The sequence below is a fragment of the Sciurus carolinensis genome, chromosome 6 (genome assembly GCF_902686445.1).
Source record: "Sciurus carolinensis chromosome 6, mSciCar1.2, whole genome shotgun sequence".
Lineage (NCBI taxonomy): Eukaryota > Metazoa > Chordata > Mammalia > Rodentia > Sciuridae > Sciurus > Sciurus carolinensis.
Window position 1 is genome coordinate 64,808,057 of NC_062218.1, and position 72,089 is coordinate 64,880,145.

General features: G+C 40.1%; 2 protein-coding genes across 3 annotated transcripts in view; both read left to right on the plus strand.

The window, feature by feature from the left end:
- The window catches only part of Bhmt2 (betaine--homocysteine S-methyltransferase 2), a 14,715-nt gene extending 11,972 nt beyond the window's left edge, over positions 1–2,743 (plus strand). Inside the window, exon 8 of the mRNA XM_047555092.1 lies at positions 1,773–2,743. Within this exon, the coding sequence (XP_047411048.1) occupies positions 1,773–1,854 (82 nt within the window). The 3' untranslated portion in view covers positions 1,855–2,743. The remainder of the gene's footprint in view (positions 1–1,772) is intronic.
- A 24,106-nt stretch (positions 2,744–26,849) lies between these two features.
- Positions 26,850–47,723, plus strand: Bhmt (betaine--homocysteine S-methyltransferase). Of its 2 annotated transcripts, none has more exons than XM_047555730.1 (8): positions 26,850–26,997; positions 31,115–31,247; positions 36,206–36,324; positions 37,670–37,861; positions 38,203–38,350; positions 42,098–42,280; positions 43,866–44,094; positions 46,177–47,723. In XM_047555730.1, exons 1-8 carry the CDS (start codon positions 26,965–26,967, stop codon positions 46,361–46,363), a joined length of 1,224 nt encoding a protein of 407 aa, XP_047411686.1. In that variant the 5' UTR covers positions 26,850–26,964; the 3' UTR covers positions 46,364–47,723. The 2 variants fall into 2 exon arrangements, with proteins under 2 accessions (XP_047411686.1, XP_047411685.1); XM_047555729.1 differs by lacking the exon at positions 26,850–26,997 and adding an exon at positions 27,045–27,585.
- Positions 47,724–72,089: the final 24,366 nt, after the last annotated feature.

The following is a 72,089-nucleotide window of genomic DNA, read 5'->3' on the forward strand; positions in this document are numbered from 1 at the left end:
CCAGTGTAGTGCTAGGTGGGTCATCAGACAGGTTCATGGCCACCTTCCTTGATACTTGTATGGAGTATCTAATTTGCAACTGCTTTTAATACCAGTTTTCTATCATATCTTAAGACTTCCAATCTAACACCCTGTTACAGAAGTAATTTTCTAAGCATTCTCTGCAGAACTAACAGGCATGCATGAGACCATGGAGAAAGAGAAATAATTCTGTTTCACAAAACTTGAACTATTTGTAGGAGAATGTTCCAAGCATCAAAGCAAATGCATTCTCTTCTCTGACATTCATCTGTTGTCCAGATCCACGCCATACTTCAATTTGCTTCGTAGTTGAACTGACTTTCTTTGTACTTGTACATTTGATTTTCTAGGAATTTCTAATTATCTTTCTTTTTCATTGCTGAACGAAAAATTACAGATCTTTGCCTACTCTAAGGTCTTCCAGTTTCTAAATTATATTATTTGTTACAGTCAATCATTTTATTAATAAGACATTTTTTCTTGGGGCCCCCTGAATTGCTGTTCTGTTTTGCCTAACTTATTCTTCCTTTCTCTCATACATGCACTCTCTCTCCCATAAATAATACATATATAACATATATAAAATGCATAAAATATATGAAGACTGTCATTGCAATGCCATCTCCTTTCCAATTTCTAGAAACTGGTCAAAGCCTCTGCTGTCTTCTCTCTACACAGTGCTGTTATATATCTAATCCATTTTGTACTTCTTTATTCATTTCAGTGAGATTTGAAACAGTATTCACTTTTGAACTGGAACAATTTTCCTAATGTAAATTATTTAGATTGTAAAAACGAGCAAAACATTGCTAAGCTGGACCTTTCTTCTGGGAGATAAAGATATTTATCAGGGAAGATGTTTTCTATAAGTATCATATTTAGAAAAATATACAAAATGTAAATATGGTTAAAGGTGAGAAAAGCATACTTTGGTGGTGATTAAAATAGCTTAAATAAGTGAAGAACAGCTTACTTTATTTATCCTTAAAATAAAGGATAAATACAGATCCTTAAAATTAGTTAGCCATTAAATTACAACATTATTCCATAAACTAAAGCAAGACATTTTTTGCGCCATGAACTCCAAACCTACTGATATTTGTAGAAGTTTATGATTTCACAGAAAGCTGTCTAAACCCCAGATTTCTGACATTTCACCATCTGAAAGTATTGATTTTTTTTTTTTTTATTGTTTTGCAAGTAAAGAGGGAAAAACAACCTGTAAAAATATATTTAACACAAAGGTCTGTGACCAGGAACGTGGTACTCTTCTTTCTTTGTCTAAAAGCAAGGAACAAAGACTGACAAAGTAATATGAATTCATTTCCTAGTTACTTTTTTGAAGAATTATACTTCAAAACTGTTTCACTTCTCATTACATTAAAATATTGAATGAATTTAGAAGAACTCTTTTAGAAATTTTGAATGAATGTAATTCATAAAAACATGTAAAATTGAAATACATTGTCTTTTCCTGAAAGGTGGTCTGGAACCTAATGATTTTTATGAGGATAAAAATGTGGGAAAGGGTCTTAGCATTAATGGACATGGACATCATTCTTCTGTCTATAGAAACAAAAGTTCCACTTTAGCCTGATCACCACCATATTTAAAGTTTTAAAAAATATACACGTACATATATGCATATATGTACACATGCATACATGAATACATATATTTACATATGACATATTGGACTTATAAAATCAGTTTGCATCTTTAATTAATTAATGATATATATTTTTAAACAGGGCTAAGAGGGAATATTGGGAGAATCTGCTGCCAGCTTCAGGCCGACCTTTCTGTCCTTCACTATCAAAGCCAGACAATTAGAGTCGTGAAAGAAAACACTGAAACAGCAGAACAGGTGGAAATGGCCTCAAGTCCCCCTTGCACCTCAGTCTCCCAGACACCTCAGCCTGCCCTGCTATTTCAGCTGCCGATCAGCCACAGCACTGCAATCCCTTCAGTTCAAGTTGACGTTGACAATGGAGCTTCTACTCAATGAATGTCTTGAGCAGAGTGCTGCAGGGAATGCAGAGAAGTAAAGGACCCTTGTCCCCAAGTACCTGCTGTCCAGTAATGCTGTGATGCTTTCTTTTGAAGATCATCAAGAACAGACAAAATTTCTTTGAGGGTGAATTTGATTTTTAGAATAACCAGAAGTCACTGAGAATCAAACCTAGTGAATAATTCACGTGCCTGAGCCAGGGGCTTGAGGAAGGCATAGCAACACTCCAAAGCAAGAGTCTGCTTTTCTTTATTGATTTGTATGATGGTTTCAAAGGCAATCACAGAATAAAAGATGAAAAAAATGTTTCACACAATGACAGGATTACTAAAATAAGTGTATAACCTTTCAAAGTGATTACTTTCAAAGATAAAATTTACAGAAAGCTATTAGGTTCAAGAATTTTTTAAATGTGTCTTTATAATCACAAATGGCTAGATTATAAACTAAGGACAAGGATCATCAAATATGTGTCCTTATTTAACATTGTGTTAGGCATAATCATAGATACTCAATGAAGTACTTATTGTTGATTTTCTTAAAAAGTAAAGATAGTTTTAGAAGATTTTTTAAAAACTCAAGGTTCAAATTCATCTTGTTCTAATCTTTTCTTGACTTATGTTTACATTATTTACTGTGTATTGATTTTTCTTTCTTCACAATTCTGTATCAATTTGTGACAATGAATAAACCTTTAAATGATTTACCTTTTATAGAGTTGGAATTTTTAAAATTAGGTGGATATAATTTTGAATCACAACAAATATTTATTATTTATTATGTTCCAGGCTTCGTGCTAGGCTCTCTCATATATTTGTGTGTATATATATATAATATATTTATCATATATCAAATATATATAATATACATTATACATATTTATATATATATATATAAATATAAATATGTATGTATAAATTTCCCTACACACAGTGATTAAAACTGAGAGACTACCAGGCATGGGCTCACACCTGTAATTTCAGTGACTCAGGAGGTTGAGGTAAAAGGATTCCAAGTTCTAGGCCAGCCTCCTTTAGCCAGACCCTTAGCAACTTACTAAAACTTTGTCTCAAAATATTAAGGAGGACTGGCAATGTAGCTCAGTAGTAAAGCATCCCTGGGTTAAATCCCTAGTACCCACCCCCCATAAAAGGTGGAACAGGGAATGTATCTCAGAAGAGTGCTTGTCAAGCAGGTGCAAGGCCCTGGGTTCAATCCCCAGTACTGCAGACAGAAAAGCAAAAAACAAAACAGAAAGTGTTTTTAATCCAGTAGTTTACACATGAGAAACTCAGGTCTAACTAGGCTAAGTAACTTGCCTGAGGTCACACAATTAGTAGGATTAGCAAATGAGAACTTGAGCCCACATGATCTGGCTGTGGATTTCATGTTCTCAAGCACTGTTCTCCACTGCCTCTGCCATGCACACAGGTGTTACTTTTATCAGATCCTATCCAAATATTTTTGTAACTGAATTTAAGATTTTTATTTTTATTTTTAATCCATAATAAATATATATTTATAAGGTAAATTATATAATGTATCATGATTGAATCAGGGTAATTAGCATTTCTATCCCCTTATACATTTATACATTCATCATTTCTTTGTGTTCACAGCTTTTGAATTCCTCTCTTCCAGTTCTTCATAAAATATGTAGTGAATTATTGAGTTTAAGGTATTTTTTACCAACTTCTCTTAATATAAATTAATCCTGACATGCTTGAGTCTATAATGCTGACAGCCTGGAATTCATTCAGTGTTACCACTTTCCCCATGATGCACAACCCTACCCTGATGGAAATTAGAGAATGAATCATTCATCACCATATCAGGGCCTTGGGGATCCTTGAGAGTGACTGATCCAAACCACTAGTAAGGTGCCTGAATTTCTTGGACTGCTTCTCCAACCAGGACCATTTGGTCCCTGTTTGGACCTTTCAGTAGTGACTCACTCTTTCAAGATCATTTATTTCTTTTTAAGATACATTCACAGACAGTTATCCCATAGATTAACCAGTTTATCAACAACCTCCACCTGTTGATTCAGATTTTGGAATCTGAGTACCCAAAGAACAAACTTAAGGTTTCTTCCATATGTCAACTCTTCAAAATTTTAAAGATAGCTCTTCCTCATTTCCTCCTAACTGAAAGGCGGAGACTTTTAAGATGTACTTTGCCATACACCATCTGCATGACATTAGATAGTAACTTACCTTTTGGGCCTTAATTTCCTCATCTGTGAAGAAAGGGTAACAAAAGAAGCATCCTCACTGGGGGGCTTTGAGGATTAAATAAGATAAGAAGATGCTTAAAAACAGCACCGGGCATATGGTGGACACTCATGGCACATCAGACAGGGCAGTGTAATTATGGGGATTGGTTTCCAATCCCCCCATCCTCATGGCGGCTCTCTACTGGGCACATTCTGAAACAAAGCCTCTGGTTTTGTTTAGTGCCTGGACCTGCACACTACACTCCAGAGTGGACTTCTACCCAATAGCCACCTGCTTAGCAGATTAAAATCATGTGAAGAGGGCAGTGTCTGGCAGTGTGAGAAGAGTAGAGTGCAGAGGCTGCTTTGGGAGGGGGCCGTCCTCCACTCTGAGTCCCTTTCTTGGGTCTGCACCAGCACAAACTAAGACTTGCATCCAGTTTCATACAGTCTGAAAGTGGTGCCATAAATAAAAATGAATTATACATGGTAGGTGGTAAGGAAGTGTTTTTAAATCTAGATCCATTGGCCCATAAAAAATGAAAATCAGTTGAGGCCCATATTAACAAAAAGCAGCTCATTTAGACTTCTGGAAAGAGTAAAGGCCTTCATCAGCTTTTCAGATGGATCGTTGTAATATATGCAAAAACATAATTAAAATATATTATTCAGAATGTGACAGTCTTGGGAGCGACATGGACTGAAAGATGTGAGTAAGGATAATAATAAGGAAAAATGAATTTGAAGAAGATTGCAGACCCCAAGTAAGAAGACAAGATGAGATGTGGCATAAAGATTGGCCCCAGCAATACTGTATGTTACATCCACTTGATGAAATAGTGTGCAGTCACTGAAAATTGTGTTCAGGAGCAATATTTAATAACTTCATTGTGTGTGCTGCTTTGCTTTGATGACTTATGGTTGGAACATTATTGACAGGACAAAAGTCATTCTAGTTTGTTAAACATGCAGGTTTCACTCCAAGTGTGATAAGTACAATGACCTTGAATAGGATGTTGATGAGACTACAGTTGATAAAACTTCAAGTTTATCACAGATAAAAAAGATAAAACAATAAAGCTTTTTTTGTTGTTGCTGTCATTATTTTGTTTTGGTGTTGAGGGTTGAACCCACGGCCTCACGTGTGTTAAACATGTGCTCTACCAATGAGTTACATACCCAAAGACTCCAAAATTTATATAGTAATTGGATCACACTCTAAATAATAATAAAAACACATTAGGAAAAAATATATCAACTACAATTTAATAATTATGCCCCCAAATAAAGCCTGGAAAGTATGCATAGTATCTCCTCTCTTTTTCTCTGATTTATCTTGTTCTGGCAATACTAGGCAACACATTTAGATAATTTAAAATATGGGAAAAGCAAATATATAATCCTTATTTGAGAGCTAGGAATGCAGCTTAGCAGCACAGCATTTGCCTAGCATGCTCAAGGCCCTGGGTTCAATCCCAGTACAGAAAAAGACAAAAAAAAAAAAAAAAAAAAAAAAAAAAAAAGGAAGAAAAAATCAGCACCCGCCTATAATTGGGTTACTGAGACAGGAGGATCCCAAGTTCAAAGCCAACCTCAGCAAAAGTAAGATACTAAGAAACTCAGTGAGACCCTGTCTCTAAATAAAATACAAAATTAGTCTGCAGATGTGGTTCAGTAGTTGAGTGCCCCTGAGTTCAATCCCCAGTACCCAAAAAAAGAAAAAAAAATCATTATTTGGTGTAGATGAAATGGTTATACAGCTATAAATCTCAAGATCACTCCAAAGGCTATCATAGGCAATGGGAGAATTCAACATTGTGATGATCAAAAATTTTATATACAAAATTGATTACTTTTCTACATAGTTTTGAAAATGATTTGAAAGTGTAATGGAAAAAAGATACATTTCATATTTTAAACAAAATGATTAAATATCTTGGAACAAAATAAGAAATGTAGAAGAGCTATTGAAGGAAATTTGGAGATGCTACTATAGAATGCAGAATAAGACTGAAACAAATATATGCACATGGTAATAGAACAACATAATATTTTAAAATATCAATTACTCTAAATTGATTGACAAATATAATCCTAATGCAAAGTATCATCAAGACTGAAGGGAAAGAGGCATGCAAACTTTCAAGTTCATGGGGATGGTTAAAGGAATTATGGGAAAATTAGAGAGGGAAAGTAAGGAAAGTGTGACCTTGCAGATGATTACTAAATGTAACAGATGAATTAGAACCACCAGTTTCTGATATTATAAAAGTCCAAGGAACAGAGTAAAATAAATACAGAACATATACAGTTAATGCATGACAAAGGAAGCATTTCAGGTTATTGAGGAAAAGCTAAATTACTTAATAGTGATGGACACTCAATCAACCATCTGGGAAGAAAAAGTTAGATCTCTTAAATTCAAGGCCAATCAGAATTCCAATCACAGATCCAAAAAAGAAAAGATATAAAAGAAAAAACACCAATAAATTCTATCATATAGCTGGGCATGGTAATCCAGTTACTTGGGAGTTTGAGGCAGGAGGATTAAAAGTTCGAGGCCTCAGTCACTTAGTGAGACCATGTCACAAAATAAAAAGGGGATATAGCTCAGTGACAGAGCTCTTGCCTAGCAAGCCCTGGATTCAATCCCCCATCCCCACTCCCCTGGAAAAATCAATCATATAAAAAATTTGAATGTATGCACACATAGAAATACTCTAAGGTGAAGTCAAATGCGAAAAGAATGTAACAGGGGCCTCTTCCAGGAAGGGGATCTTAGCTACTTTAGCCCAACCCTCCTCTGATCCATGCAGATGTTACAAAGGGGTCTCAACAACATTCAGAACCTCATTTCACTCCATTTTCTTGGACTTACAAGTATTATGTGAGGGACATATACCCATATGGGGACCAGAAAAAACCTCAGGTCGGCACCTCTGCTCAGTGGTCGCGGTGTAGGATGCAATGCTGTGAATCAGGTGAGAGGCAGGGTACTTGGATCTGCAGGCACAGATACAGTGTCCAGACAGCTTCCGAGAAGTCAGTCACGCATTATAGGGATGATAAACCTGGAACCCGCCAAGCTTAACTTGATTTGTCATTTCCCAGGAAGCAGATTCTCTCCCTTTCAAGTAACTGCTGGGGATCAACTCTCATCCCCTGCACCTCCTACTGCCTCCACCCCATCTCCTTCCCTCAAGGCACACACCCACTTAAAGTTTTCTGAAAAACCCTCCTTTCCTCTTGAGCTGTGATTACAATGGACATCAAACCAAAAGCAATGGAGAAGTGAAACATTCTTTCCCTCTAACATACCCTTATGGAGGTGAGGAAAATATTTGCTTTATGTCTTTCTAGTGCCAGGAAACAAGGAGGAGCAGGAAAATAAATTTATAGATTGAAGCAGTCTGAATACTAATATCCTGTCACAAATATTTGCATACATTTTTATAAACTAAGGGAAACTTTCCTTAATCTAGAAATTAGGAAACAGATTTTCCAAATCTATTAAGTACAGGAAAAGATAAGCAATATATTCAAAATTAGGTAAATGCACAACAAATTGTGAGATTCCTTTTTTCATTCACCATTGACAAAGATCAAAGAGTTAATAATACTTTGTGCTGTTGATGAGGATGCAGGGGAAAGACACTCTCATGCATACACTTTTTGGAGAAGTGTTAACTGGTACAAATTATTTTGAAAAAATTTGGCCATATCTGTGAAAATTTAGAATTCATACAGCCTTGGATGAGCCATTTCACTTCTAGGCATGTAAATAATAATTATTTTCATACATGCACAAAGATGTGTGCCTGGAAACCACCTAAATATCCAATAGTGACATCTAGGTGAATTATCAGGATGTTAAAGCACAGAGTCATTTAAAAGAATACATTAAATCAATAAGTTGTGAAATGGAAGGATCCACTAGATGTGTTGTCAAGTGAAAGTATGCTCCCTTTGTGTGTGCACAGAAATTTCCTGGAAGGAATACTTCCCTTCTGTGGAAGAAAGATTAGTGATTGTAATAAAGGAAAAAGAATTTATTTTCCTTTAATACCCTTTTCTAGTGTCTGTATTTGTTTACATGGGTAACCATTACTTTTTCCATGGAGTAAATAAACCAGCTTGAAATTTTAGGTTAAGATTTTTTATTGCAAGGGGGAAAAACAAATATCATGAGTTTCCTGTTGTGATATAAATTGAAAAACATGCCTGAGTGGAATCTAATTAAACCTTTGCATTTTACTGCCAATTTAGAAGAAATATAAGATATCTTAGCCCGTTTTTCTATTGCTATAACTGAATACTACAAAGTAGACAGTTTAAAAATCATAAAGGTTTATTCGGCTCATGGTTCTGGAGCCTGGAAAGCCTAAGAGCATTTACCTGGCCTCTGGTAAGGGTCTTCTTGTTGCATCATAGAGAAGCATCATCAGATGGTGAGATAGAGCATGTGCACTAACTAAGGTCTGTTGTCTCCTAACAAAGCCACTAATGACATTATGGGGCCCCACCCCCATGACCTCCTCTAATCCTAATTATATCTCATAGGCTCTACCTCCAAATACCATTATGTACAACTTTGGAATTTTCAGAATAAGTTTGGAGGGGACATCCAAATCACAGCACAGGGGTATAGGAACAAGGTAAACACCACCACAAGAAAGCAATCACCTATTCTACAGGACAGTCGACCTAGTTTCTTCCACAGGTCATTGTCTTGTAACTCTCATCTATATACAGTCAGTCCCTCATATCCATAGGTTTTCACCCACACAGTCAACTAACTTCAGATCAAAAATATTTGGGAAAAATTGCATTCATAAAATGAACATGTGCAGACTAATTTTCTTGTCATTATTTCCTAAACAATACAGTATAGTCCTTATTTACACAGCATATACATTGATTTAAGTGTTGTGCAGAATCTAAAAATGATTTAAAGTACATAAAAGGTAGGTGTAGGTTATTGTGCAAATACTATGCTACGTCATACAAAGGAGTTGAGCATCTGCAGATTTTGGTATCCATGGAGTCCTAGAATCACTTTCCTGTGGGATGACTGTATAACCAACCAATTTGATGTATGGTCCTGAATTGAATTTTGTTTGGGAAAAACTGGCTATAAAACATCTCGTGGGATCAACTGGGGAAATTTGAACATAAACTACTGTTCAAATTCAGAGTTAATTTTAGCTATGTAGGAACATGTTCTTAATTTTTGGAGGAAAAAGTACAATTTTTAAAAATGCTAAAAATAAATAAAAAATAAATAAAAATAAAAATAAAAAATGCTTACTTAAATGTTAAATTACTATTTATAATTTACTTTAAATATGTTAGCTTATAAAAATGAGCATTTTGTTGTTTGTATTTTTAAAGGCAAAATTTCCGTAGGTTCTGATTAGGCAGGAAGAAATCAAGAAGGTAATTGTCTGTTAAAAAAATATATAAATAAATAAAAGGTATCAGTGAAACTAAGAAAAGCTGGTTTGAACTAGTTCTTTCCAGTTACACAGTAGATGTTTGCTGTACTAAAGAGTTATCAAGAATAGCAGATGGCCCTCTGATAAACCCTGCTGTGTGTAGAATCAGCAGTGTAGACCAGCAAATAGCTGGCATGGAAACCACCTCTAAGGGATCGAAGAGGAGCAGGCAAACTAAAGGTGAAGGTCAATCGGAAAAACAATTCCTACTTCGCAATGATCACAGCCATGATTTGACACCTTACACAAAATCACAAGCAAAGTTAAGCAACCCATCTTGGCTGTACAGTCAGCTGCCTTGAAGACAGGCACGTATTTTATTTAATCAAAAATGAAAATGCTAAAGAGTTTTAGCAAGGTGACATTCTGCCTAACCTAAGGGTTGTTTTATTAAAGGGTCTTAGAGAGATAGACGGGGCATGCTGACCAAGGAATTGCTGGCACTCTCGCAGTAACATTTCACGTGTAGCCTCCTTATTTGGTTGGTGCAGAGAAGACAGAAGAGAACAGGATGTGTGACAGACCAGTATCAGATTGTGCAGGCTCGAAGCAGCTGAGGTCGAGGTGTCTGGTAGGAGGAAGTGAGGGGCATCGGGATGGCAGTTGGACAAGCATAATGACTCAGGGGCAGCCCTGGGAAGATCCAGACTGGAAAAGAGGGAGGAAGCATTGAGGAGAGAGTTGGGACTGAGGATCATGAGCAATAGAAAAGATGCACCTTTAAAAACGCATCATTACCATTTAAAATATGAGAAAATATTTTTAAGTCTGAAAAAAAAGCAAAGCTAATACAATCATTCTAACTGTTCATTTGAAAGATTGTGGAGGCACATGATCCTTCATCATTTTCAATAACAGCAAAGTTGGTAAATCATACTGAACGGGAGATTAAGAAAACTTAATCCTCATGTGCATGTAGGAATATATCACAATGAAACCCACTATTATGTGAAATTATCATGCACTGATAATTTTTTTAAAAAGAAAGATTAATCCCCATTCATGGAAGTTGGGCCTCTTACCATGCTGAGGAAGCCTTACAAGCTGCTATCATGGACAGATATACATATCTATACGTGTTAAGGGCAATAAACCACCATTCTACATCCCCGCCTAAAAATACTTCTTTCTCTTACCTACTTTGCCAGAGTCTTTCTCTTACCTACTCATTCATTTATTCTGCTTAACAAATGTTTAAGGCTGTTAGGAGACAGGCACTGTTGCAGATGCTGGCACTAACTGTCCTGGTTGCTCCAGGACTAACCCAGTTTCTACAATGAAAGTCCTATGTCCTGGTACACCCTCCATTCCAGGATGTCCTTGTTCATCAGTGAGTTGGGTTTGACAATAGGTAGCTAGATCCCAGGAAACACCAGAAAGCCTACTTTCGTGGAAAGACCTAGAGTTGATAAGGACAATAGCCATGTGAATGTCCTGGAGAAGAGCAGCTAACATAGTCCAAAACTTGAGGCAGGGGTTTCCCTGGCAAATTCAAGAACCAGTAAAGAAGTCAAGATTGTAAGGGACACAAGGTTGCAGTGAGGGGGAGGGGCTGGATAAGAGGAGGTGACATCCAAGAAATAAGGGGAATCAGATGATCATGAACTTATGTCTTACAAAGGATTTTGGCTTTTATTCTCAGCAGCCCGAGAGGATACTAGATTTTGTTATGTTCTTATTTTGTTTTGTGGTGCTGGGGAGCAAACCTAGGACTTTGTGCATGCCAGGCAGTTGCTCTGCCACTGAGCTAAGTCCCCAGCCTGACTCTGAAAGTTTTAAAAAGGGAAGGGACAGGTGCCTGGGTTTGAATCTCAGCTCTGCTACTTGCTAGCCAGGTGCCTTGGCGGAGTGCCCAAGCTTGGGCAAGCTCCTTGCTTTTTCCCTCTGTAGGAATAATAGGGTTATAGAGAGAATTCACTGAACTGACACTTGTACCAGAGCAGGGTGAGTCCTCATTAACGTTTGCCATTACTTTTAAGCCATCCAGGATTAGATGCTCAGTCTTAAAGCAGATTTGAACTTCAGAACCAGCTTGTGCCTCACTGGATCCTTTTCAGCTCTGAGTACATGATTTGTTGAATAAATAATTAAGTGAACCAGTACTAACGTACCAGTTATGGTATTTAACGGACTTAAAAAAGTTTGAGTTAAGAAGAGACAACTGGAAGATGAAATTTTGCTTTGAACAAGTAAATTCTTATCTTCTGAATGCATAACAGATTATTTAGAAAATGTACTCTATCAGTCAGTGTTTTTATACACTAGCAACAGAACTTAATGTAGTTTAAGTAGGTAAAGGGTTCATTAAAATTTATTTGGAAGTTCATAAAACCTCCAGGAGGGCCAGCGTCAAGCTGGTGTGAATGAAGAACACCCAAATCAATCTATGGGTGACCCCACTGCTGAGTTCTGACACTGCCCTGACACTAGACATGTGCACTTCCCTCCAAACTGTGCCTGGGACACAGCCCCTGCCAGAAAAGAGTTCTTTTCTGGTTCCTCTTTGGCTTCACGCACTGTTTGCTTCTGAGTCTCAAGTTTGTGTGTCTCATTAGTGGAACTTATGTCACAGGCCTGTCACCTCCCAGCAGTTAGGAAAGATGGGAAAGTAAGCCTGAGGGCATCTGTCTTGGAAAGGTAGGACTCCTATAAAGGGAAGTTCTTCAAGACTTCAGAAGAACATTCAGAGGTTGATAGGTAGCAAATACCATGACCACATCAACAAATAGAAATCAAATACTCAATTGACTGAAAATATCCTTAAGATGTACTTACTTTAGAATCACATCATACGTGAGATATATATATATATATATATATATCATTTTATTTTACATTTGAGGTCACAAGATGAGAATACAAGTTAGAGATAATGACTGAAATGAAAAATAGGAAAATCCATTTAAATTTTTCGAAATTTTAATGACTGCAAGGATCTGGTTTAAAATAGAATATTTGTATTTAACTAATAGACCTATTCAATTTATTTTTACAGGTTTTCTTTCAGATTGAATACCAAAATAGATACATAGTATTTACAAGCCCAAGGAGAATCTCTTTGCTAGTTAAACTCCATTGATGTTGACATAGGAAAACAGAGACTCAGAAAGTTAAAAGACTTACTCAAGGTCATTGTTGAAAAACAAATCATGTTGAAAGTTCTAATAGTTTCATTGTTTTCCCAAGAATCCTCTTTTCAGAACCTCCCACAATATAGTCACGAAGCAGAATGGTTTGGGGAGAAGGATCTAAGCGTTTGCTCCCTTGAACATTTAGGGTTACTTCAGCTTGCCATGTTCTGAAAAGATTTATTTCTACCTCCTCTGGGTATACTGAAGCTTCAGACATGAAGAATGAGAGAAATAAAACTAGTTTCTGTGGTGGCCATAATGTAGAAAATACTGCTGCTTTTTCCTGTGTGTATGTGTGTGTGTGTGTAAGAGTTCAGATGGCCAAATGGAAAGTCAGAGAGGAACTGGTATCCCACCATCCCTCCCAAGAACATACCCCAGTGACCTAAGGACTCACACTGGGCCCCACCTCCCGAATTTTCCACCACCACCTCCTAACAGCACCACCCTAGGCAGCAAACCTTAATCACAATGGACTCTTGAGGACACTCAGACCACACCAAACCATAAGAGGCACTAATGCCACTCATGAGTCAATGACCCCCCAAAGGCCCTGCCTCCTAATACTACCACCTTGGAGGTTAGGATTTCAACATATAAATTTTGTTGGGGAGGGACACAAACATTCAGACCTTGTCAGAAGGTGAGAGGATTCCCCAACCAAGCCAGAATTCCTATTCTGAGATGAAGTAAGAAAGGAGTGGTTAAGGAAGGATTTACCAGGGTGGCCTCTGACCTAAATTCTAGGGATAAAAAGGGAGTCAAGAGAAGAAGCACCTTGCAATTGGAAGAACTGCAGAATAGTTTCAGCTTCTTCCCCCAGCTATGTAGGGCCTAAAATGAGCACATAGCACCTATTATAATTTAACTACAGAGACTTCTAAAAGCAGGCTGGGATCAAAAGAGTAACTCTTCCATCGCTCCCTGAGGTGCTCAAGGCAGGTTGCCAGTCACTCAAAGTAGAAAAGCAAAATAAGTAACATTCATCTTATTTCAGCAGGAAATAAGGCTGACTGGATGAAGCTGTCTGTAGATTTAATTTCTCTAGGGCTTTTCTCTTTCTATGGCATTAAAAAACTCCAGAAGGAAATGACTAGGCTTGGGGTCAAGGTAAGGGGAAGAGATGATCCTTGAAAGCAGTTATTCCAAGGAGAAAGAGAAGGAAGAAAGGAAGTGCCAAGCAGGGGCATGGTGGGCAGAAGAGGAGCGCCCATGGTCCGGCCAGGTGAGACCTTCCTTTGTCGAGTCCTTGCTGCCTCACTTCTTCTGGATTTATTGAGAATCAGACACTGAGCTGTGTTTTCATCTAATAATCATTATTTAGTGATCTCTAGGAACAGATAACATAATCTAGATTAGTAATTGTTGAACAATAAATGGAAAGCAATTAAGTACAAAAGCAGTATGTATTCAGAAGTTCCATATCCCTGGCTTTTTACCTTAACTATCTAACTTAGTGAGTGAGTCAAATTTCCCCCTCTCACATCCAGAATCTTCCTTAAGATGCAAAGAGCAGTAAATAAAACCCCCAAACCAGCAAGAATGAAGTGATTTCAGGGTAGTTTACTGCTATACCCATGTTCATCCTCACATTCCTTCAGAACTGCTCCGGGCTTCCCTGCTAGGAAGGACGGAAGTTCTTATTGCCCCCACTGTGGCTCCCCTCGTCCAACTCCCATCATCTCTGCCTGGAGTCCTGTTTCTTCTCTTGTCTCCTATAATGCAGTCTCAACTCCTCAACCAGAACAGGGCTTTTAAAATGGGAGTCAGTTAAATGTGCAGTGGACTTACTGACTGACTTTCAAAGAGTAAGAGTGAGGAAAGGGGGAAATATTCACTCTAAGCCAGGTGTACACAAGTAATCCCAGTTACTTGGGAGACTGAGGCAGGAGGATCAGAAGTCTGAGGCCAGCCTGGGCAACTTAGTGAGACCCTTTCTCAAATAAAAAACAAAAAGAATTGTTTTTATGGATCCATTGTGGAGGGCCCCTTGGCCCCCTACAGTGCTGAATTAAAAAACAAAACAAAACCAAAAAACCTTTATAGTAGAGAAAACCAGCAGACCCCATCATAATCAAGTGAATCAGGTTAACATCAACTTGAAAGGTGGATGTCATGTGGTCCTATCGTGATGTGATGAGAAGGGCACTTCACTTCTGGGAATTCTGTCCAAAAATACACATAAGGAAAATATCAAACAAATCGAAGCTGAAGAACACTGTAGAAAATACCCGATCGATACTCTTCAACTCTGTCAAGGTCATGAAAAACAAGAAGAGAGTGAGAAATTCACCGACCAGAGAAGATTGAGGAGACACAAGGACTAAAGGCAAGGGCATATCCTGAACCCAGTTCTGGAACAGATAAAGGACAGAAATGGAAAAACTGGTTAAAAAAAAAATTAAATCTGGAGTTTTATAGAAATAGGCCAATGTTGGTTTCTTAATTTTGAGAAATGTACCACAGTAATATAAGACAATAACAACAGGGGGGAAACCTGGATAGGTAGGGCAGCCGACTGTTAGAAATCTCTGTAGTTAAGTTGTAAGCTGGCGGGGACTCCCATGGCACCCTGTGCGGTAGGTGAAAAGCTCAGCTTCCTGTGCTACCTTTCCGACTATCCCAAAATTAAAAGGTTATTTTAAACACACACACACACACACGAGGGACGACTTACAGGATGAATGCCAAAGTCCTCGCAGTGGCCTTCAACCCTGTTTAAAATTGCAGCCTTCCTGGCCCAAACCATCCCTGTTCTCCACTTCATTTTTCTCCAAAGCACTTAGCCTCACCTAACCCGCATGTGTCACTTGTTTACATGTGTATTGTCTGCCTTCTGTCCCCACCCCCACCCCACACCACAATGGAAACTCCAGACAGCATGAAATCTTATCTCTTCGGCTCTCTACAAAGAACAGGGCCTAAGATAAAGCAGGGCTCAGTAAATACTGTTTAAGGAAAACAGTGAATGAAAGGACCAATCAATCCTTTCTTCCCCCAAATCTTTATGACTGGTAAATCTGAAACTCATTTTTTACTGTGGTAAGTTCTAAACTAAAATGACCAAGTGGAGAGAGCAAATGAATGTCTCATTAACTCTTCTTCCAGATTCATCAGACACATATATACACAACTCTGTAAAATTGTCTGGAAAGTTATACATCCCAGCTTTGCCTGCAGTGGCAAAGCATAGGAATAATGCTACTGTCAATCAGTAGGAAGGAGTTAAATCAATCCTGGCACATCAATGCAACAGAATATTATTAAGCCATTTAAAAATAAGGGAGTTCTTCTCATAAGTGAATTCAGTAAAGTAGCAGGATATAAGATCAATGCTCATAAATCTAATGCATTTTTATACATAAGTGATGAATCTTCAGAAAGAGAAGTTAGGAAAACTACCCCATTCACAATAGCCTCGAAAAAAATAAAATACTTGGGAATCAATCTAACAAAAGAGGTGAAAGATCTCTACAATGAGAACTACACAACACTAAAGAAAGAAATTAAAGAAAACCTTAGAAGATGGAACGATCTCCCATGTTCTTGGATAGGCAGAATTAATATTGTCAAAATGGCCATACTACCAAAAGTGTTATACAGATTCAATGCAATTCCAATTAAAATCCCAATGACATACCTCACAGAAATAGAGCAAGCAATCATGAAATTCATCTGGAAGAATAAGAAACCCAGAATAGCTAAAGCAATCCTTAGCAAGAAGAGTGAAGCAGGGGGTATCACAATACCAGAACTTCAACTATACTACAAAGCAATAGAAACAAAAACGGCATGGTATTGGTACCAAAATAGACAGGTAGCTCAATGGTACAGAATAGAGAACACGGACACAAACCCAAATAAACATAGTTTTCTCATACTAGAAAAAGGTGCCAAAAATATGCAATGGAGAAAAGATAGCCTCTTCAAATGGTGCTGGGAAAACTGGAAATCCATATGCAACAGAATGAAACTAAACCCCTATCTCTCACCCTGCACAAAAATCAACTGAAAACAGATCAAGGACCTTGGAATCAGACCAGAGACCTTGCATCTTATAGAAGAAAAAGTAGGTCCAAATCTTCAATACGTCGGCTTAGGATCAGATTTCCTTAACAGGACTCCCATAGCGCAAGAAATAAAAGCAAAAATCAATAACTGGGATAGATTCAAACTAAAAAGCTTTCTCTCAGCAAAGGATACTATCAGCAATGTGAAGAGAGAGCCTACGGAGTGGGAGAAAATCTTTGCCACTCATACTTCAGATAGAGCACTAATTTCCAGAAAATATAAAGAACTCAAAAAACTTTACACCAAGAATACAAATAACCCAATCAACTAATGGACCAAAGAAATGAACACTTCACAGAAGACGATCTACAAGCAATCAAGATATATGAAAAAATGTTCAACTTCTCTAGTAATAAGAGAAATGCAAATCAAAACTACCCTAAGATCCCATCTCACCCCAATTAGAATGGTGATTATCAAGAATACAAGCAACAATAGGTGTTGGGGAGGATGTGGGAAAAAAGGTACACTCATACATCGCTGGTGGGGCTGCAAATTAGTGCAGCCACTCTGGAAAGCAGTGTGGAGATTCCTTAGAAAACTTGGAATGGAACCACCATTTGACCCAGCTATCCCACTCCTTGGCCTATACCCGAAGGACTTAAAATCAGCATACTACAGTGATGCATCCACATCAATGTTCATAGCTGCTCAATTCACAATAGCCAGATTGTGGAACCAACCTAGATGTCCTTCAATTGATGAATGGATAAAGAAACTGTGGTATATATATATATACAATGGAATATTACTCAGTCATAAAGAATAATAAAATTATGGCATTTGTAGGCAAATGGATGAAATTGGAGAATATCATGCTAAGTGAGATAAGCCAATCTCAAAAAACCAAAGGATAAATGATCTTGCTGATAAGCAGATGATGACACATAATGAGGGGGTGGGAGGGAGGCAAGAATGGAGGAAGGAGGGACTGTATAGGGAGAAAAGAGGGGTAGGAGGGGTGTGGGGGGGGAGGAAAACATAACAGAATGAACCAAACACCATTACCCTATGTAAATGTATGATTACACAAATGGTATGCCTTTACTTCATGTACAGAGAAACAAGATGTATCCCATTTGTTTTCAATAAAAATAAATTAAAAAAATAAAAAAGAACGAAACTATCTGACAGACAATAAAAGAAACATAATCAATGTTAAAAAAAAAAAAAGAGAGTTCTTTGTGTATAGGTATTGATGTATTGATATGATGTATTGATAATGATATGCATATTGGTAATTCTGAGAAGATATAAAGTTGAACTAAAGAGAAAACAAAGAAACAAAATAGAGACAGTATCCATACCCTGATGTAGTTAAATTCAGGACAAAGAAAATGTACACAAACTTGTTGTATATGTATAAAATATTTCTGAATGGACACAGAAGAACTGGGAAATGGATTACCTGTGAGAATTGGATGACTGAGGAGCAGGAAACTCTTTTTTAACTTTTGAATTTTGAACTGTATGAATGTCTTACTTATTTTAATTAACTAATTAATTAAAGTGAAATTAATTAACCTTTAAAAATGGAGCTTCTAAAAAAATGGAGCGTCTACACATTATGCAATGATGCCTTTAACAGCCATTTAAAAATAAGATGAAACTGAAACCCTCAAAAAGCATTTTAATTTTTTCTTTTTTGCAGTACTGGGAATTGACTCCAGGGCCTGTGCATGTCAGCCAAGCACTCCACCTCTGAGCTACATTCCCAGCCTTTTTGGTTTTATTTTGAGATAGTGTCTCACTAAGTTGCCCAGGCTGTCCTTGAACTTGTAAGCTCTTACCTCAGTCTCCTGAGTCTCTGGTATTACAGGTGTGGGGCACCAGGCCTGATTTATTTTTTCCTTTTTATTTCTTATTCGAGATCATGATTGTATAGTTAATCCCATTAACAATTAGTGACTTTTTGAATTCTGGATATTGTGTATATAATGAATTTATTTTTTAAAAATGGAATGCTTTTATAATAAGAAAACTATAAGAGTAAACACCATTAACTTGGTTTGTCATTTACCACCCCTGAAATAACTGTATTCAAAATCTAGACTGGGTAGAGCTCAATGGTAGAGCCCTTGCCTAGCATGGGCAAAGCCCCAGATTCCATCTCCAACCCCACAAAAATAAATTAATCAATTACCATAAATAATAAGACAGACTTGGTTCGTTCGGGTTTTGTTTTTTGTTTGTTTTTTTGGTACCAGGGATTGAACTCAGAAGCAACCACTGAGCCACATGCCCAGGGTCTCACTGATTTTCTTAGCACCTCACTTTTGCTGAGGCTGGCTTTGAACTCATGATCCTCCTGCCTCAGCCTCCTGAGCCACTGGGATTATAGTGTGCCACCACACCCAGCTCTTGTTTTTGTTTCTGAGCCTTTCCTAGAATCCACAAAAAGTCAAGAAACTATTTTATGGCTTTTTGTTTTGTTTTGTTTTAATTTTTTTTTACTGGGGAATAAGATAGATACAAAAATGTATACAAGTAGTAAATGTACAGCTTGATGAATATTCATGAGCTGAAGACTCTCATGTACACATTACTGTGATTATTATGGGTACCCACAAAACACCCCATTTCCTTCTCCCACTCACTCTCCCCTCCCCTAGGATAATCATACGAGGACTCCTAAGAGCATAGCTTAGCATTGCCTGTTTTTGTGCATCATATGAACCTACTCTCATGATGGACCCTTTCACATCTGATTCCTTTTACTCAACAGTATGACTCATCCACATTGTTGCGTGTAGTTACAAGTCGTTCACCCTCCTTGTGCACAGCATTCTATTGTTTAACTTTGCCACTGTTCATTTATTCATCCTATCATTGATGGATGTTTGAGTAGTTCATAGTTTGGGCCATTTATAAACAGGTCACCATGAACATTCTTATCCATGACTTTTGGGGGAATATTTGTACACATTTCTACCCAGGAGTAGAATTGCCTGATACAGATATGTGCAGCTCCAACAGAGGCTGCCAATCTTTCTAGACAACATACCTTCCCAGTAGCAGTAATGAGACTCTTACTTGCTCCCCATCCTCCCCAATATTTTATATTATTCATTTTAGTTATTCTGGTAGATGTATGGAATCACACCAGAAGCTGGTCTTTTAGAAGTACCAACTTATTTCAGAATTTTTTTAAGTTGGGTAGACTTCAAATACCAAAAAGTTGAAACTGGGGAAGTGGAAATTAAAGAGCACCTTGGTTTTTATGTATATCTTTTTGTACTATTTGGGGTTCTTATGTGCATATACTAACTTGAAAAATATATATATTTTCCTCTATTCTTGAGAGTCAGAAAGTAGTGGGTAAAGAGAGTTTAGCAACTCAAAAAAATGTTATTAGTTTTCACAGTCAAAGGGGTGTGTTGCTGATAATAATCTTAAAGGAGACTGAAGTTATGTAACAGATCACTAGAAATACTTTACTGCACAAAATGTTCTATTTTCAGTACTAAGCTAAAAGCCCTCACTAAATCCTCTTTAGAAGTACTGGACTAGTATAACAGTTATGTACAAACCAACAGGAAATGGAAACAAGAAGCATTTGTGTGGGGGTTGGGGGGATCTTTGATTTCAGCCTGTAGTGAGTTTCCTATGAAATGCAAGCTCCTGGGTGTGGGGCTGGCATCTAAATTTCCCTGGTTTAGAAAACACATTCTGAGCCTACTTCAACCAGATTTCCCAGGAGCTGCTCTTGTTCATTTGTTTCCATTTCTCCCTTCTTATGCCACACAACAGCCTGATGTGCATTTCCCTGTAGGGTCTAGATCAAGTTATGGGGATGTCGCTGGCTGGGGTATGACTCTCCAAATCAGGAGCTACAAGTTGGAGCTGATGGACCCTCACAGACATTGTGCTCTGGCCCCTGTGAAAATCAGCCCCCCTGTTCCCCATGGTACCAGGGAACTGAACACAGTGGCACTCTGTCACTGAGCTACATTCATACCCCTCCTAATTTTTATTTCGAGACAGGCTCTCACTAAGTTGTCAGGCTGGCCTCAAACTTGTGTTCCTCTTGCCTCAGCCGCCTGAGTAGTTGGAATGATTGGCATGCCAATGGACAGTAAAAAAGGAGATCTTTAACCTCCACTTCAACCTTTTCCCCTTCACAGAGGTAATAGATTGAGGTGGGAGGATCACTTGAGTCCAGGAATTCGAGACCAGTCTGGACAATATATTTAGATCCAATCTCAAACAAACAAAAAAGATATGATGTCTTAGTTTATCTTTCAGCAGCCCATAAGGATGAGAGTGAAAAGACCCCTGTCCCACCAGCTCAGGCCTTTTTTAAGAGAAAAAGAAAAATTATTAATGGGGCATGTTAAAGGAATTTATCTGAAGATTTAGCTAAGAAAGAGGCAGGATAATTGGGAAAGTCAGAGCATGTCTGAACTAACAGGAGCTGATAAGCAGGAACTATAAAACTGTCCTGTAAAACTTCAGATACCAGATTCCTGACCAAGGACAGAGTAAATAGGATGAGATAACAAAGGACTGTAAATGAAAAAGTAAAATTATGGCTCGTGAAGCATGGCATCTTAAGTTCTGAGCCGCTCTGACCTCCAAGAGGAGGGTTATCCTTAACAAGGTTCCTTCTCGGGTCAGCTCCCCTAGCCTTCACAGATAAGGTGAGAGAAGTCTGAGTTTATACATTCTTTACCATTTTTTACGACCCGTGCTGCGGGCAATTAGGGAAAGCCTGTGTTTATGCAGGTGCGGAAGAGAGGGGCTGCGGGCAATTTGGGGAAGCCTGTGTCTCCGCCTGTGTCTCTATCTTTCATCCCCCTCTCCAGTTAAAGTAAATTTATGGCTTCTCCAAGAATGTCTAAATGCTGGATTCAAAATAACCAATAAGAAATCTGTTGCTTACCGTGCGCGCGAAACCTGCCCCTTTACCCTATAAAAAACCTGTACCCCAAAGCCCGGTGTGCCAGTTCACCGAAGCTCCGGCTGAGGTTTTACTGAGCACCCGCAGGCGCCTGTGTAATCAATAAACTGCCTCTTGCTTTTGCAGCCAGGGATCACGTGAGTTCTTCCTTGGACAGGGGGTCTGAGGGTCTTTCAAGAGAACCAAGAGTTGAGTGACTATTCCAGGAACTTGTTGCTTCTGTTTTCTAATACACCTCTAAAACAACAGTGTAAGAATGCTGCACAACCCAGGGGCTCCACATGACCCAAAAGTCATGGCGTACCTGGGGGGGATGGCTGAGCAGGGCACACTGTCTTCTAAAACTAACCGATGGTACATTCAGTTAATCTGATTTTCTCCTGACCAGTAGGGACTTCTGTGTTAGGCCAGGTGAGTAGGAGTGGTCATGAGGTGGATGAGGTAATAAAGAATTTGGGGAAACTGGTGTAGTGTCACACTCCTGTAACCTCAGAGACTCTGGAGGCTAACGCAAGGAGGATTGGAAGTTCCAGGCTAGCCTGAGCAATATAGTGAGACCCTGTCTCACAATTTAAAACAATTTATAAAGGACTAGGGATGTGGTTCAGTGGTAAAATGCCCCTGGGTTCAATATCCTGTACCCACCACGCCCCAAAAAAAGAAAAAAGGAAAGTTTGAGATTTTCTTCAGAAAAACTGTTTACTGAAAAGAAGGTACAGAATAGCTCTAAAGAGTGTGGTCTCTGGCTTCATTCAACCTGGGCTGAAGTCCTGGTTAGCTCTAGGCTTCTATTGACATGATCTTGGGAAAGTGCTCATTTAACCTCTGTGTGCCTTAGTATTGTCATCAGGAAAGTCAGGATGGCAAAGTCCCTGCCTCATGGGGTCGTGGATGTTACATAATGCCTTAGAAGCAGCTGGCACAGATAATGCTACACAGTAAGTGCTCATGAAGTTATAGTTGTCTGTTTCTTTTTTAAAAATAAAAGTAGCAAAAGGTCACATGGCAAGCTGATATCCTATTCAAAAGCATTAAAAATATGCATAGGTAACGATAAATCCTACTATTCTGTATACTTACAAAGCACCAATAATTAAAAAAAAAAAAAGAAAAGAAAAGAAAAGAAAAACAGAGGAAAGACTGTAGAGGGGAAATTTCGGAGCTACAGAGGGAATCTGGGGTATAAGTACCATGCTGAAAGAATAGTTCTGGGAACTAGGGGTGTGTAGAATTAACAGGAACACCGGTCAGAGGGCTCCTCTGTGGAGAATCAGGAGGTCAGCCAATATTGAGTGCTGAGGGAAGCACTTTTACCTATGGCAGAAAGAAGTCCTGAACAGTCCAGCACAAACAAAAATCTCTGCTGTTCTGCAGAAACCAGGGAATCAAAAATGAAGGCTCAACTATGGGTAGAAGTTAGAGGCATCCACAGGAGCCAGAAATGCTCTCAGAGCCAGGCTGAGGAAGTGCTTGCTGGCCAGGCACAATGATGAGCACCTGTGTCCCTGCTACTCGGGAGACTGAGGCAGGAGGATGGCTTAAGCCCTGAGTTCAAGGTTAGCCTCGGCAACACAGCAAGGCTCTGTCTTGAGGGGTGGGGGGAGTGCTTACTATCACAAGAGAAAGGCAAAGAGAGAACAAAAACACCCTGGGAAAAGAGAAGTTTTATGCTCTAAGTTTATGCCAAACCAATTCCAAATGCAAGTCTGAAAGCTTCCATGTCTACATATGAAGAAATCGAATCCCTCTAAGAGGGGTAGTGGTGTGATGTGGTTTGATATGCCCGGTGTGTCGGCATAAATGTGTGAGAGTGACCATTGCAATGGACTAGGAGAGGGATTAGAAGTGCACCCAGGGAAGAGTGTTCAGAGAAAAATCCAACCCCACCATCGCTTTATGATGAACCCCAAAGTGGCAGCAAAAAGTAACTGAGGTTAGTGACAGTAGGAAAACTGAAGACAAATGAAAACTCTTGTTGCGGAAATACATGGGGAACAAATGTGTCTTCTTCCTACACAAAACTGAAGGTAAAGTCAACATGTGAACCACAGGAGTGTAGGGCCACTGGGTGCGGTCCAGCCCAGCAAACGGGAAGGGTGACTGCTCCAGGTACAGGAATTCACACTCAGTTTGTTAAAAACACTGACTGTGCCAAAGGCAACACAGAGCTTGGCGACACTGCCCTGTCACCAATTTGCAAACACAGATCTCCACATAAAACAGTTTCAATGGTTTAAGGCTAAGCAAAATAGTTTTAGTCTAAAAAGATCCATGAAATGACAGTTTCATTTTAAAGGGGATCCCATTTGAACAAAAATGTAAAGTCCTGAGATTTTTCCATCTACATATTGATAAAGGGGTTATTTTCATATTTACATGAGATGGTGTCTATCTTCCCCACTGAAAATAAAGAGAGGAGACATTCGTCACCTCCAGCACCAACAGTGTATTAATGGTGCTTAATAATGTTCATTGAATGAATACATGGAGTTACAGCAGAGCAAAGCCCTAGCTGTAGAGAGAACAACACCTCTCTTTTGAGGTTATAAAACGAAGGAGGTGGATCTCCAGCTCTAACCCTCACCTTCTCCTTCAGGATGTATTTTTAACCCTGGACATCTTTGCACAAGGCCAAGGACTTCAGTGGTAGGACCTCCCTCATCTTGTTGCTTGAGCAGAGATCAAAGAGCATGGGCAGCCTCCCAAAAACAGCTTTTTACTGAATTGGCTTCCTAAGGGGTATCCAAGCGAACTTGGTTCTCTGGGACCAGGGCAAAGGAACTCCAAAGTCCATGCTGATAACCCTTCTAACTGCCTGCCTCCATGATTCTTAAGCACAGAAAGGGGCACCAGCCTCAGAGTTGTAAGGAGTAAATGATACCACGTATGAAAAAGGCATAATTAGCACCCGGCACATAGTAAGCACTCTGTAAACAGTGGCTAGTATTTTCTATTATAGAAAGAGTAGATGAATTTTTTTTTAAATGGGCCTAATTTGGGAAATGGGAAGAAAGTTAGGACAACAAACTAAGAGGTTAAGTATGTTAGCTTTTTGCTGCTATGACCAGAATATCTGCAAATCACAACTTCAAGGAAGTAAGGCTATTTTGGCTTCTGGTTTCAGAGGTTTTAGTTCATAGCCTGCCAGTTGCATTGCTTTGTGTTGAGGGAAAGCAGAACATCATGGTGGAAGGGTGTGACAGAGGAAAGCTGCTTAGCCCATGGCAGCTGAGAAGCAGAGAGAGAAGAGAATGAAGGGACCCATGACAAGATACAGTTCCCAAGGACATGCCACTGGGCTTATTTCCTCCAAACATGACCCACCTGCCTACAGTTAGCACCCAGTAGTCCATAGGAAGTATTAAGGATTAATCCACTGATGAGGTTAGAGGCCTTGAGATCCAATCATCTCCTCAAAGCCCCACCTCTGGACATTGCTGCTTTGCCTTCAACAGAAGCTTTTAGGGAACATTCCAGATCCAAACCATAACACGAGGAAAAACAAAAGTACTTTGATAGCTGCCTATAAATCATTTGGGAAAAAGTGGGAGTGAATAAGTGTTTAACTAAAGTTTCCTATGTTCAAATACAACTTTTTACACGCATGCAAAAAGGCTTGGAATTCCTCTGGGAAGATAGTTAACAGGTAATAGTGGTTACTTCCAGAGAAGGGTAAACTGGCAACAGCGGCTGGGGACTTTAAAAAAATTTTTGCCATATGTTCACATTACCTATTAAAACTTCATCTTTAATTGTAAATTTAATGCTACTAGTTTAAAATGTCTCCTAAGTTTTGCTGGATTTAGAAGAACTCTGAAATTGGGAATGTCTATTTTCAGCTTTTATTGACTGTCAGAGCCCTGATACCGCCCCCTAGTGGCTGGTACCCACCACTGCAGCTACTCCCTGCTGCTACCGAGGTTAATACTATAAGTCGTTTTTCATTATCTAACTAAACTGTAACCTACTCAGGTACTCCAGTGCCTTAATGTTTGAAAATGTAGGTACTGTTAATGAAGACATTACCTTCATACATCATTCTTTCTGACCCAGATAGTGTATATAGGTACAATATTAGATTATTTTAATTACCTCCTTTCATTTATTTCCATTTTAAAGTTGACATATTTATCAGTAGCAAAAGGATTTTTACCTTCTCAGTCGTTATCTCAAGCACAAGTCATTTTAGCAATTAAATTTTAATCCATCATTTGCCGCCATATTTTTTTTTTTTTCTCTGCTAATGTTGAAATGGAAGCTATTGATTCACATACAGAATTTTCTCACTCAATTTTATTTGGGTAAGATTCTGAACTCTGTCTCAGGCTTTATGTTGTACTGCAAGTTGCATTTTAAACTACATATGCAATTTTGAAGTCTCCAAAGCACATTTCCACTTTCAAACATAAATGTTAAGTCTGTCTTTGCTGAGTATTGCAAAGATATTCTTATTAGAAACTATGGTATCATTAGAAACTGCAAGGCACGTTTGGATGTAAGGGTAGAAGGGCATTTTAAACATATCTAGGGTTTGATTGGACTCTTCTGTAAATGCCATATTTGTATTCATTATACTGAATGCATCATACAGGAGACCACGCCTTAGACTGAAGTTCTTCCAGGACATCACCTCCTTGTTCAATAACCCCAATTCCTTGGACTTTGACAAATATTTGGGCTTTGGATGGAATTCTTAGGGGTCTCACCTGCCGGCTTTAGTGGGTAATGGTACATAATCTCAGGCAATAAAGGGGTAGATCAAGGTCGGAGACCAGCGAGTAACTGACTACAAGGCACTATGCGCAGATGAGCAAGTGGCAATCTTTTTTTTTTTTTTTTTTAACGTATAACTTTTCGGTGTTTCCACATACTAAGGGAACAAACTCGACATCTCCACCGGGCAGCTTCCCAGTGAGCTGCTGGCCAGAATAAAAGCCTGGTGGGCGTGTTCCCAGGCCGAGGCCCGCGTTGGACCGCGCCAAGGGTGGGGAAACCCACCCTGCGCTGAGTAGCAGGTATAAAGAGGCTTGTGCCGCCGCCGGGCTGCACAAGCTTTGCAAGGGGGAAAGTCGCTCCTGATCTGTCCACAACTACCAAGCACCGGTCTGAACACCACGGAGATGGCACCCGTCGGGGGCAAAAAGGCCAAGAAGGTGAGTCTCCAGAGAGCCCAAGGGCATTCTCCAATCCCACTCACCGGCAGAGCACCCCAACCTCAGGAGCACAGAGGGACCCTCAAAACCCGGCTCTGGACCCAGCATCCTACCCACCGCGTACAGGCCGGAAGGTGTTTCTAAAACTTCTACGTGACCCTACGGCATCCGAGCCACCCCCATGTCCAGAGAGCGCCTCCGAAAGCCGCTCTCCCAGCACTCACAGCTCTGAAGCTCAGAGTGCGCCCTGGATCTCTGTGACCCGTGCCTTCTCCCAAAGGTACCCTCTGAGGCATCCCCGACTCAAGGGCTCCCCCAGAGCTTCAAGACTCAACACCTTCTGAGTCCGGCACCCCAAGACCAGAGAACTTCCTAGAGATGCTGCTCCTCACACCCACAGGCTCGATTTCCCGCTTCCGTGGTGGGGCACAGGCTGGGGGCCCGCGGCGCCGGGCAGCGAGGCAGCCGAGACTGCTGCGCGGCACCCGCGCCGGCCACACAGTCCTGCCGGTTGCGCGCGCTCCTCCCCACCCAGTTCCCGCTGCGCGCACCCGCCGCGTCCGAGGCCCAGACATTGGTGGTGCGATGGTAGGTTTCATTCTCAATTTGTTTCAACTGCCACAGGAAAATGCACCAGCTGAGCTTCAGAAACACGGTTTGAGAAAAAGGAACAGAGTGGCTGTAAGATATTGAGGAAGGGCTGTTGGTAGAACTTGAAACACCTAAACCCCAGCGCGTCTTCCTCCTGATTACCAGCAGCCCATCCCTGCTTTTCCAGGGGCTGGCTGGGGTGAATCTTTTCAGCCCACATAAGCGATCTTCAACTAGTTTAGGGAATGAATGGATGGACAGGAGGGGAATAGAGAAGGATGGCGGGAGGAAGAAATACACTTGACCTTTTGGTGTCCCAAGACCCAGTCCCAAGCCTTGCACCACAGAAACCCTTGGGAAATGGACGCTACCGGATCAGACCAACTTACTCCCTTGGCTGTGAGGACCCTGAGGGCTGGGAAACCCCTCGGGTTGTGCCCAATTTCTAAGGGATGGTCACCAAATCAAAAAGACTACACATGGAAAAAGAACAATTCAGCTAGGTGTTTTAAATACCATGCCCCACTAGTGGGTGCATGAGGAGGGCATAAGGAGCGTGCTGAAAGAACAAGTGATTAGGACTGTACCCATCAGGTAGGTTGAGAATTGCTGCCAATCCGTAAATCCACTGGAAAGATTGAGTCCTGTGGAAATTTAATTACTATTTTTTCTTGGTGTGACTCCATTTTCACAGCCATGGATTCTAACCCATTCCCAAACTCAAAACTCAGAACATTAACATTTTAAAAGAATTATCGCTAAAGAATTGCCTAAGCAACAGATGGACATAACAGGGAGAAAAGTTTCCTTAGTAACCTTGTTTCCATATCAGCTTAAAACATGAACCATAATGCCTCTACATATTTGAGTCTAAAGTATGTTGCAAAGATAACATATGTTCATTATTAACAACTGATAAAAGTACAAAGTACAGTGCCTGCTGCATTTTGATATATATTCTTTTAGTTTGATGTCTAGGCAAATGGGTACTTTTTAAACAAAAATGGACTCATATTACACATGCTGTTCTGTAATACCTTTTCATAAAACAACATCTTTTTTCCACAGCACATTCCACTTTTAAAATTTGCTTTGCTTAGGAGCAGAGAATTCTGTAGTCCAGGTAATTGAAAAATGTAGTAGAATCTGAAGAGGTAGTATATGCAGGTGTAGGACAATTTTATGATCAGCATAGTAATTGAATCACTCCTGTCCACCACTACCAAATATCAGATTCTTAGCCATGCTGTGTGTTAAAAGGTGGTACTAAAGTTTGAAACATATTTTCAATGAGAGATGTTAGCTGCCAAAATTTCATGAATTATTTCTCCCAAATGAAAGTTAGTAGAAAGTCAGATTTTATATGACCTTGTTCATGTTTCTGATTTAACTGAGCTGACAGATAAATGTATATGTATGTATATATGTTATATACATGTGTATATATTATATACATGTGTATATATTATATATGCACACTTATCTTGTTACTTGGGTCAAAATGACAGTTGCTTCTTCTCTCTGAGTGCCTACTGTCCAAATGGTCTGGGATAGGACTATGAAGGGGAAGAGGATTAAAATAAAGGAGGCTGTAAGAAGGTAGAAAGGAATTTGGGTGCAAAACCCTATGAATGCTTCCAGTATATTTATGTGGCCCTTGTTATATGATCATTTGTTTTAAACAATAGAATTGGTAGTAAATGGAACACAGTAGGTACATTCCAAGTTATTCCTTTACCCTTCACAGTTTCTTCAGGGTTGTCCCAACCTCCTCCATCCTATTAAAAATCAAATCTAGATGTCATTTAAGAATAAGAGTTAGGAAGATTCTTTTAGTCTTGGAGACTGTGTATGAATTTCTGAGGGACTCTTGGCTTTCATTCCTCATTTGGAAAATCAAAGCAGGCAACCTAAAATGAAAGGAGACCTTTTTTCTTGAAGTCTATGGTTCTTTGAAGTTAAAAAAAAATAGTTACAATAGTAAATCATTTTCTAATCTATAAAGTCCTTTTAAAATATTCCATTCAAAATTCATCTCTTGAACATTAACACCGGGTGATTCTTGCATAGTGTTGTACATGGAATAGGTATGGCAAATAGGCTGGAAATACTTTTACTTCCCTGCCCTGTTCCTGGCATGGAGTACAGAATGTGCACTCCCAACTTCCTGGGTGCATAACAGAGCTCCTGTTGTGGAAAACGAACTTTAATAGCAAAGAAGGGTCTTTTAAGTTACTTGGTCACATTTGTGCTAAAATCTTCTTCCTTCTACCTTTACCAAGTGTCTTGTGACTTTTCAGTTTCCAAATGCCCTAATAGTATTATATGCCACTTTGACCTCTTTAACAATTTTAAGTTTATTAATAGCATAAAAAGACTAGCAGGGGTTGGGGTTGTAGCTCAGTGGTAGAGCACTTGCCTGGCATGTGTGAGGCCCCAGTTCGATTTCCAGCACCACATATAAATAAATGAATAAAATAAAGGTCTGTCAACATCTACAAAATATTAAAAATATTTTTTTTAAAGAAGAAGACTAGCAATCACCATTCTAAGAATGTGCACTAAATGGGTGGAGCTGTAGCTTAGTAAAATGCATTTGCCTAATATTCATGAAGCCCTGGGTTCAATCCCCAGCATTGAGGGGAAAAAAAACAACAACAACAAAAAAATATGTACTTAAATAGAGTGAGTATAGTTTATAACAATTTATTCTACATTTTATAAAGATCCAGAAGAGTCTGTAATCCCAGCGGCTCTCAGAAAGCTGAGGAAGGAGGATTCCAAGTTCAAAGCCAGCCTCAGCAAAAGCAAGGTGCTAAGCAACTCAGTGAGACCCTGTCCCTAAATAAAATATAAAATAGGGCTGGGGATGTGACTCAGTGATTGAATACCTCTGAGTTCAATCCCTGGTATGCCCCCGCCAACAACAACAAAAAATAAATAAAAAAGACCCAGAAGAAAGGAGTTCAAAGTTTCCCAACCCAAAGAAATGGTAAATGTTTAAGGAGATGGAAATACCAATTACCCTGATTTAATCACCATGCATTATATACATGAATTATCACACTGTACCCCTTAAATATGTACAATTTTTTAAATAATATAATTTCAAATGAAAAAAGAATATATGCTACAGTATAGATTTGAGGATTTACAGCAAAATCATTTAGTTTAATCCCTTAGCAGATGGCTCTTCAAACATAATATCCTCTCACACTGATACTCTTCAAATACATTTTTTTCCTGCCACGCTGGGGGTTGAACCTAGGGCTTTGAGCGACTGTTCTAACTGAACTGCATCCCCAGTCCTAATACTCTTTAATGTGTTCTGAAAGATACCCATGTGCAGCACGTACACAAGAATACACAGATTTCATTATATGAGTGTTCTACCATAAATCAGTGTATAAAATATGCATATTTTTGGAGAAATCATACTTCTCAAGAATATATTACCCAAAGTACTCAAAATGGAAAGTTGTCTTAAAAGCTCAAGTAACTCTTTGCCCCTCCTCTGTAATTTTAGGGCATCCTAGAACGTTTAAATGCTGGAGAGGTTGTGATTGGAGATGGAGGGTTTGTCTTTGCCCTGGAGAAGAGGGGCTACGTAAAGGCAGGACCCTGGACCCCGGAAGCTGCTGTGGAGCACCCTGAGGCAGGTTAGTACAGAATCTATCCTAAGCTCTCATGATGAGCACTATGTTGATCCAAGTCCATGAGCAAGCCGTCGAAGAGCTGCAGGTGTGCAACCTTTTCCAACTACGTGTCATGGCCTGCTGGGTTCTACGAGGTGCATCATAGATTCACATGTTGGATAGCAAAGCAGCCCTCCCTGATGCATCAGCTGTTCACCCCCTGGTCCCTGCCCCACACTCTAGATGAGTCTAGAACCTGGCTCACTACCTTCCTCTCTGTCCCTCCTCCCTCGCCAGTTAAGGTGATTTCAGTTTCCACGCAGATGATCAGTTCAGCACTTTGCCTGTAGTGCCCGAATCTCCTCCCATCTCCTGTGAACATGTTCTCCACCCCCATCACAGCAACCCACTCCTAGACTTTGTCATCACCAAGAGCTGCCCACCACTTCCTACCTTCTGCTCACTCTCTCCAGTACTCCCCCGCAGCCTCATCAAGGTCAGCCCTTTGTCCATGAAGGCTTAGTGTTACAATCCATTCTCCCCATATGTCCACTTTACTCTTCATGGTACCGTGTCGTAATCATTATCCTGCTCCATTGTTTATTTGCCAACAGGTTCAATTTGTGTCGTACTAACCTAACCCTATTTAAATGCAAATGTGTACCTATCCTACACCTGCACCCATGTGCCTTAGACTCACTTTACTTTTTTGACCACAAATCTCTGATGGCCAGGAGAGGAGGTGGGAGGGAACCTGGGGGAATAAATGCTGTCTTCCAGGCAGAGGCCTCTGAATGGTCCTCAAGCAAGAGGTTAGTATTCTTTAAGAGGGAGGAATCGGCCGCTTCTGCAGGTCCAGAATGTTTAGGAGACTATGTCTTCACCCTCAGCCTCAGGGTTCCATATTTTCCTGATCAAGTCTCTAACTTTGGTTTTACAGACTTGTTGGTTGACAGTTCAACCTCTCTGGACCTGTGCTCCCCTATACCTAGGTCCAGAGCCAGATCTTCAGCTCTTTCTGCTCTCTCATTTTACAAGATGGGTCTCTTTTCATGCCCTCAGACTTTCATACAGTGCCTTAGGTTGGAGATAATTTACTCTTAGGCTTTCATTATTTTCCTTCAGAGCATCAATGGTACCCAACAGTAGCCATGTGATTCCATAGTCCTTATAATTACAACTTCCTCCAAACCACTCATACATCTGAATACATGCACACTTTCTCATAAATCTGCTAGTGCATACCTTTCCAGAAGCATCCCACCCCAGTTGATCACAGTTGAATGTGTTTAACAGTGGCATCCCAGAGCACGCAAGGAGCTGTCAGAGAGCCTCCCACCACCAGCGACGGTGGAGGATGTTCACTGGTATCAGAGAGTTGTTACTGGCCTCAGTGAGCTCCAGCTCCAAAATGACACTTTCCAGTTGTTTCCTAGGACTTGTCCTAAATCCAACTCTTGCAGGTCAGGTCATCCAGAAGCAAATTGTGAAGTGGAGATTCATGTGCAGGAAATTTATTGGGGAGTGCTTTTAGGAAACGATACCTGTAAAGGAGTGAGAGAAACAGGATTGGACAGAGGGAGGAATTACACTGGGACGGTGCAGTAATATCAGAGGCCTCCACCAGCCTTCTAGAACTCTGGTGGGGGATAGGCCCTTCTGAGTTGTCCCAGATTGAGGTAAGATGGTTGGATCTCTGTATCCTTCCCCTACCAATAGAAAATATACCTGCAAGCTGTCAGTCCTCTCCCCATGAGGGGACTGAACCCTGGGCAAGGGAGCCCCCTTTGGCCTTGGATACATCAGGAGAATGTTCCACCTGGGTCACTGCAGAAAGGAGGCACGTGGGCTGAGGATCTGAATGTCCTTCAGCATTGACCGCCCCAGCCTCTGTTCTGTCCTCCTGAGCATGCTCACCTCATTCCACCTTAGACCTTTATTCTGACTATGATACCCTCTCCCAACTCTTCTTCTGTTTTTATGGTACCCATGTCTCAACATCAGTTTCACTTCAGAAAGGCCTGTCCTGCTTGCTTAATCTAAATTAGCCCCATGGTCATTCTTGATCATCTTTATTAACTCTGTATTATTTTATCCTGTTTTCTTGAGGGCACTGAATTTTCAGTTCATTATTATCATTATTTGTCCACCTGTATTGGAATGTAAACTCATTGTTCACTGAAGTACCTCTAGCCCCTAGAACAATCAAGGTCTGGCACATGTGATTGAGTGAATGAATGATGGATTCCAGTTACAGAGCTAGACTGAGCAAGGGGGAAGGTAGATGGGACTTCTCTGACCAGTTTGGATAGTATAATGAAGGAAGGATTTTAGAAGATCTTACTGATCTTGAAAAGAGGAAGGTGAGAGAGGCTGATGACTTTGTTTCAGAGGATAGTCTTTGGACAGATAGATGGAAGAAGGGGACTTAAGTAGATTCTGTATATGCCTGAGAAAAGGCAGCATGAAACAGTGAGCTTGAGTATGCTCCGATTACTTTTAAAGAAGTTGAGTCTTTCAGATGAAACAGAGGAAGTTTTAGTGACTTATCTAAGAGGAACAGTTCTCTTTTGTGGTTATTAAAGATAAATATATTTTGTCAAACTCAGTGATAATTGATGGAAACTAACAATGCACATCAACAATTAACATCTAACTCACAAAGTTGTTAGGAAAGTTAACTAGGTTATATGTAAAGTGTTTAAAATAATGCCTGGCAATGTTAAGCAACACATGCATTACTACTGTTATTAAGTTGACTGAGTTATAGCTTCTCTCGGTAGTATTCTTGGGTTTATTAACCTATTTCTGCAAGAGAAGTACAAAATCTATTTCTGCTGAAGAAGAACAGAAGTACAAACCACACAATCCCTAAAATAGTACCCAAAGTGAAAGATCTATATTCACACAGTGCAGCCCAGCAAATGTATGCAACTTTTATATTTCCAAAAAGTAGTAGAAATAATATTGTGTTCTACCCTTGTAAGAAAAGGTATAGAACTGGGAAGATCACATTTTAATTTCACCAGTGAAGTTTGTTAAATATTACAGATTCCTGGGCCCCACTTAGGGAAATTTGGCTTCATTAGTTCTTTGAAGTCCAGGAACCTGCATTTATAATCATCATCCTGAGGTGATTGTGAAATGAGCCCCACCTTAAGAAGCTTTGCTCTAAAGGGCTTTTTGGAGCACAGTGCAATGATGGGCTAAGAACCTGGAATGAAAATTTCAAACATCCTTGTGGTTTGCTTCCTATGATCTGCTTGCCAGGTTAAGTTCCAGAAAAAACATTTTTTGGGCAAAACCATATGAATGATGAACTTACCCTTGCCTGGACTCTACCATGTAGACCAAATAAAACTGCTACTTAAACCACAAGTTCTAATTTTATGTCACATTGTTTAAAAAACTTTTCATACTACAGGAGCTCAAAAGAAATCATTTTGATATTTCCCTTAATACTATTACTGTAGAAATAGCACATTTTATCTCTTGGTCAGGTGACTCCTTGTTATTTTGAGCTTGATTAGGTGTGTCCAGTGTTTGCTTTACATTTTCTTCTGGGAAGTTACATGATTTCCAAGAATTAATGGAGACTCCATGATACCAAGTCATTCAATTTAATCCCTTCTGCCAGAGACTGAATCCCATCTGGTAATTGATTCTGCCAGCATTCAGCTCAAATTCTGTCAAGCACAATGGACTGCAGGATGCACCAGAAAAGACAGGTCTCCTGTAACCCATTTTCATAGTACCATCCTCATAGGATGGTGATTGTATTTTATCTTTGGGGGTAGGTGAGAGCTGTGGAAAACTTTCACGCTGAATGAGAGGAGTGATCTGTTTTCATGCTGTTTTATGCAAATGAAGCTGTTTATCTATAAGTACAATGATAATCTAGACTGAGTGGTAGCTAGAATGGACTAGACCCCCAAAAATTTCCTTGCAATTTGGACTTCATCTGAAACATTTTACATATATGGTGCCTGGGGCCTACTCTTTAGTGCTGGAGGCAGTAAGAAAAGTAAGGATATGCCCCAGGTCCACAATCGTTCATCCAAACCATTTTGGGACCAAATGTGTGATGGAATAGAGAAATTTGGGGATTTTAGAAAGTTAATACAGAGCATATGTGTATATTATGTAACACTCCCATTGGTCTGTAAGGCACATTAACACTTTTTTTTGCATTGACATCTATGTCTACCATGCTAACTGGGATACAGTTATAAATACCTTTGTGTTCAGTTGGGTCACATTTTGCTCCCAGATGATTTTGTTGCAAACATTATTCCAGTGAAGAAAAGCAGAATTTTATTTGACCATTTAGAATTAGTTTTGTAATTTCAAAAACTTGCATTTCGCATGCTAAATTGACAAGGTTAATATCTAACTATGTAGGTATATAACCATGTAGCACTGCTCATTTAGCTTCTAAAATGTTAAAATAACACAACCATAATGAGGCATTTAAGACCATAAAATGAAAGTAATTAGTCTAAGTGATGTTATGTCATAGCGACCAGGCACATCCTATTATTGGTTAGAGGATGAATCTAGAAACCTTATGATAGGGGAAAATGGGAAAAGGAAGTCAAAAAGATATCCAGAAACACTCAGCTTATTTCTCCTGCTTAAATTTATGTTCAAAACTCTAGTTCTTGCACCCAGCGGAAGCCGCATTGAGTTTGGCAATGAATTCAGGTTGGCTAGGTCTGGAGCAGTCTAGGGAATCTGCAGTTCTAATTGGCTCCAGGTGAGTCTCAGGGGGAGTCTTAGGGAAGCACCCATCCATCTAGTCAAAGCAAGTTTGCAGGAGTTGCCGAGTTTGCAGGAGTTGCCGAGAGACCCCAGATCCACCTCTTTACTAATTCCCAAGATGTGCAAATACCCAAGCAACTAGAAATCTAAGTAGTTATTTTCATGTTTATTTAGAACCATTTGAACACAGAAATTATAGCTTTCCTTGTACAATCTCCCAGTTCGCCAGCTTCATCGAGAGTTTCTTAGAGCTGGATCGAATGTGATGCAGACCTTCACCTTCTATGCCAGTGAAGACAAGCTGGAGAACAGGGGAAACTATGTCTTGGAGAAAATATCCGTGAGTACAGCCAGGCTGAGATGCTGCAAAAAGCATCGCTGATACACTGTGTCGCTCAGAAAAACCAGAACCTCTTGAGAGTTTTGTTTTACTTCTACAAAAACAAGAGACTTGTAAATAACACTCTTAGGCTTTTGCTGGAATCTCTAAAATTAACAGAAAGACATTTAATGAAGCAAATTAAAGACTTATTTAATAATCATTGTCCCAGTCTCATGGTAAATTGTTGAGTAAAGAGAGCATCCTTACAAATTCCTACAGAATTTGCAGAGTGCAGGGGAAGGAGTCAGTAAACCTGGAACAGTGTCTGACTCCGCTACAACCAGCTTTGTGTTGTTGGGCAAACCCTTTACCCCATCAAGGCTGTTCATCTCTAAAATGAACAGGGAGTTCTAAAATTCCACGAGTCTATGTGATCTACAGTGCTGAGCTTTGGTGGTTTTGTTGTTTGGATTTTAGGATAGGGGCCAGGGGGGTCTTATTGCTGGTTTTGTTTTGGGGGTGCTGAGCTGTAACTCAGGGCCTCCCATGGGCTAGGCAAGCACTCTACTACTGAGCTGTACCCCCAGCCCAACTGGCTCAGTGGTGTGCCTGTAGTCCCAGCTATTAAGGAGGATGGAGCAGGAAGATCCCTTGAGACCAGGACTTTGAGGCCAGCCTGCGCAATCCAGTTCCCATCTTAAAAAACAAAACCGAGCCCGGTACAGTGGCACACACCTGTCATCCCATGACCCAGGAGCCTGAGGCAGAAGAATCCCAAGTTGAAGGTCAGCCTTGGAAACTTGTCAAAATCCTGTCTCAAAATAAAAAATGAAAGGTCTGCAGTTCAGTGGAAAAGTCTCCCTAGGTTCAATCCCCAGTACCAAAACAAAACAAAACAACCCAGCTCAGGGCCAAGTTTTAATATTTATATAATGGATTTATTTATCATTTGAGAAAATATGTAACAAAAAGTAATGAATTTGATGTGGCTTTAATTGAATTTTAATCTTGTCAGTCAGAAATGAGCCGATCCTCGCCACCACCACCTTTATTTGCACTCATCTAAATGCAGCTTAGACGTTGGAGGATACCAGATCAGATTCTTGCATGAGAAAACTTTGATCCTTTCACAGATCTTTGGCATAAGGCTATATCCCGGACACTACCATTGGATTTATTATTGTTGCCATTATCATTAGTGTTGTTTTGGAAACTGCTCAACTTGGTGGGTGTTGCCCTACTCCATAGTCGTCCTTTTCTGGGATGAAATCGCTACCATAAACAGAAAACTGAGATGTAGTATAAATTTGTTTTTTTCAATTTCACATGAAATTTAGGTGTCTCCTGTATTCACCCATTTTAGGGGCAGAAAGTCAATGAAGCAGCTTGCGACATTGCCCAGCAAGTGGCTAATGAGGGAGACGCTTTGGTTGCAGGAGGTGTGAGTCAGACACCTTCTTACCTCAGCTGCAAGAGTGAAACTGAGGTTAAAAAAATCTTTCGGCAGCAGTTAGAGGTCTTTATGAAGAAGAATGTGGACTTCCTGATTGCAGAGGTAAACACAGCTGTGATCAGAGATAAGACAAGTACCCTTGATGCATTTTCTCTACCTTTTGCTCTCGTGGGGTTAGGTACCAATCATGACAAGTTAATGGCAATATTTCATTTCTGAAATCTTTTTCCAATTTAAGGATTCTGCTAAATTTGATTCAGCTGATCTAGATGGTGTTTTTCAAACTTTCTGACTGCAGTTCACACTGAGAAACTGCTATCCCATTCTATTCTGTGTTTAAAATGCTTGATAACCTAATCAGCACTAGACGGTTTATAAAATGAGTGTTCTCATTGTTTCGTGGGAAACATGATTAAAAGTACGCTAACCTTAACTTGTTTCAGTATTTTGAACATGTTGAAGAAGCTGTGTGGGCAGTGGAAGCCTTGAAAACTTCTGGCAAACCCGTGGCGGCCACCATGTGCATTGGCCCTGAAGGAGATCTGCACGGCGTGCCCCCTGGCGAGTGTGCAGTGCGCCTGGTGAAAGCAGGTGAGGCTAGATTTAGCAAGACCCCATCTCAAAATTAAAAATAAAATTAAAAAAAAAAAGGACTGGGATGTAGCTCAGTGGTAAAGCACCCCTGGGTTTAATTCCTAGTACCAAAGAAAATGAAAACAAACAAAAATAAAATAACATACAAATACACATCCTTCCAGGAATCAGTGTAGACTCTTTTGGTTAACAGGAAACCAGTAATTTACTTTTTTTAAAGGAATAATTAATAATATCGCTATTGAGTTCCAAAGGAAGAAAAGTTTACACACACACACGCACACACACACACACACACACACACAGATACACCAGGTTTTTGAAAGGAACAACTGTATCTATGCTGGTGATTTAACACCTAGAAATGAGAAGAATGTTTTGGGAAGTCAAAAGAAACCTTAGCCAGGTGCAGCAGCACACCTGTAATCCCAACAACTCAGGAGGTTGAGGCAGGAGGATTGGAATTTTGAGACCAGCCTCAGTAACTTAGGAAGGCCCTGTCTCAAAATAAGAAATTATAAAGGGCTGCTGATGTAGCTCAGTGTTGTAAAGTGCCTCTGGGTCCAATTCCAGTACCAAAAAAGGAAAAAAGAAACATTAAAATAAATTGTGTTTTACTTTAAACTTGTCTCAAGTAGAAGTTTTTAAATATTAATAACTTCAAAGTTGGTTGCCCTCTTTGCCGAAGTTTTTCCATTCTCATCAATTGCTAGCATACTTTGCTTTTTGTAATTGGTATAATAAATCAAAAAAATCTTTGATATGAAACATTGACCACCTAATATATCTTTTCATACACTTTCTGTTCCCAATATTGCATTTCATTTCAATTAGGGTAAACTCACTGACTGTTTTCAAAACTGCCTCATTTGAAACGTAAGGAATAACTGTCAGGGGAAGAACCCTGCTCACTCTGTGAAACAGAGAAATTTGGCTGGTGATTTGTTTCCTTTCTGATTCTTATCCAACTCCTGATTTTTCATGAAACTTTCTTTCATATTTGTCATCAACAATAACAAATATTTAAATTTATTAATGAAGTCACAAAACCCTAATTTTTTATGGGACATATTAAAATAGAATGGGGGGAAGCAAGTTAACTATTTTCAAAAGATCAGAGAAGACGTTTGTCATTCCCATTGTTCTTTGGCAGAGGTGCCTGGCCTGCATCTGATCCTTCCTCGTTCAGCTCAGAGGAGGAGGCCACCGTTGTTGACACCGTTGTACTCTGTACATATCCTCTGTAACTCAGTGCACTTCTCCTGGTTATCTCTTCGATGTCTCACTAGATTATAAGACCCACAAAGGCAGAGGCTACGTCTGTTTGGTTCGGCACAAAAGACCCTGTGCCTTGCACAGGGCACAGCACATCATACTTAATGAATATCTGCCTAATAAATCTAGTCCATCTTCCAATGTTTCAATGTTTAGTTCAAAATTTAGTTTAGTTCAAAATGTTCTTCCTTTTTTTTTTTTTTTTGTAATGGTACTGGGGACTAGACCCAGGCCCTCGTCCATTCTGGGTTAGCACTCTACCACTGAGCCACATCCCCGAAGAACCTTATACCTAATAGACATCCAATAAAGAGCTGGATATCTAGTATAAGTCATAGATATAGATATTTATTATCTATAGATGATAATAGTATTCAATAAATAGCCAACATATGATTAGCATAATAAAGTTAAGCAAGGAAGGAGAAATGCTGGCAGCATAACAGCCCAAAAAATAAATTAAAAGATAGTCAACAACTAAGTGAAGATAAGTAAGTGGTGAATATTCAAGCTTAGAACTCAGTGAAAATGTCAGGGTTAGAGAAAGTAACTAGGAAGAGACCCAGGTAAATGGTGCTGAAGCCCTGAACCAAGAGAAGGAAGGTGAAACGGGAGAAGAAGACTCAGTGGGATCCTGGGCTCTCCAGGACTGACAGGAGTCAGCATGTCACACTCAAAAAAGCAGCAAGGGAGGTAAGAGCGACCCAGAGTGTGGGGGTCTCAGAAGCCAAGAAAGGGGAGTGTCTGCAGAGGTCCTATGCTGCTGAGATAGTCACAGCTGGATTTGGCATGATTGAAGTCATCGGCAACCTTGGGGAAAGGTATTGGTAGAGGAATGATGGAGTGAAGCCTAACTGGACCAAGAATGAAGAACAAACAGCAGACCCGGCCCCATAAGGACCACTGAGACACCTACCACTGAACACTGGATGCCAAAGGCTGTGGCGTCAGTGGTGTTGTTCCTAGAATCTGGATGTGTCACTATCAGGGCATCCAAAAAGAATCTTTCCTGCCCTTATTCTTGGTATCTCTATTATAAGGTACAAAATCTTAGGCCATAAGCCCATCAAAAAGAAGTCCTTTTCAGAGTGGATACAACCCAAGAGGCCTTCAACAAGTGAATGAATAAATAAAATGTAGTAATACATATGTGCAATGGAATATTACTTGGCCATAAAAAGGGATGCAGCTCTAATAGATATTACAACAGGATGAACCCTGGAAACATCATGCCTAATGAAAAAGCCCATCACAAAAGGATAAATATTACTTGATGTCACGAAATCAAAATATCTAGAATGGACAGTATAGGAGACATAATTAGTGGTTCCAGAGCACATGTAAGAGGAAGAGAAAATTAGGAGTTGTTTAATGAACATGGAGCTTCTCTTTGGAGTGATGAAAAAATTTGTAAATAGTGATGATGGCTGCACAATATTGTGACTGTAACTAATGCCACTAAATTATACACTCAAAAAATGGCTCAGATGACCAATCTTATGACTGGATATTTTACCAAAAAATTTAAAACTCCAAAAGAAAAAGTTCTACTTGGGAAGCCCCCCCATTTTGATAGGACAGAGTAACATCACATTGCTTCTTCAAATCTGCTAGTGGAGGAAATTGCCAAAATTTATGTCTAACAATTGCCATGATAAATCATCTTTGGTCCAGATCCAATTAGGAATATAATGATTGTAAGGAAAGTTTTTGGGGAAAAAAATGGAGTGTCTAAAGCATTTTGTTCTCACTAAATCAAACTTCACAGCAACAAATTTTAGAAGAAAGCTTTAGGCAGACAGCCCCATATAGTTGTGAGTCTGGAGAGGTTAAAATGTAAATGAAAAGCTTGTCAAAATGATTGATAGGCTGTTAACTGTATTGATTAGCTCAAGTCAAAAGATTTTTAAGATTTTTTTTTCCAAACCACTAAACCTAGACAGAAATTTTCTTCTAGAAAACAGATTTCTGAAAAACTTTTTTCCTAAATTACTTTCTGTTGTTGTGCCACAAAGCCTAGTGAAATTATTAAACGGGCCTGGTGATAGGGAACATTCATTTATGCCTCAAATGAGCAGCACTATAGTAAACAGGTGCCATCTAGCAGCTGGGAGTGTTGAAAAATTATTGTGCTTGCAACATAATGTCAAACATTGAAAAATTGACTACTAAAATTCGAAGTAGGAAAAAAACTCTAATCATGATTTTTTTTTTTGAAAAAAAGATGGACAGCCAAGTGCGCATAAGTGACACTTCAATTATACCAGACTCTTCAAAGCACTTTTCGCAGAAAGCACTTCCTGCCTGCTAGTAATCATTCTTGCTCACGGGTAAGATAGGTTTGTGGGGAGCGAGGACCAAATGCCACACTTCCAATCCATCATTCCAAATGCAGACTTCCCGAAGAGGGGCGAAGCGGACCTACTGGTATCTGCACCATCTAAATCTAAGACTTTTCCCCACTTGCAGGCGCCTCCATCGTCGGTGTGAACTGCCACTTTGACCCCACAATGAGCTTACAGACAGTGAAGCTCATGAAAGAGGGCTTGGAGGCCGCCCACCTGAAAGCTCACCTGATGAGCCAGCCCTTGGCCTACCACACTCCCGACTGCAGCAAACAGGGCTTTATCGATCTCCCAGAATTCCCCTTTGGTAAGACAGACATTTTTCTAAATTACCTCAATATCTTTGCTTGATAAATTTCAAATAAATCTATAGCCAGAGAGATTCTGTCATTGTAAAGTTCCTCTTCTCTTGCCCCTGGTTTCTGTTTGCTGCCAAAACGCGCCCTTCATGTTAGAGGGTAGGGGAAGGAAAAATGGGGCCAGCTAGCAAAACCAAAACAAAACTGACTTTCATGTGAACTCAAAGGCAACAACCAATCTGTGTACTTTTAGGTTGGTGAAAAGGATACCCTCCAGGATGGAGCGCAGTGGAGATTTGGAACTGGTTCCAACTCCATTGCTGAGTTGTGTGACCTTAGCGGGGAAATCCCTTAATCCTTGAGATCTTAACTTTCTCATTAGAAAAATAAGGTGAGATCTGCTATATACTAAGAGCTTCTCCTCATATGAATATGGCTAAGATGGTTCAGAACCTTTGGAATGGATTGAGCTATGTGACAAATTTTAGTGAAGAGACTAAGGACATGAAGTGAGAGAATTCTTGGAATCTAGGTAGAGGGAGAAAGCCTTTCCATGTATTTGGGAAGTAAGGTGGTGAGTCCACCTTGAAATCATGTGGAAGGTTAGCTGGGGCGGAGCACAGCTCTGTTCCATTCTAAAGTCCTTATGCTAGGTAGGTGCTGTATTCCACAGGGATGCTTGGAGAAGTGAGATGTTATAAAATAATGACAGTGGAAGAGCCAGAGGAAGAGTGGCAAGGTGTTTGTGTTACTTTTTGCTGTATAGCGCATCACTGCCGAATTCGGTGGCTTATAAAAGCACTCGCTGTTGTCTCTGGTGGGTCCAGAATTCAGAAATAGGAGCTGGAGTTGCGGCTCAGTGGTAGTGTACTTGCCTAGCCCATGTGAGGCGCTGGGTTCCATCCTCAGCAACCCAGAAATTAATTACTTAATTAATTGTATTGTGTCTATCTACAACTAAAAAATATTTTTTAAAAAAGTAGAATTCATAAGTAGCTTAACTGGGAGGTTTTTATCCACGGTCTCTTTTTTAAGAGGTTGTGGTACAAATATTGGCTGAAGCTATAGGCACCTGAAGGCCTGATCTGAACCGGGGGATCTACAACCAAATTTGTGCAGGTGGCTCTTGGGAATCTGTTTCTTGCTGTCTGTTGACTGGAGGTCTCGGTTCCTTGCTCACGGTCCTATAGTGACGTTTGAGTAGCTGCTTCCTCAGGGTGAGTGCTCCAAACAAGAACATAGCAGAAATCATGATGTTGTTGGAACCCAGACTCTGAAGTCACATACCCTCTCTACTAGCATATATTACTAGATCTTACAGACCAGCTCTGATGTAATGCAGGGAGAGAACACCAAAGGACAAGGATCACTGAGAAACAACCAGAAGACTGGATACTGTAGCATGTAAAACTGAATATATAAACACAAACTGGCAAATAGATTTTAAGACCTAAGAATTGCATATTTACAACTTATTGAAAATTTACTTTTTAAAAATTATAATTTACTTATCGAAAGGTATATACATCTTGAAGCTACTTATCTTAATTTTTTTTAATAAAAAGAATTCAACCACAATGTCATTTATTGCAGGACTGGAGCCCAGAGTTGCAACCAGATGGGATATTCAAAAATATGCCAGAGAGGCCTACAACCTGGGGGTCAGGTACATTGGTGGGTGCTGTGGATTTGAGCCCTACCACATCAGGGCGATTGCAGAGGAGCTGGCCCCAGAAAGGGGATTTTTGCCACCAGCATCAGAAAAACATGGCAGTTGGGGAAGTGGTTTGGACATGCACACCAAACCCTGGATTAGAGCAAGGTAAATACTTCCCAACTTGTTAAGCACCTCCCAACTTGCTAAGCCAAATGTGTCTAGATTATGAACATGTTCATGTGAGGTCACTGAAAGAGTGCAACTAATTTGCTATGTGAGGACAAAGAATTAGTCATCTTCCTTTCATTTTCTCAGAGAGATGTTATAGAACATCCTTATGGAGTGATTTCTGAAGAAAGCTTTAAGAATATAGAAGGTGAAAAATCTAAGTGGCAATGAAATGTGATTTTGTGCTCCAGTAAAATAAAATCCATGTGGTAGACACTAACGTTGAATCACATTGATTTTTAAGAGATAAATATAGGACTGGGGCTGTGATTCAGAGGTAGAGGGCTTGCCTAGCATATGTGAGGCACTGGGTTCGATCCTCAGCACCACATAAAAATAAATAAAAGTCCATCAACAATTTAAAATTTTTTAAAAAAAGAGCTAAATATAACTGAAATATAACAATACTAATTAAGTCTATTTCGTGTCAAGAATTTCAGAGTGGGGAATGCAATGGTAACTAAAATAGGTGAGCTCTTTGCCCTCAGAGCATACATTTCAATGGGGGAGATAAATAAACAAGGAAACAAATTTCATATCAAACTTTGCTCCAGGTGTGGTGGTGAACCCCTGTGATCCCAGAGGCTCAGGCAAGAGGATTGCAAGTTCAGAGTCAGCCTCAGCAACTGAGTGAGGCCCTAAGCAACTCAGCATGACCCTGTCTCTAAATAAAATGCGGAAAAGGGCTGGGGTTGTGGCTCAGTGGTTAAGTACCCCTGGGTTCAATCCCTGGTACCAAACCAAAAAAAACTCCACACTTTGCTAGGCACTAGGAATACTACAGAAACAGAAATATATGTAATCTCTGGTCTAGAGACTCTGGTGAAGATGAATAAGAGCCAATGTAGTGTATATCGTGTGGTGTATATTGTGATAACTGCTTCACTAGAGGCATGGATAAAAAAAGTTACAAGAGAAAACAACGTCTATCTCTGCCTATCTCTGTCTATTTTAGAAGGGGTATTTTGGGCTGAGTTTTGAAGGCTAAGTAAGATTCCAGGTAGAAAAGGAAGGGGTCAGAGGATGGGTACTCCAAGCAGAGGGATCAGGTCTGCTGCATTCAGCAGACATGAACTGGACACAGTAATCTTGTCAGACACCACTGTGGCTGCTAAACTAGTCCAAGGCACAGCCCTGACCCTAGCGAGTGAACCACCTAGTAGGCAAAGATTCAAATGGTTTAGGAATTTCAACAATGAAGACCTGCATCATAGTGCAGGATCTGAGAGATGGCCTTCAGGAGCAAAAGGCAGAAAGGAATTAATGAAGAATTTCTATGAAAGCTGATGCCTGAGATGAATTTTGAATGAATTCCATGTCCAGACAAAGGAACAGCCTGCAGGAAGGGACTGAGAGGTGGAAAGAGGATGGTGCACTGAGAAACTAGAATTCTAAGAACAGTAGAGACAGAGTTTGGTAGAAGACCTGGCTGCCTGAGGAGCAGGAGGAAGAGGTATTTTATTATTCATGATCATGATGACCTATGACCTCATCCCAGAGGTAATGAAGAGACCTTCAGGGTCTCACGCAGCGCAGGGTAAGAGTAGATTAGCAAGTTGGTGAATTCTAATCATTTGTGTAGAAGACTTCTAGAAGGGCTACCAGATATTATGAGGCTTGCTGATGAAGGAGAACATGGGAATAGAAAGAAGAGAAACGAATCTGCAGAGTTGCAGATGCCAAAGTCATCCTGGGTTTGGAGATGAGTAAAACGAGGACAGAGCAGGTCCATGAGGTAGAGTGGCAAAATGTGGGGACAGAGAGGTCACATCAACCGGGAGGAAAATATTCCCATTCTAAATTCTAAGTTTTTGATCCCTGTGTATGTGTTAAAAGAAATAAATCAAAGTAATTGTAGACCTACATATTCTATGAGGGTTTAAAGGTCTTAGTCTGGATTATAAATGTGCTTCAATGGACATACTCTCAGAGCCAAAGATGGCTTTTGGGATTATCTTAGCTCAGTAACATAGAGCCCTATGCTAATGGTGGAGTCTAATGTGTGTTTTGTTCTCACAGGGCCAGGAAGGAATACTGGCAGAATCTTCGGATCGCCTCAGGCAGGCCATACAACCCCTCACTGTCAAAGCCAGATGCCTGGGGTGTGACCAAAGGAACGGCTGAGTTGATGCAGCAGAAGGAAGCCACCAGTGAGCAGCAGCTGAGAGAGCTCTTTGAAAAACAAAAATTCAAATCTGCACAGTAGTCACAATGCAATTATTTTTGGTGAATTCTTCTGTGTTTGGGCCACAGTGCGTACAAATAAGGAAAAAATGGTTAAAAAGCAATGCTTGTGTTAACGCCAGCCTACGCATATAATTGGTATCAGCTGAACGAAGTAGAATTACAAATAGCACTTGACAGTTCTAAAAGTATGTTTTAGAAGTTTACTTAGAAGCAAAAAAAGAAGGAATTTCAAACAGGTTTCCTAAGCACCCACTGTGTTTAAGATATTATAGAAATCTTTGTAGCAAAGGAAACGTAATTCAGTTGGGCATGGTTGCACACGCCTGTGATCCTGACTCAGAGGCTGAGGCAGGAGGATCACAAGTTTCAGGCCAGGTTCAACAATTTCATGAGACCCTATTTCAAAATAAAAAATAAAAAGGCCTGGGGACGTTACTCAGTGGCTTTGTGCCCCTGGATTCAATCCCCAGCACCACACACACACACACACACACACACACACACACACACACAAAAGTGTAGGGAAAGTATTTCAGACTTGAATCTCACTTCAAGAAATTGATAGGTTTACAAGGAGGATGAGATACGAACTGTCATATACAACACAGCGATCAGTCCAGAACAGATAAAGCACTATGAAAAGTGACTTCCAAGCTCATTTAAACATGACACCTCATAAGAAATACCATTTATTTAATGACCCAACATGTAACGTACAACCAGGGAGTAAAATGTGTGATCCACTCTGATAATCTCTATTCTTTTCCTTTCCATCCTACTTAATAAAACCTGCTGGTTGTGACCCTTCAAATTGATTTTTATGACCCACTAATGGGTTTTGACCCAGTTTGAAAAGCAGTACTGTGGACTCTTTGATTATGCAGACCATAAGTTTATTCTTATAAGAAAATTAGTCCTATGGAACTGATTATTAAGTATCTAAAGCTTAAAGTCCTTTCCTGAGAGTTGCAGGGTTTTCTCTATTTCCCAGATCATGCCCACCACTAAGACAGATGGGAGGAGGGAGAAGGGATTGGCACATAGGCAGTTTTCATCCTGCTTAAAACTTCCTACTCAAATGCCTCCAGTCAGGTTGAGGAGCCTTGGGCTTGTGTTACTTCAGTAGCTTAAAAAAAGTATAAGAAAACATCTTGCACATACTAGCCAGGATTCATTCCTAGGTTGAGAATTGTGATGTTACTTGATAAGTTGTTATCGACTTTCCTGTAAGAGCTCAGGTGTGAAGGTACAGGACTATTCAAATAAACATGGATAGCCTTTACTGTAGGAGGAAAGAGTTCATGCTGCTTCCTAAACATTCTTGGATTGGTTGAACTGTTCTGTAACTAATTTTTCCATCATTAAAAAAGAAGAGACTACCTTGGTTGTATTTGATTCTTATTTTAGTTCTACAATTTGCTATGTCCTGTATGAAATATCTATACCTCAATTTCTCCATCTATTAAAAAATTAACAATACTACCTACTTCATAGGTTCGCTGGAATTTTAAAGGAATAGGTAGTATTTAAAGAGAGACGAAGTAACTCTCCTTCATAGATGATGGAAACTTTGTCAGACTTAACTGTTTGTTCTATCACTGGGTAAGGTGCACGTCCCTTTAATATTCTTTTCAGAACTTATTACCACAAAAATATTGTAACCTTTAAATCATTCTTATATCCTTTGATTTTAAAAATGCTTCTATCTGAAGGAAATATGTTGAGGCCATTCCTGAATTGAACTATATGTCAACACTGCCTTCTGGTGGTAGTTTTCATATTTTGAAAAACTTTTTGAAATTCAGCCCCTCCTCCAAGCACATTTATTTCCAGAAATCTTGTTCATTAAAAACAAAGAATCACTTAATACCTAAGAGTTTATTTATGTTAGATAATTCTCACCAGTAAAGTTTTTTTTTTTTTTTTAATGGAATCAGCCTGAGGGACCTTAGAAATCAAGTCTAACTCTTCCTTTTAAGGATAAGATTACTAAGGCAGGATGCCCAGTCAGGAAGCACTCTTCGCTAGTCCAAGGCTGCCAAGAAGGATAGCTTAGCTTAGCCCCTTGAAGAAGAGAGTAGAACAAGGACCCACAGTTCACCAAACTAAGGAGTCATCCTCCGGCCAGGAAATAAAAATCCTTGGCATTACTTAAAATCAACATAAACTCACTGAATAAACTGTTTTCAGTTTATGAGCTGGCATTTCTTCACACTGTAGCAAAACAACTTTGGATAAAACAGACAAAGCAATGCAGACCCATAATGGACTTGAGAACTGAACTGGAACGGATGAGGAGCTTCAGTTCTCTATATCTCCAGAGGGGGGCAGCATGCCATCAGCAGGGAATGCCTGAGAGCCCTGCTTTTGCTTTGAACTTCAGCTGTTTCATCAGGCTAGTCTAATGCATGGCTGAAATATTTGTAGCCCTTTATTTTGGCCGAGTTTTTTTCCACCACTAAGATATATGGATCTTTGAATCTCATCCAGGACAACTCACCCAGCAAGGAAAGCCTTATATGTCTCCAACCAGATCCTCTTCCCCAGCTGTGAGCACACTGATGTGCTTGAGAGCTTTACAGACTATTTTCCCAAATAACTTCCCATTAGTCAATGGCATCCCTTCCTGAGTCTGGAACCTCCCACATGTTACTTGCTGGGTTAAGTCTTAGCCAGCAATGGAGGAGGACGTCAATTTGAAGAGGAAAAAAGTAGAGAAACCCCATAAACAAGTAACATGCTTGATGTGTGTTAAATAAAAAACTAGAGATAATAAGGCCCAATATATCTAAACATCACAGTGAATGTTGAGTGTGTGAACAACGGCAAAATGACTGAGGACAGCCAAATGCAAAGACTTCTCACAAATGGTGGCAGGGAACGCGGGATGATTGGGCAAAACTGGTGGGAGTGAGCTGAGGGGCAGTAACAGCCCGAAGATGCTTCCTGTTTTCAAGCAGCTGGAGTCACGTTGGCCTCGGATAGATGAAAAATCAAGGGGATGGAAAGTGATCGAGACAGATGTCATCATTTGTGCTTCTGTGAGCTATAGAAACAATGCCAAACAAGTCATGAAGAACAAAACTGTAAAATCAGATTCTCCAAACGCTAGCCAGGACTCCTAGGCTGAGAATCATGTTTTTGCCTGATAAGTCAATATCTGCTCTCCTGGGAGAGCTCATCCTGAAGATGCAACACTTCTAGAATAAACATGGTTACCCCTGCCCTTAGTGTAGGAGGAAAGAGTTCATGCTGCTTCCTAAAGGTTCTTGGATTGGTTGAGCTGTTCTGAAATTGTAATTTTTTTCAGCTATTAAAGAAGAAGAGCAATGAGACTACCTTGGCTGTGTTTGATTCTTATTTTAGTTTTACAATTCATCATTAAATTTGGTTGATTTACATACCATTCAAACATAATTTTTAATGTGGTTCTATTGATGTTTACTTTTAAATTTGTGGATTTCCTATGTGTGCTATCAGATGAAAATGAGTTTTCAAGGGAAACATCTTGTTTATTTTTAATAAAAATGTATTTTTCCCAATACTAAAATATCTTTAGCAGTCTTCACTTACATGCAAACAGTTAACATACCATTTATAAATTGTATGAATGTTTGTCCCTTTAAACAGGTTCAGTAAGACCTGGACTTGGCCCCATTCTGGGCTTATTTGTTCTAATTTACTACATGGCCTTGAAAGGAAAAAGCTGAATATCTTTTAAAATAGTTCAAACTTTTCTCCAATTCAGCCTGGCCATTCTTCCAATTATTTTGACTTAATGAGATTTTACTGTTCTTTGGAAAGGTTAACGTCTCCAACATCTGAACTGGCTTAGTGGAATGCAGCCATTTCTCAAAAACGCTAGTGCAATGTAGCAGAAAAAGCAATGAATACATTTAGAATCAAGAGTTTGGGGCCCAAGTTTTAGCTTTTCCCCTTCCTCACTATGAGATGTTGAGTAAATCACCTTTCTTCTCTGGCCTTCACTTTTCCCATCTGTACGATAACAAATTTCTAATACTTTGCTGAAAAACTCCACAATTTTGTTTCCAACTTGGTGGCATAGATAAATAATGGCCTCATCGTGTCCAGAAATGTTTACTGAGTGCCACTTAGTGGTGTGTTTTCAGCAGACTTAATTGTTTATTAATTATTCCCCTACCTAAACAGACTGCAGACTAAAACAAATAACGCTGTTCAGAGGGCAGGGGAAATGTTAGACTCAGACTGGCACTGAAAAATGAAAATGTCACCCTCCCCAGGTGTGTTCCCTGAGGAGATTTGGGTCTGCTTCATGGTATGAATTGTCTCTGTTTTAAGGGTAGGGAGTTCTCTGTAGGTTTATATAAGCTATGGAAGTTCTAGAAACTGTCAAGTGGGTAATTCTTGGTCCTTTGTCTGCCTGGAAATGGAGAGAATCGGCTTCTCACATTTTGAGGAAGTGAGAGTTTGGGAATGAGAAGCCTCAGAATTTTTTCTTCCCATAAAGCTATTCTCAGCAGCCTGATGACTCCCAGATGTGTGTCTTTAGCCTCAGCCACTCCCAAGAACATTGGCTCATGACATTGGTTTGGCCTATAGACCCAAGTCAGTGGTCTGTTCCCTGGGCCCTGCAGGGTACCCCAAATCTGGACCAGATCCCACGTGAGTTCTGGTGGACAGAGTCACCTTCCTTAAAATTTCTAAGCCCCCTCCTGTGTCTGGGCCTGGTCCGGTCAGTTGTGCCATCCAGCCTAGACTGCACAGCATGGAACCCAGTCCCGGTTTCTTCTTTCTGGGTGCTTAGCCTCTACATTCTATTCCCATGTCGCTCACCTCCATCTCATGCTTAGAGTAACCAAGTTCCCCAAGGAGCCCTGGGGTTATGTGTACCCTGGTTCTAGGAAGGGGCACTGGTGATAGGATGGCTCCTGCTGACAGGCAGGTATTTCTGTCCCAAGATGTGCTGAGAATGGTCTGCCTTGTATGGTGCTGACGCTCTTATTTGGGGTGATCACATCAGACACATGACAAATTCAGGGGTCTGGGTCACAAAAGGTCCACTACCTTGAGCATTGTATGGTTAGGGGATGGCCTGCCTTCTTCCTTGGGGCACCGCCACTACCTTCCTGTTCCCATCATAACCGCCACCCAGGGTGGTCATCACGCCCCTTCACAGGCTCCACTTCACATGTCGGGCCATCCTCTGTGGAAGGCTGTGCCTCATCCTTTGGGGTTTTAATGTCAATAGATTACTCCAGGGCTGGGGATATAGCTCAGTTGGTAGAATGTTTGCCTCACATGCACAAGACCCTGGGTTCAATCCCCAGCACCACAAAAAAAAAAAAAAAAAAAAAAAAAGACTACTCCAGTCAACATTCCTGGCCCTTGGTTGGATGGATGTGGTGCCATTGTGGTCTCCCCAGATTCATAATAAATTACAGGAGATGAGGGATGGACATTCCTTAAGTGAATGGGACCTCTCTTCTGGCTCCAGCCAGGACTCCTCTCTCCTGATGGAGGTATGTGGCAGGCAGGGACATGGTCGACATCCAAGGAGATCACATTGCTACTGGTGACCTAAAGAATTCCAAGATAAGCCTAGAAAATGTGTACCCCTGATTTATACTATACAATTCTTAACAATAAATTTATCAGAAACATATAGTAAAATGAATTATTGACTGTTCCCATGGGTTCTTGGTAAGATGTGCACTTGTGGTCATGATCAACAGAACACAGTAACTACCTGTGACTGAGCCACCAGATGACAGCAAGAAGCAGTGGCTCCATGGGTGATGCAGTATCAGAGTCGTGATGTAACCAGCATTAAACAGATGGTACCAGGGAGCTGCAGAAGCAAGATCTATATTGTTTCCACACAAACATCTTTCAAAGAACCAAGGCATTGTGGGTAACATTAGCACTGCTACCTTTTCTCACAATGGGGTACAAGAAAGTAGCACATTTGATAAAAAAAAAACAAGAGCTAGTTCCTGTTCCTCAATAGAGACAGATGGTGTCTGCTTGCTTTGAAGGATCTCCATAGAGGAAGATTCTCTATATACTAGATAGAATCCCAAACTAGTATATAAAGTCCTCCTCTCAATGCATTATTCTAAATCCTCCTTGACAGGTCACTACAACTCACAGAGGCCGGGGAATTTTTAAACACATTTTTAAAATCAAGTACACTTTGAACTTTTCTTTCTTTATTTCTTTCTCAGTGCTGAGGATTAAACCCAGGGCCTTGCACATATTCAGCAAATGCTCCACCACCGAGCTACACCCCAAGCCTGAAGCACACTTTAAAATCAAGACCATATACATAGACAGGTGCATGAAAAAAATATATTTCCAGAACTCTCCATACCTTTCAAGTAGACCAGCTTGACTCTGAAAAAAGGTCCTGCTCTTCCCTGATCCATGTAGACTTGCCCCTCACACAGGACATTTCATTTTGGAAACTGGCAACCCCAAACTTCCAGTTGCTCAAACCAAAATCTTGGAGTCATCCTTGACTCCTCTCTTTTTCTCACATCCACATTTAATCTATCCCCAAAGACTATCAGATCTACCTTCAAAATATATCCAGATCTGGCTAGTCTTCCGTTCCTTCTCCCCATTGTCTCTCCACCATCATCTCTCACCTAAAATACTGCACAAGTCTCTCAGTCAATCTCCCTTTCCTCTCTAGCCTCCCTTGGATTTAATCTCCACAAAGGATCCTGAATGATTTTTTTTTTTCAAAAAAACTAAATCAGATCATGTCACTCCATAGTTCAAAATCTTCTGGTTGCTTTCTGTGATAGATGCAGAGTTATGTGTCCAGATACCCTTCAGGGAAGAATAAGCTGCCCTGCTATGGGTTAAGTGACTACAGCCTCCAGCTGGCAACTCCTTCAAGGTCAAAGTTGTAGACCTTGTTCAAGGTCACACCCTGCCCAGGCCAGTCTGCATGTGATCCCTGAGCAAAGTAATGGTATGAAAGCCTGGGATTTGGGCCCAAAGAGCCACGACTCTGACAGATGATATTTTCTTCAGAACTCATTTTCCAGCTTGGCCAAGGCATTTTTACACATGCATCACAGTTAACTTCAAACTCAGCCCAGTCCCATTTTCTCACCCTTTTCCCATGTGTCAGACCTCTATTATAGCCTGAAGGGTCTCTACCTACAACTGCATCCTTTCCCCTTTAACTTTCACTAGTATTTCTGTGTCCCTCTTCCAAAATCTTGTTCTTCTGAATCCTTAGCTTCTAGTTCCCAGAGGATCCAAAAATGACTCATTTTCCCTAACCACCCTATGTAAAATAGCAACATACCCTTCCACCACACCCCTACTCTTTTAATGTGCTTATTCTTCTCCATTGCTACTATCTGCCATATATTATTTTGTACATTCATTCACTCAAACATACTTACATTCAGCATTGTCTACACATACAGTAGAATATATAAGGTCCTCAGAGGTTGGAACTTGGCTTCATTTACTTGTATGAACAGAAGTGCCTAGAATAGAATCCAAGTGCCTCGGATAGACTAAGAGCTCAATAAATACTTCATGAAAAAAAAAAAAGGAATGCATGTTTGGAAGACCCCTGCTAGAAAGAAGGAAACTTGAAAACTAAAGAAATACTTCATTATGTTTTCTCAGACACATAAAAAAAAGTTTTTAACAGCTAAAAAATTTTGTGATTTGCTTGTTACTTTGACACGTGAACCCAGGTGCCCATCTTTTTTATTCCTATATGTGCACTTGTATGCCTCATATAGTCGTTGAGCACTTCCTGTGTGCCAGATACTGGGCTGAGAGTCACAAAGTTGAAAAAAGCACTGTCTGTGACTTCATTCAGTACCTGAACCAGGGAGGGAGACAGACCAGTCCTCACTAAAGTGATTGTTATAATAGAAACCACAGATGATGCTGTGGAGGCATAGAGAAAAGCCGGGTAACCCAGCCTCAAGGAGGGCTGGGGTATCCTGAGGAAGTCCAGAGAAACATCTCCATCCTGCTTACCTCTTTCTGTTCTTCAAACACCCCTGAGCTCATTTCTATCTCAGGGATTTTGCACTGGCTTCTCCCTCTGCCTGGACTGTGGTACCTTCTGGATTTTCACATGGTGGTAACTTCTTGTCATTCATGTCTCAGATCAAATGTCACCAGTTCAGGGAGGCCCTCCTGAATATCTAAAATGCCCCGCTCACCTCTATCCCCCAACCCTTACACCTTGGTTGAACACTCTGCCAAACAGCCTTGTCTTTGTCCTTCATATGATCTGCTTATTGAGTATTGGATACTGTCTGTCTCCTCTGGCCTGTACCTTAAGTCTTATGAGGATGGGGACTTTGTTTATCTTGCTCAATGCTCTAGCTTCAGCACTTACAAGAAGGTCTGGTGCATACAAGGGGCTCAAGAAATATTTATTGAATGATTATTTGGAAAGTTAATAAAATGATGATGCTTCTTACAGAGACATAAAAAGTGGTAGGTAGCAAGTCAGGGAGGGAGAGAGAGCTGAGCTGGGCATTCCACATCAGGGGAAAAGCTTCTGCAAAGAAATGGATTGGACCACTCTTACTCCTCCCCAGAGTGCCAGTGTCCAGAGTCTTCAGGTCTAGGTGATGGAATAATGATGGGAATTCATTATACTATTCTCTCAGCTTTTGTATTTTGGTATTTTTCATAATAGAAGTATTAAGGGAACAAATCTTGGGGCTCAGTAAGAAATACAAATATATGAAATACCTCCGTTTTAAGCTCAAAGGCAGAACCTAAGATAAACCGGAGACTGTAGGCTCTGAGCAAAGATGGTCAAGTGCAATTTTTTCCCCAAACTGTAGCATGAGATGAACAAAATGAACCAGAATTCAACCAATTTGTGATCCTGGCACAGCACAGGCCAAATCATGGATTCCAAATAAGTATGCACTCCATTCTGAACAACTCTTACCCAGAAATCCTCAGCCCTCTGGAAACCAAATCTCCATAATACTGAGGACTATTTCTCTTTCCCAGGACTCCACCTCTGCTGGGGCTGTTTCATGGCAGAATGCTCATTTGCCTGCCTTCTCCAAGACTCCCCACTAGGGAAAATTCTGAACTCCCACTACAGCTTCCAACCTTCCTCTCCCCCACCCTCTCCTTTGAGGCTCGCGACCTGCAAGAGCCTACCTTCTTCCTGTGTGTGTTTCAGTCTTCTACATCCAGGCGCTTCCACCATCAGCAAGTTTCACACCTCCTTGCAGGATCCCTCAGCCTCCAGCCATCATTCTAGAAGCTACATGCATCCCTGAAGAAGCTGAAGCCTACTCTTAGCAGTCACTTGACCTCCCTTCAGTTCACTGACGATTACCTTCACTTCTGACACCCCCCTCGCAGACACAGCCTGCCTTCTGCATTCAGGTTTCCACGAGTCCTGCAATGGCTGGGGTCTCTAATACCTTGCCCATTCATTCCTTTTCAATGGATCTAATTTCACTTCTTTTCCTTGTGCACATCTTTGGTTTGCAGTCTTAGCTAAATAATAGAATTCCCTGGGGAGCTATGGTGACTCAGGATGACTAGGCCACCTTAACCAGTTACATAAGATGCTCCAGGGGAGGGACTCAGCCATCAGTACTTCTAAGGCTCCCCGAGGTGCTTCTGCAGTGCAGCCAAGCTGGAGCGCAGCACCCTGGACCCCACGGTTCATCACTTTAACACTTTCTCCTCAGCACCCTCACTTCCTCATTCTCTTCTCTGCCACGTGCTGCCTGAAAGGCCCCAACCTTGGGACAATCCCACTCTATACTTTATTTCTACGTGAAAGCTGCTGAGCTCTACTGGAGGAAAATCACAAAACTGTCAGCTTTCAGTGGAAGACAAATCTCAGATAAGGTATTATATGGTGGAATTCAAAGCCTACCAAGAAATCACAGGGACCTTGAGCCGACTACGTGCTGAGGGAAGGCAGAGAGCTTGGACTCAAACTTGAGCTTGTTTTCAAATGAATCAGGATTTGTGGGGAAAGAATTGGATTGGCAGTTTGGATCAGATGTTCATTCCTGGTGCAATCAGCATGACTAGTCATCTAGTGTGAGAGTGGCCACCAGCACCCTGCAAGTGAGGAGTCAGGTTGAGAAGACAGGCAGAGAGAGGGTGAGCCTTGCAAGCAGCCCAAATGTTCTTTTTCTTCCTAATGGGAGGCAGGGAAACATGAGGATGCTGAGTTTCTGAGGGTCTAAGGAATGCCCAGGTGAGGAGGAGAAAGGAATGAAGTAGAAAGACAAAGAAGGGAAATTGAAACACACTCTCCAACCACTAAATTTAGCCAGGCCAAGCTTATTACTTCTGGCTTCACAGTTTTCCTCCTCTTGAATCTCCCTCATTTTTGTCTGCAGGTTATAGGGCCCCCCAGAAATCATCTCTGACTAATCTATTACCAGAGCAACATATTACTGTATTAGTTGGTAGAAGAGAAAACAACAACTCAGGGACAATAACATAACTGGAGGAACATGGAGGGGGTTAGAAAAATAATTGCAAAGAAGAAAAATGGGGAGGGGAGCATACCAACATCTTAAAAGCATAGGACAAGAAACCGGAATTCTATCTGTCACATCTTCTGCCTGGAAAACAAAGGTGACACATAGCACCATCATGAAACATAGGTATTATTACAGAAAAGTGTCTCCAGGTGACTGCCCAGAGGTATTCACCTGTCGGAAGCATATGACTGTCAACATGAATCAGAGCTGTGTAAATTAACGAGCGAGTACATTGTAGGCAGAAATATGTTGTAGAGAGAGACGGTAGCCTTGGATTTGTGGGCAGGAGTGGGCGTGCAGAGAATGAAAAACAGAGCTAGGAACAAGAACAAAACAAATTTCTAATTCTTCTCTTCCACTGCTTGCTCAATTCAGGAGCCAAGCTGGAGTTTTCAAATAGGATAAAAGATGGGCAGGAACAACATCACCTAAAGTATTAATGTAACCTAAAGGATGGCTTAAATATTTTTTGCAGGTGAAAGGAAGTATAATTAGGAATATGACATTTATTCTGAAGGAAACTCAAGCACATACAGTATTTCTTTAAGCACACTCAGGATCGCATTAATGGAACCAGGTAGTGATTAACAAGCCTGCTCTCCAGTTCCTAGGCTTTGTTTAAGTTTCTAAATTTTAATGACCAATACCCTATTTAATGATTAATAGCAAGGAATAGGATCCAGGTCAGTGCGAAGCATGTATTCAAATAACCTGAGTTTCAGTGATAAGTGGGAACAGGATGTGGGACTCCAACAATGATGTTTTATAATAAGTCACACAGACTCAGGTGTCACTCCTTCTCTTACTTCCATCACTCCCAACCCCATTCTGTAGGTCGTGTCCCTGTGGAGAACAATCAGAAAGAGTCAGGGAGAGGCGAGCAAATAGAAAGGGATCCTTGGAAAGACCTGGAAGGCCCGAAACTCGGACCATTCCCCTTGGAAAGTGGAAGAACTGCCACCTACAACCCATCACACTACCCCCAAATGATGTAAGGAAACCGCTCTGAGGATCATACATCCTCAATGGTCCTTGAAGCTCTCATCTCAACATGGTACTCAGGTGTTGGTTTCCCACTTGCACTTGGGAATTCTCAAAGACAGGAAATGGTTTCCCTACCAGATCAGTATGTTTCCAGGAAACCTTTGGATTTCCAGGAACTCTTTTGTATAATTTAAAAAGAGCTTACAATAATTCACATACCACAGACTCTGTTAACAAAAGAGATGGGAAAATATTTGAATACACAGAAGAGCTAACAGACCTGTGACTCCATTGAAGAGCAAAAGGGAGAGAGAAAAATATTAAGATATTTGCATTAGAATGGATTAAATGTTATAAATAAAACTGTGCCTTTGAGAATAACCTGTTCTACCAACCATGTAATTCCTTCTGACTACAAATGGAAAGGCACTTTAAAGTATCTATTGCTGTTTGATACTTGTTGACTCAGTAGCATTTACTAAGTGTCTACTCCTATGCGCAGTAACCATGCCAGGTGCTGAGGTGGAAAGAGAAAGAAAAAAGAGGGATAAAAATAACATCAATTCCTGAGGGCCCAGTAAATGACAGTCTCCTTGAGTCCTACAACAAGAGTATAAGCTACAGATTCTTTCCATTTTCCAGGAGAGGAAACTGAGGCTTGCCAAAAGTCACCTAAACCAAAAGGATGTAGCAGTAGTTAAACCACAGGTGGCCCAGCATCGGGCTGCTCTTAGTCATTATATGCATGCCTTCCTGCAATAAGCTAATTAGTTTAGAATTTATTTCACTCTCTAGCCGCCAATATATTCTTGGCACATAATAGAGTCTAAATATTTGCTAAATGGAATATTTAATTAAATAGAAAACTGAAAATATTTGCTAAATTTAATAAATAAAGATAAATTTAAAATATTATTGAATTAAATAATTGAATACACTGAAAATTGAAACTAAAACACCAAATCATCAGTACCTAAATTTCTGCTTATTTTTATAAAAGAGTGTGTTACCTATTATTTTCTTGGTGAATGTGACTATAAATAAGACTAGTCTCATGCATTGTCTAATATATATATATATATATTAGACAATATAATATAATATATATATATATTAGACAATGCATGAGACTAGTCTTATTTATAGTTATATATTATATATATATAATTATATATATATAATATATATATATTATATATATATAATTTTTTTTTTTTTGTACTGGGGATTGAACCCATAGGCACTTAACCACTGAGTTATATCCCCAGCCCTTTTTATGTTTTATTTTTTATTTTGAGACAGGGTCTCACTAAGTGGCTGAGGGCCTCTGCTAGGCTGGCTTGGAACTTGCAATCCTCCTACCTCAGCTTCCTGAGTCATTGGTGTTACAGGTATGTGTCACCACGCCTGGCCACATTGCTTATAAATGTGTCTGTCATCCTTGATGGCCTTGCTACGATTGCTGAGCCTGAAGCTCCTGAGTACATAGGTCAAGAATAACTATTCCAAAAGTGTCTGTTGCATGATTCCAGAGCCCACACCCCTTTTCTTCATGGATTAATCATGTTTTGGTCATGAATGAAGTTGCTGGAGCTTTCCAAGCTAATTGAAATTTACTCATTTACTTATTTATCTAAGAGGAAATGCTGATTTATGTGAGGGTAAAGGGTTTAGAAAAGGTATGTGGCACAGGATACAGGTCCCATCCCAGGGCACATGGCCTGACCCTTGAAGAGCACACCTCTGCACCTAATCTGAAACAGGTTTGGAATGTGTAGTCTTCCAACAGCAGCCCTCTAGGGACAAAGAGGAGGTCATCAGTTTCCACTTGGAAGGACTGTTTCCTTCAGTTAATCTGTGTGAAAACTCACCCCAGGTCCAGGTGTTGTGTGTGTTCTCCTGCCTGTCTTTTCTTTACTATGACTCCTTGTCAATAAAAAACAACAAAACAAAACAAACAAGCAAAAAAAAAATGCGTTTCACTCCTTCTAAATCTTTCTATGGCACTGTGATGTAAAACCTGAATTGTCCTGAGATGTAAAAACCACTGGGACATGAAAAACAGGGAGAATTCGAACTACTGGTGCTGAGAAAATGAAAGACTTTAATGATTGATTAAGTAATTCTTTTTCAAGTCAGGTAGTTCCTAGCAATTTGTTAGCAATATAATTGAAGCAGGACACATTAGCCAATAGAGCATTAATAATAATAAAAATAATTCTTGTGATATATCACATGAATTCTGACATAAAACTTGGAAGGAGTTCAGAGAATTAAGTGATGTTGCTATAGCAAAATATTCCTTTTTCCCATCTGCTTATTTGTGTGAACAAGGTTTCTTTATAAAGCAATAAATAGGCACAGAATCAGAGGTAAACTCTGTCTCATTCCAGCAATAAATAATGTTGAAATATGGATATAAAAACTATGGATATAAATATGGATATAAAAACTAATAAACAATATTGAAATATGGATATAAAAACGAATTGAAAAAAATAGTTCCATTATCTACTTAAGAAAATTTTAATAAAATTGTACTTTTTTTCTTTAAATGTCTAAGACTTTTAAACATTTTTTAGACTTTTAAAAATTGACACAGTAATTGTGTATGTGTATGGGATACAGTGTGGAATTTCAATATGTGTATACAATATACAAAGATCAGATCAGGGCAATTGGCATATCTATCACCTCAGACACATAAATTTTATTTTCCATTTTCACAAATTATATAAGTAAATGTACTATATATTTATATTTTGGATCATCTGTACTTATAATAATTATAATAATTCAGTCCAGAAGAAAATTTTAACAATCTGAGACTTGTGATCACAATAAATTTTAAAATTAAAATTTAAATATACATACATATTTTGGTTGCAGAGTTTGACAGGCCTGCCCATAGGAGAATATACAAAATATACAAAATTGCCAGATTGTGGGTGTTGAGGAATGGAAAGGAAATCCAAGTGTTTGAGAGAAAAAGGAATAGTAAAATATTTTCTACTGTTAAAGACTAGTACACTATAAGTTGTTTTTTGTTTTTGTTTTTTGGTGCCAGAGATTGAACCCAGGATGCTTATTTTGAGACAGATCATCTCTAAGTTGCTGAGGCTGGCCTCGAACTTGCAATCCTCCTGCCTCAGCCTCCCTAACTACTGGAATTACAGGTGTGTACCATTATGCCCAGTTCATTAATGCATTTTTTAAAGGAATTGTCAGGAATCAGATTGATTTTTGTATTTTACTTCTAATTAATATATTTGGCTTTTTGAAGTGTCAATTTATACTAGGTTAGAAATTATACCTTTGCAAACATTTAAATTTATGGCTTTGAACGCTGATGCCTTGAAAAGGTGTGAGGGTACCAATTATTTTAAAATTATTTGGGTGGGAGGCGTGGTAAGGACATTTGAAAGCTACTGTAGCAAAGATCTGAGGTCCATACAAACTCTGAAGACTCTCTGGCTTTACTTCTAGACAGATATGAACACATTGTGTTATCAGGAACAAACTACTGTGTCAGAAAATTATCCTATTAGCACAATTAAGTCTTACAACACTCCAGCATATGCAATCAAGTTTAATTAAAATGACTTTAATGAAAAATCAACCTTCTTAAATTCCAAGCATAAATTCCAGAGACTGACATTAAATCCCATTTAATATTCACTCACTGATTCAACAAATTATTGAGCCTCTTGTGTGGACCCACGGCAGTGGAAGGTCCCAGGCACCCATCACGAACCTGGTCAACCAGGGCCCAGTTCCTTGTGAACCCCGGATGCAACGGAGGAAGGCAGTTTGTAAACAGGCAAGCACATAACTAAAATAATCTCAGTTTGTACTAAGTGTTGAGGAAAATGAAAACAGATGAAGTGATCACAAGTGATTGGAGCAGAGACAATCTGGGGCTTCCTGGGAAGCTAAAGAAGCTTGAGTTTCAGAGTTCTTCATCTGTGTAGGACCCTCCCAAGGACCTGGGATGGGCACCAGCTCCCTGGGGTGAAAAGTTAGAAAAACAACATACATTAATTAACTGATATGTACTTTGTGGGGGAGTTCATTCTGGGAATTGAACTCAGGGACACTCGACCACTGAGCCACATCCTCAGCCCTATTTTGTATTTTATTTAGAGACAGGGTCTCACTGAGTTGCTTAGCACCTTGCTTTTTGCTGAGGCTGGCTTTGAACTCGAGATCCTCCTGTCTCAGCCTCCCGAGCCACTGGGATTACAGGTGTGCCACTGCACGCAGTTGACATGTATTTTTTTTAACTCCACAGTTCTGTCTACATTCATGAGTACACATACACCACACAGATACAACCCACCTTGTCCCCCTACCCCATACACACACACATACACCACTAAAACAAAATACGTGAAACACCCTACAGTCTTAGAGCTCTTATAAGGAGGGGAAAATCATGAGGATGTGGCAGGAGGATTGCAAATTCAAGGCCAGCCCCAGCAACTTAATGTGACCCTGTCTCCAAATTAAATAAGTAAATAAAAAGACTGGGGTGTACTTCAGCCTTTATGGTTGGAGCAGAGGTGGGTCGCATCAAGCAGCTCCCTTGGGGCCTTGGAGACTGGGCACAAATTTTGCGGTTCATTCTAAACACAACCTCATGACCATCTAAAATCCTAATATGTATTTATTGAAATATCATCCTACTCATAAGAGATTGAAATCATTGCTTTCTGTGTGAAAAGATACTGTTTCTAGAGATTACCAAAAGAGAAGAAAGAAAGATCCCCAATAAAAATGATTCTCAACAAAAGTAAAACAAAAGTTCATTGGCCTTGATAAATTTTTCACTACCCAAACCAAAATACCCAGTTATTGTAAAGTATAAATTGTAAGCCCACAGAGTTAACAATATAACTTTCAAGTAAATCTGAGAATGCTAAGCCTACAACTTATTACTGAAAACTACACACACTCAGGGATCTCTTTACTGCGGGCTTTGGTAGTTACTCTGTCCTGTGTTCTGGATCCCCTCAGTTATCTTTCCTACCTCCTCCCTGTGGTGAGTGAGCTGTGCTATTAAGATAGACAGTACACGTTTGTGTCTTTCCACAATATCAGAATTTATCAAATAACAATAACTTTACAAGCTACATCACTCTCATAAGCTATAATTCCCTAAAAATGCTCATGTTTCATTGGTGTCATGACCCAGGCAATCACAAGTTCTTTTATTCCATTCCAACCTTCACCACTCATGTCTATAGGACTCAAGTCACACATCACACTTAACAGAAAGATATATGTAGAGCACAGGAAGGGCAAGAAAGGGTTAAGGCAGCCACAGGGTTTTAAGAGGTCTACCAAGAACACTGGCAGAGAGCCAATGCAGATGCAGTCATTGCAGGTGGTCAGATAAAATCACTCAGAGAAGAGAATCAGGGACTGGGACTTATTCTAGGCCAGGGTCTGGACTGCAGGCAGTTTCAAAGTGGGCCATGCTGAGCAGGTTGATCGGGCTGAGCCGAAGCTCCAGGGATGGTCAGAAGTTCATCACCTTGTGACTCATTCACTGGATATGACGTGTTCACTGAATGGTCTGCTGACAGGTAGTGTGCCACCAAACCATTGTCTGAAGTGCCTCTCCTTTTGTGTGTTTCAGTCAGGGGGTTATGCCTGGTGACATTGAAAAACTCATGGCCTGGTTTCTTTGATATGGGCTTGATATGCCCATGCATCCATCCATGTGCTTCTGATTTAATTTGATATGTTCACAGGTGGTCATTTTTAATTAGCACGATTAATTTATCAATTGTGCCTAACAATTGTGCTGTGCAACTGGGTGTTACTCTTTTCAATGAGTTCTGTATGTCCAACGTTTGGTTGTTATCTACTTGCCCAAACAAATGACCAAGTCATTCTGTCTTAGCACTTGTACTCAAAATGGAGTGGCTCATGGCTTTACAAAAGGGAGTCACTCAGGGCTAGGACCACTGTTTTATACAACAAGGAGTAACTGAGCAGGATATAGCCCACTCTCCACACTTCCTGCCTCCCACTTTAAGACTTTCCTCCTCCTCTTTTTTTTTTTTTTTTTTTCAACATTTCTTCCTTCCCCCCACAAATGTTTATTAAGGGTCTGCTTTTCACTAGGCACAGGTACAGAGGCAACCAAGACAGACATCATCTGGCAGCTTAGAAAGGAATGCACACATTGAGTAAGTAATTTACCAATGAGTTACTTGGGAGTCTGAGGCAGAAGGATCATAAATTCAAGGCCAGTCTGGGCATCTTAGTGAGACTATGTCTCAAAACAAAATAAAGAAGGCTTGGGTATGTAACTCAGTGGTAGAGCACTTACCTAGAATGTGTAAGGTCCTGGAGTCTATCCCTAGCACCCCCCAAAACACATAAAAGGGGGTTGAATAGGACTTTTTGTGTTGTGAGTGACAGAAGCCACAGCACCCTACTAGCTATTCTCCCAGTTCCCTGAACTAAAGGAAGCCAGTGTCACTGGAGTTTTGTAAATCCATTCAGGGATAGTTATGCACAACATGCAAGTATGTCTATCATTTCATCTCGTATTAATACACACACAGTAATAATGCACACAGTCTTGAATCTTTTTTTCTTAATAACATATTTTAGCAACTGTTCCATATTAGCACATAACAGAGCTGCCTCATTATTTTTCCTCCGAACTAGATTGTCTACTGTAAAGATATTGCATTATTTATTTAATTAGTCCCCTATAGTGGACATTAAGGTCATTCCCAGGCTTTTACTACCATGCACTGTCACAGTAAATGTCCTTACAAATATGGTAGGCACATGTGGGAGAATATTTGTCAGAGAAATTCCTAGAGGCAGAACTTCTGGGTCAGAGTATGTTCATTTGGAGGTTTGGTATTAGTTTACACAACTACTAGTAAGGATGTGACAGGTGAAAAATGGGTCTCTCAATAGTACTTTAATTTGTACTTCTTTTATTAAAAGTGAGACTGAGCAGCTTTGATCTGATTAAGAGCTAGTGCTTGTTAAGAATTAAAAATCACCTAATTAGGCTGAAAGCCAAGCCAAGACCTAGAGTTAAAAATGACTTCTTCATTCAACAAACAGCTTTTGAAAAATAACTCTGTGCTAAGCACACTCATAGGCACTGATGAATCTAAGATAGGTGAGATCTGGTCTACCCCAGAAGAACTCAGCTCTAACAAGGGAGATGGGTGTGGAAATGCACAAGCAAATACAATACCCATTTGGAAGTGGGGGAAGCATGGAGAAGAGCAACTCATGTGCCAGACATTCATGTATATTTTCCTAAAATACCTGATTTTTAAAAGGCAGGGAGTTGGGGAAAGCAGGCAATGAACGCTTTTTAATTTTTTTAAAGATCTACTTGAGTTTCCTTTAAAACTTGGCTCTGTGGATTAGTAAAAATATCCACAGAAGCTTTAATAGAGTTGAGATTTCTAAAAGGTACTTTAACTAAAAATATGTCAGAAATGATGGTGAGAAGCCAGGCGTGGTGGCGCACGCCTGTAATCCCAGCGGCTGGGAAGACTGAGGCAGGAGAATTGCAAATTCAAAGCCAACCTCAGCAACTCAAAATAAAAATTAAAAGGGCTGGGGATGTAACTCGATGGTTAAGTACTCCTGGGTTCAATCCCTGGTACAGGAAGGAAGGAAAGAAGGAAGGAAGGAAGGAAGGAAGGAAGGAAGGAAGGAAGGAAGGAAGGAAGGAAAGAAGGAAAGTGAGATTCCCATTTGAAAGGGCAGTAAGGGAGACACAAAGGGAGAAGGTACCTAGGCACATGATGACTTCATTTTAAATTCTGGGACCACAATTAATTTTACATAAAGTCCCCCAATTCAACCCACTGTCCCCACCCACAGGCCCCTCAAGTTATACTCTAATGGATCTTTTTGTCTTCAAGGAACTCTTGAGTGAAATGCTACATTCTGTCATGAGTTAGATCCTTAGAAAAAACACTTTGGCACTTAAGTACTTTTAAACATTTTAACATCTGTTTCTCCCTTCTGGTCTCTTATTAATATAGTTGGGCATCACTTCACCAAGGGGATACGTTCTGAGAAAAGTGTGGTTAGGCAATTTCATCCTTAATGGAACATCATAGCATGTACTTTTTCAAGCCTAGGTGGGTTAACTGACCACACCCTAAACGGTATATACATACACAACACAGTTTGTTGCTCCCAGGGTCACAATGAACAAAATAGCCTGACATCAAATCAAGACTAAGAGAAAGTGACACAATCAAGAGACTGTACACAGCAGAGGTCTGAGGTCACTGTTGATGTAACCCATCACACTGTCTTACCGTCAACTTTATATTGTTTACACACATAGAAGTAGTGCATTCTAAAATAACCATAAAAAATATATATAGTAAACACATAGGCCATAGTCATATTATAAATACATAGCAATCCTTTGTTATTATTATAATGTTATGTATTAACATAACATTATATGTTGCTCTGCCTTTTACGCAACTGGCATCCGGGTAGGTTTGTTTCCATTAGCATAATCACAAGAATGTGAGAATGTGTTACACTACAGTTATGATGGCTACTATGTGACGAGAGAGGGATTTTTCAGTAATGTTACAATCTTAAGTGACCACCACTGCACATGTGGTCCATCACTGACTGAAACATGGTTAGGCAGTCCACAGCTGTAGTGAGTTTGCACTTAGTACAAAATCAGACTGGAGACAAAACAACCTCTAACCTTTCCAAAAGGCTTGGTGGAATAGCAAAGGATCAAATGGTAGGCAAAAAAAAAAAATGTGGGTCACAGGCTCTCACCCTGCCCTTTGCTTCTTGAAGTTCCAGATAGAGGGAGTTGGTTCAACCAGAGCAAGAGAGCCCCTGAAGAACTCCAAATCTCAGGTGAAAGTCGGTGCTCCAGTGAACACCCTGAAGCCAGGCTTCTTCCTCTGACAGGCCTGGGCGTGGTGCAGGCTGTTGGGCTGAGGCCTGGGTTCACATGGGAGAGGGGAGATGCAACTGGGCACTATACCACAAACCTGTGCACCTTGGACTGGCTCCTAAATCTAGCTGTGGGTCAGATGTGCACTTCTCATACCTGTGGCTTTGAAGATTCCTTCCTAGTGAATTTAGTATAAAGCCTTGCTCAGAGGATTGGCCAAATCTCTACAGCAAGCTGAAGGAAAGCTCCTGAGGACATCTTCCCCATCTTCTGTGAAGTCTGTCTTAACCCTGCTTCCAGCAGGACATCTCCCCCAAGTTGTCATGAAAATTCTAGAAAGCTTAAGGCTTTTTGTAGACAAGTTGTGAGTAAAACCGATATTGCCACCAAGATCCATCTTTGTCAGTGCAAGCCTTGCCCCCCAATATGGGAACCGGAGGTTTTATTTGCATCATATTTCCTAGGAGCTTTCATTCCATTACCTCAGTTTTCTCCCCAAATGCTATGAGGTTGGCACTACCATTACCATTTTAGAGATATGCAACCATCTTTCTTTCCCAGCAACTCTTATGTTCAGAAACTTATAGAAACGTAGAGCTAGAAAACCTCCGTATGCTCTTCACCCATTCATTCAAGGAATATTTACCAAGTGCAACTATTTATCAGACACTAGTCTAGATACTGAAGTTATAGAGGTGAAAAGTGTAGGATCTCTACTTCCATCTAGGAAAAGGGGATAAAGATTTAATAAGTGCAGTGAAATATGAGTCTTAATGGAGTATAATGGAATCCAAAGGAAAAAGCCTTCCAATTTTCTGGGCATGAAAAGAGAAGTTTCACAGAGGAAAGCATTTCAATGGGTGTGAAAGGTGAAGGATGGGACAGGACAGGACATTTCAGTACGAGAAATCATGGAAGTAAGATAATAAAAAAGTAAAACAAAATTAAAATATGCCAAGCCCCTCTACTATATAACACTTTGAAAAGGTAAAATTAGCCACTCATTTATTCATCATCCAATAGTTATACAGCCCTTAACTATGCCAGACACTGCAGTAGGTGCAGAGGAATGAAAAGAATAGAAAGATGGAGAAGGCAAAAGTCTTTGTCCTCAAATTTGGAGAAAGGAGGAAACAGAGGCTATAATTTCAGAGAGTCGTATATGCAAAGAAGAACACAAAGCAGAATAAGACTATGGGCAGGGGTGGTGTCTCAGGCGGCACAAGAGCAGAGATGTGCATGAAGATAAAACATGGAGATTGGAGGCAGAAGCACTCCCAGAAGGAGCAGCAAATGCAAGCCCCGGGACAGATGTTACCTTGGTGAGTCTGAAGAATAACAAGTGGATCAGTGTGGCCCAGCAAGGTGAATGAGGGAGAAAAGATAAGCAGGAGCAGGTAGAGATCAATTTGCCTAAGTAAGAAGCTTAGTTTTTATTCTCTGTACAATGGAAAGTCATGGAAGAGTTTGATCAGAAGTGTTAAAATAATATTCTGAGTAGCTTTATAAGGGCATGAGATGAAAGGTCATTCTAGGCATAGGGAATAACTTGTATCAAATTGTGAATCTCGAAACTGAATTATCTTCCTCTCCTGCTGCACTGCCCAACTCTTCTAAGGTCATCACATCTCTATCAGTCAAGGTCAGATCAGAAAAAGAGGCAGTTCAATAGAAGGAATTAAACATGGGGGACTGGTTACAAAGGTGAAAGAAAAACTGAAAGAGAAAACAGAAGAAGGTGAGACATCATAGAGATGAGCAATGGCAGGAAGCTGCTGCTGCCTCGAAGCCTGAAGCAACATGAGGTGTTGGTATTATGGCACAAAGAGCCAGAGTCACCCAGTGGGAGCTGACACCTTGGACTGCAGTGGCACCAGCCATTGCTGGTGATACCACTGGAGTAAGGAGATGGAGAGTGTTAGGGTTTGGATAAGATATGTCCCCCAAAGGCTCATCACTGGTCCCCAGTGCAGCAGAGTTTGGAAGTGAGGCTTTTGGAAGGTGATTGGATCAACATCATCGATGAATAACCCATTGATGGATTCATAATTTAATGTGCTATTAGGAGGTGGCAGAAACTTAGGAAGTGGGACCTTGTTGGAAGAAGTAGGTCCTTGGGGACATGTTCTTCAAAGTTATATCTTATCCCTGGCTACTTTCTCTCTCCCATTGCTAATCTTTGGGATGTTCCACCTTCCTGTTTCTCTCACCTTTGTAACCCAGAGGCCCACGTTAAATTTCTTCTCTCCAGCCCCCAATCCCACCCTCACTGGCTGTCATGGCTGCACCATGGGCTCCCTGCTATGACATTCTGCCTCAGCACAGGCCCAGAAACAATGGAGACAAGTGACTATAGACTGGAACCTCTGAAACCATGAGCCAAAATAAATCTTCCCTTTTATGAGTTGATTTTATCAGTTATTTTATCACAGCAACAGAAAGCTGACTAACACAAAGAAATGCTCTGGCTTCTCTTCTCCCCTCCTTGTGACTGTGTCCAACTAACAACCAATTGGCAAGGAAGCTGGGCAGTGAGCCTTGCAGGGATCGGCTCTCCAAAATGGAGAGGAAGAAAAGAATAAGGAAAGAGTCTGACAGGGAGCAAATCTGAGAACTAAGTAACTGGCATGACAGCTGGTCAGTTGGCCCTCCCAGAATTTTGGAAATAATGATTTGGTCGTTCTGTCAGTTCATCCTCCCAGTGTCTCTCTTCTGTATTCCATAGCCACAGCCTGGACAAGAAAAACGAATTTATGCCTTGTTTCCCCGCCTCCATTCTCCTCCACCTCAAATTACCCTACCCAAGGTGTAGACTTCCAGAATTCGCTTTTACCGGAGCTGACTGGGTCCTAATTTCTGCCCAGAGCTCAAATCCAGTTTCTCTGGGCCTTTTACAGCATAACTTTCCCTCACATCTTCCTATAAATACAGAGTTTTAGCCACAAAAGGAGACTCGAGACTTCCCAAACATGACATGTTCTTTCATGCCCACATCCTGCGCTCACCCACTTGGAATTCTCTTTTAGAAATTCCTTTTTTTTTTTTTTTCCTGGTACTGGGGATTGAATTCAGGGGTGCTCTGCCTCTGAGCTACATCCCCAGCCCTTTATATGTATATATATTTTATTTTAAGACAAGGTCTTGTTAAGTTGCAGAGGCTATCCTCAAATTCGTAATCTCCTGCCTCAGCGTCCCAAGTTGCCAGGATTACAGCATGCATGCACCACCACACCTGGCCCTTCTCAAAATTTTCAATTCCATAAAGTCCCTTCTTAAAGGGCAATTTGCTCAGCTCCCATGGCAAAATTGACTAGTCTCTGTGTTATATTCCAGTAACAAGTTGTTCACACTGCAAATATAGTTCACATGTCACACGTCACTAGAGAAGGGCACTCTTTACCTTCTAATCTTTGTTTTACAAGTCTCAATAATCTCCCTCATGAGGGTTTAGCCACCCACTTTTGTAAAGAAAGTGTTATTGGAACACAGCCACACCCTTTCATTTACATGTTGTCTACAGCTGGTTTCACATCACAACTGCTGAGTTGAGTGTTGTAACAGAAACTGCATCGCTCCCAAAGCCTAAAATGCTTGGTCCTTTACCTAAAAAGTCTGCCAACCCCTGTCTTTGATGGTTCCTTGAAGGGACTCCCAGATCTTAGCCCAAGGGTTGGCACATAGTAAGTGCTCTGTAAGTGGTAATTAATTATCTAAAAAGATACAAGTATGGAGGTTTAAGAATAATAAAATTCAGGGCTGTGGTTGTGGCTCAGTGGTAGAGCGCTCAACTCACATGTATAAGGCACTGGGTTCGATCCACAGCACCACATAAAGATAAATAAATAAAATAAAGGTTAAAAAAAAGAAGAAAATTCATGAAACACAAAGGTACATTTAAGAATATTGACACAGAAGAAAGGGAAAAAGGTAACTTGTCTTCTTGTGTATAAAAGATTATTATCATGGGTGTTTTCCAAACAAAAGTACACAAAGTTTTTTGTGTTTGTTAATTTGTTTTGTTTTGTTTTGTTTTTGTGGTGTTGGGGATTAAATCTTTGAGCATGCTAGATAAATACTATACTACTACCTACATACCCAGGCCTGGAATAATTGTTCTAACTCCACATAAACAAGTTTGGTTTTGCCTAAGGAAAAATATATCCAAAAAGGAAAAATTTGATGACTTTTCTACTTTAATAAGCATAGAATATCTGGAATTCTGGAAGATATTAACAAACATGCTATGTTGGATATGACTTAAATTGGGTTAGGCTTATAGCTGAACTTGCACCTTAGCAGTCTCTCTAGCTCATGAGTCTATAATCAAATTAATTCACTTCAGTACAGCCTGGGTCCTCCCCCAGCGAGGAGGTGACACCATATGAGTTTATTAAAACTTAGAAAGTAACTTTTATAGATGGGCTCCTGATATTCTTGCCCAGGTTGGTCTTGAACCCCTGGGCCAAAGTGATCCTTGCTTCAACCTCCTAAGTAGCTGGGATTAGAGGCACACCCACCAAGTCCAGCTGAGAAAATAATTTTTAATTACTTTTACAATCAAGAATTCAAAGCATCCAGTATCAACAATAGAATTTTGGAGGGATTTAACTACAAGTACATCCTTCACAGTAAAACTTTAACCATTAAAAAAGAATATTAAAATACAATCAATAAGCTGAGGGAAAAAGCTCTACTCCATATGTGACAAATGGATTTTCTTCACAAACAGCTTATGCATTGATTGTTAAGAAGTATTACAAGCAACAAGAACTCTCATTCATTGGGGGTATAATGCAAAATGGTGCAGCCACTCTGGAAAACAGTATGGCAGGTTCTTACAAAACTGAATGCACTCTTACCATAGAATCCAATAATCATCCTCTTGGGTATTTACCCAAAGGAATTGAAAGTTATATCCCCACAAAAACTTGCTTGTGAATATTCACAGCAGGTGTATTCATAATTGCCAAAACTTGAAATAACCAAGTCATCCTTCAATCAGTGAATAAATAAACAACAGTATATCCATAAAATGAAATATTTAGCAATAAAAACTGAGCTATTGCCAGGTGTAGTGGCACATACCGGTAATCCCAGTGGTCTGGGAGGCTGAGGCAGGAGGATCTCAAGTTCAAAGCCAGCCTCAGCAATGGCGAGGCCCTAAGAAACTCAGTGAAACCCTGTCTCTAAATTCTCTAAATAAAATACAAAATAGAGCTGGGGATGTGTCTCAGTGGTTGAGTGCCCCTGAGTTCAATCCCTGTACCCACCCCTCCCCCCAAAAAACTGAGCTATCAAGTCACAAAAAGACATGGAGG

What these genes read in the sequence shown, in the direction of transcription:
- Bhmt (XM_047555729.1), top strand. Translation starts at nt 27,376, where the DNA reads ATGCTGCTCCTCACACCCACAGGCTCGATTTCCCGCTTCCGTGGTGGG. An exon ending in CAGACATTGGTGGTGCGATG is followed by an intron (nt 27,586 to 31,114) that starts GTAGGTTTCATT and finishes CTGTAATTTTAG; the next exon opens with GGCATCCTAGAACGTTTAAA. An exon ending in TGTGGAGCACCCTGAGGCAG is followed by an intron (nt 31,248 to 36,205) that starts GTTAGTACAGAA and finishes ACAATCTCCCAG; the next exon opens with TTCGCCAGCTTCATCGAGAG.